Source organism: Sinocyclocheilus grahami, unplaced genomic scaffold, assembly GCF_001515645.1.
Source record: "Sinocyclocheilus grahami isolate Dianchi unplaced genomic scaffold, SAMN03320097.WGS_v1.1 scaffold902.1, whole genome shotgun sequence".
Lineage (NCBI taxonomy): Eukaryota > Metazoa > Chordata > Actinopteri > Cypriniformes > Cyprinidae > Sinocyclocheilus > Sinocyclocheilus grahami.
In genome coordinates, this window is record NW_015506081.1 from 196300 (window position 1) to 253437 (window position 57138).

At 34.9% G+C, this 57138-nt stretch overlaps 1 protein-coding gene and 1 pseudogene across 1 annotated transcript; both read right to left on the bottom strand.

Annotated features, from left to right (window-relative positions):
- Positions 1–10353: 10353 nt before the first annotated feature.
- Positions 10354–44168, bottom strand: LOC107564030 (cytochrome P450 1B1-like; annotated as a pseudogene).
- Positions 44169–45299: 1131 nt separating this feature from the next.
- On the bottom strand, positions 45300–47030 carry LOC107564027 (cytochrome P450 1B1-like). The gene has a single exon (XM_016249020.1). It carries the CDS (start codon positions 46799–46801, stop codon positions 45641–45643), a length of 1161 nt encoding a protein of 386 aa, XP_016104506.1. The 5' UTR covers positions 46802–47030; the 3' UTR covers positions 45300–45640.
- Between the last annotated feature and the right edge of the window lie 10108 nt (positions 47031–57138).

Here is a 57138-nt window from a genome sequence, read left to right on the forward strand (position 1 = left end):
AAAAAAAAATATATATATATATATATATATGTATAATTTTATTTTTATATTTCATATTTCATATTTTTTATTTCACATGGGGTTTCTCAAATAATGTAAGGTCATAAAAATGTCTAAATTATTTTCATCTGTAACAGATCATTATGAGAATATTATGGCAATGTTTAAGACTCTTTTGTCAAAAAACACTGAGTTACAGACACAGAAACAAAATAAAAAAACATTTATTGTGCTAATAATTTCAGGCAAAAAAAATGGGAAAGGTTTAGTTACTTATAAATAAACAAAAATGCCTTTATATGTTTAAATCTTTGTGATCGGGGATTCAAAATGTTTCTCCATTCGGTCGCATTTGATCTGTTTTGTTTTGATGTTCTCTTGATTTGGTGGTGATGTGGTCGCTGTCGCTGCTGTTTTGAGTTTCTTGCAATCTCGTAATGATCCTAATTAAGCGTCTGACACTCATTTATCACTCTGAGCACTCGTGTTGACAGATATGAGTCCTGTGAAGAGGAGAGATGTTCTCGCCTTATCTGCGGTCATCCTTCTTGAGTGTGTGCTTATCTGGCCGTGTGATGCCTGCGAGACGCAGAACAAATGTTCATTTCATCACATTCACCTCCATGTGTTTGTGTGCTGCTGTTTCAGATAGGGTTTCTGGTAAAAGTTGTGGTTTAGTTACAGATCAGGGTTTTAGTCCATGTCTGTTAGATTAGAGGTGTTGTTGTTGTTAGCTTGGCAACTAACTGAAATAAGTTTAATTTTAAGTGCTACTTAATTACTAAAACTGAAATAAAAATAAAGGCTAAATACATTTTTTATTTTGTTTTTAAATTACAAGTATGTATTGTTAACTAAAACTATTACAAATCATTTCCATTAACTCAAATAAAGATGAAAAAATTAAATATTACATGAAAACCTTAAAAAACAATAAGTTTAATTTTAAGTGCTACTTAATTACTAAAACTGAAATAAAAATAAAGGCTAAATACATTTTTTATTTTGTTTTTAAATTACAAGTATGTATTGTTAACTAAAACTATTACAAATCATTTCCATTAACTCAAATAAAGATGAAAAAATTAAATATTACATGAAAACCTTAAAAAACAATAAGTTTAATTTTAAGTGCTACTTAATTACTAAAACTGAAATAAAAATAAATTAAGGCTAAATACAAATAATAATAATAAAAATTACAAGTATGTATTGTTACCTACAATTATTAAAAATAATTTCCATGAACTCTAATAAAGATGAAAAAAATGAAATATTATATGAAAACCTTAAAAAACACACATTTGAAATGAAATAAGTTTAATTTTAAGTACTACAGTTACTGAAGCTGAAATAAAAATTGATTGTGGCTAAATAGAAATTAAAAAAAGAAAAATTACAAGTAAAAATAATTTTAGTTAACTGAAATAAAATAAAACATAAATTTTACATGAAAACAAAAAATTTGAAATGTTGCCTTTGCAACTAACTGAAATAAGTTTAATTTTAAGTACTAACATTTCTAAAACTAAAAGTGAAATAAAAATAAGGCTAAATAGAAATTAAAAGAACAAAAACTAATAAAAATGACAAGTAGATATTAACTAAAACTATTAAAAGTCATTGTCATTATCTGAAAGCTGAAATAAAATATAAAACTTAGATATTAGAAAAAAAGGTAAACAAAAATTAGAAATGCTGCTTTGGCAATGAACTAAAATTACTAAAACTGAAATAAAAATCAATTAGGGCTAAATAGAAATATTTAAAAAGTAACATACATAATGTTAACTAAAACTGTCATTAACGTATTAATTTTTTTATTAACTGAAATAAAGCGGAAATAAAATGGAAATGTTAAATGAAAATGAGAAATGTTGCTTTGGCAACTAAATGAAATAAAATAAAGTCTACAGTTATTAAAACTAAAACTGAACAAAAATAAATAAATCGAAAAAATAATATTTAAAAAATGACAAAAAAGTGAGAAAACAAAATTACTTTTTAAATAACATATTAAAATTAATAATAATATCTAAAACTCAATTTAATGAACAAATTATTAATTTAATATAAAAGCTATTTTATTTTAATAAAATAAAAAGTTTAATTTAATTAAAACAAATCAACAGTCATTCAACAGGACAACAATATAAAAGTACCATACAAAAGTAAACAATAATTTCCTATAAAATTAAAGATTGAAATAGATTAATATTACTAAGATTTATTTATTTATTACTATGACTTACATGCATCAAAATACTATAGAGTTTGATTGGATGCATTACTTTATGTCTATTATTATTACCGTCAGAACTCCACGTGACTATGTGGGGATGTACACTACTGTTCAGAAGTTGATCAAAATTACTGTAAAAACAGTCAAATATTATTTTGATTTAAAATCACTGTTTTCTGTGTGAATATCTGTTAAACTGTAATTTATTTCTGTGATGTGCAGCTGTATTTTCAGCATCATTACTCCAGTCTTCAGTGTCACATGATCTTCAGAAATCAGTATAATATGCTGATCTGCTGCTCCAGAAACATTTCTGATTATTATCAATGTTGAAAACAGTTGTGCTGCACAATATTTTTGTGGAAAATGTGATGCATTTGATCTTTTAGGATTCACAGATGAATAGACAGTTCAAAAGAACAGCATTTATTTGAAGCTTACATCTTTGGTAACATTGTAAATATCTTTGTCACTCTGGAGCAGTGATGGACAGTGTGTTCAGATCCGTGACCCGACACACTTCCACCGGACAACTGGGTCACTGCTTCTCCTTCAGGCTCGGGGTCCAGCAGAGAGCTCTGGAAAGTTTGTATGTGTAAAGTGATGCCGCTTTTGTTTAGTTTATTGAAGATGCAGCAGTTGTTTATTTACTTAATTGAGCTTGCGTGATATTTGCTGGTTAGGTGGGAGATGGAGCCTGAGCTCATGGAGCTGGAATGATAATCACGGCCCTCCTTCCGGAATGCTGTGCTTCCCCTCGCTCGCTCTCTCTCTCTCTGACTCTCTATGAGTCTCTCTCTCTCTCTTTCTCTCTTAGTCTCTCTGAGTGTCTCTCTCTCTCTCTTAGTCTCTCTGAGTCTCTCTTTCTCTCGCTGTGGTTGATGCGAGACCCCAGTCATCTCTTCCAGATGCTTCTAACCCTGCTGAATCACTTTCTCTGCTTGTCTTGGTTTTGCAGACACGCACTCGCTTAATCTCTTGCCTTAAATCCTTCACAGCCATTAAACCTGATTCTCTTCACTCGTTATATGACATCATTCAGCTAGCTTATATATATATATATATAAATAAGTGAATAGTTTTATATTATTTGAGAAACTGCATGTAAAATAAAAGCTATGAAACATTAAATATAAAAATGTAAATATGAAATTATATATATATATTTAATTTTACTTTATATTTTTATTGTTATTTAACAAGATAATACTTAATGGTACAGAGTTAAAAATTACAGATGGTCTCAAAAATTATAATAATATTGTAACCGGGCGAACGTGACGTGAGACGTGCGGATCCATATGCAAGGTTTTATTTCCAAGACGTGGTCATATAACAGGCATGGGTCAAACAATGGCAAACAGGTACAACACAGGCAATACAAAGAGTAATCCTAGGACAAGTGTGGGTCTTCGAACAGAATCCAGAGGGCTTGACAAAAGGGGTAATCCGTAATACACAGACAAAGATCTTCACACAGGAAAACAGGCAAGGCAAGACTAGACTAAACTATGAACTATGAACTAGATCGGGAACTGGCTCCGTAAAGTAGCTACTGCTAGAAGAGTGATAAATGCTAAACAATACTCAGCCTTGAATGGTGGTGTGAGACTGATTTATATAGTGTGTGTTATTAGTAGCTTTCAGGCTAGCGTGTGATTGGTTACAGCTGTGTGCAATCAGTGCAATGGATGATGGGAAATGTAGTCCAGGGTATAGTGTAACAGGCTGTGTAGTGTGAGAGTCCATGTAGTGAGCGGGCGGCCTCTGGTGGTGAATGAACGGAAGTTCATACAATGGATTCGTGACAAATATATGAAATATAATGTGATGTGATATATACACGTGACTATGTGGGGATGTACACTACTGTTCAGAAGTTGATCAAAATTACTGTAAAAACAGTCAAATATTATTTTGATTTAAAATCACTGTTTTCTGTGTGAATATCTGTTAAACTGTAATGTATTGATGTGATGCGCAGCTGTATTTTCAGCATCATTCCTCCAGTCTTCAGTGTCACACGATCTTCAGAAATCAGTATAATATGCTGATCTGCTGCTCCAGAAACATTTCTGATTATTATCAATGTTGAAAACAGTTGTGCTGCACAATATTTTTGTGGAAAATGTGATGCATTTTATCTTTTAGGATTCACAGATGAATAGACAGTTCAAAAGAACAGCATTTATTTGAAGCTTACATCTTTGGTAACATTGTAAATATCTTTGTCACTCTGGAGCAGTGATGGACAGTGTGTTCAGATCCGTGACCCGACACACTTCCGCCGGACAACTGGGTCACTGCTTCTCCTTCAGGCTCGGGGTCCAGCAAGAAACTGCATGTAAAATAAAAGCTATGAAACATTAAATATAAAAATGTAAATATGAAATTATATATATATATTTAATTTTACTTTATATTTTTATTGTTATTTAACAAGATAATACTTAATGGTACAGAGTTAAAAATTACAGATGGTCTCAAAAATTATAATAATATTGTAACCGGGCGAACGTGACGTGAGACGTGCGGATCCATATGCAAGGTTTTATTTCCAAGACGTGGTCATATAACAGGCATGGGTCAAACAATGGCAAACAGGTACAACACAGGCAATACAAAGAGTAATCCTAGGACAAGTGTGGGTCTTCGAACAGAATCCAGAGGGCTTGACAAAAGGGGTAATCCGTAATACACAGACAAAGATCTTCACACAGGAAAACAGGCAAGGCAAGACTAGACTAAACTATGAACTATGAACTAGATCGGGAACTGGCTCCGTAAAGTAGCTACTGCTAGAAGAGTGATAAATGCTAAACAATACTCAGCCTTGAATGGTGGTGTGAGACTGATTTATATAGTGTGTGTTATTAGTAGCTTTCAGGCTAGCGTGTGATTGGTTACAGCTGTGTGCAATCAGTGCAATGGATGATGGGAAATGTAGTCCAGGGTATAGTGTAACAGGCTGTGTAGTGTGAGAGTCCATGTAGTGAGCGGGCGGCCTCTGGTGGTGAATGAACGGAAGTTCATACAATGGATTCGTGACAAATATATGAAATATAATGTGATGTGATATATACAGTATAATAACCTATTATCCACACCCTATATTCAAGTGGAAGGAAATAATAATAAAAATAATAATATAAACATTGGCTGACCGACCTTCCAGTGTGTTGATTAATGCTCTTGAATTGCTGTGAAGTCATTCCAGTTTCGTTGAGCGCATTAAAGTTGATTATCGTTTGTTTCTGAACTAGAAATGAAAGCTGTTACGTTCTCAGGTTTAGGAGTTTGTGGTGCTGCATTAGATTTGCAGACTAAACGCTGAGTCTCAGCACTGAAACAGATTCCTGAGATGTTTGTGAGTGTGATCTAATGCTGAAGAAAGGCTGAATCAGACAGCAGTGACCCAAAACACAAAGCAGTGACTCAAACTGAACAAACTCCACATTCTAGAAGATCTGAGTCAGATTTCTGATCCAAACCAGGCCAAATACACACAGCGTTTCCTAGTCCTGCCTCTGATGGGGTTTTACACCAGTCACATTGATACTGATGGTTTTTTGTTCCAGATTTTCTGACTGTATTAGTGTGCCTCAGGGTTTCTTAAAAAGTATTAATGCAAATTAAGGAGCAGCAGGTCTTAAATTCATAAACTCATTGCATTAAATGTTGCATGAAATAATATCTTTCCAATATAGATATCTGAAGGTCCTTAAATCAAGATACATTTAATTGAGATGCAAACTTTGTCCAGTAAAAGCAGTTTTTTGAAGACGAAGTCTCATGAAATGATTTGAGCTATTACTGCATTCACTTTAGACTGTAAAGATTTGAAGGTCAAAATTCAACATTTTATGTTGCATTGAGATTTTTACTTGGAGCAATTATAGTGCAAATCTTAAAAGACGTTTAGTTCACGTAATTTAATTTGAGCTAAATCAAATTTTTCAATGCAGCATGAAATTTTCAACATAACATTTTTAATTTTGACCTTCAGAATCTCTTACATTGTACTATATATCTACAATACAGTAAAAAAAAAAAAATCTAATTTGGCAATTTCTGTCAGTCTGTTTTTATATAAGATATGTAACAGAATTCCATCAATCAATGCAATCTTCCTCTTACAGTTTCTGCAGGTCATAAAAAGTCATATTTTCCCAAAATAAGGCCTTAAATCAGAGCAGAAACTCATTGCATTAAATGTTGCATGCATTGCTAAAAATTTCTAAAAATTTATATCTTTCTCAGTATTTTAGTTTTGTATTCTAATATAACTGTCTAACTATCTTTCCTTCAGATGCAAGCTGAAGACGTGAGGTCTTGTTCTCCGAGAAATAGAACAAAATTAAGAGTTTTTGCTTAAAACAAGAACAAATGTCTGTCAATGGGATATTAAAACTCAAATTAAACCAATTTTTCTGAACCCACTGGCAGATATCTGCTCTTTTTTTTAACCACAAACCATAAACTTCTCATAAAACAAGACCTGTTTTCTGTCATTTTGCTTCTCAAGTTGATTTAAGAAACTTTAGACATCTGCACTGGAAAACCAGGCAAACATACAGAAGAGGAGCATTGCTTTTTTCCAGTGTGATCATTATACAGTAAAATATTTCTGTATATTTTTTTGGAATATGAATTTAAAAGTAATTGAGATCTGTTGGAAGTTATATTTTAAATTTTTGGTAATGCAACTCATTTGCATTTAGAGAACATTTTGATGTAATGCATTTAATTTATTCCTAAGCTTGTCTTTAGTTGCTCTTAAAAAGCTTTAAATGCGCCTTCATCTCACCTGCATTGACCCGGGTGATTGTAACACTCGCTGTTGTTAGTGACTCAGCTCTGTTGGTGTGTTTGTCAGAGTTGTCTGCGCAGTGAGCGAGACTACGAGAGCGTGGTGCTGATGAGACTCAGACAGGCTGAAGAGAGGAAGAGGATGATGGAGGAGATGAAGAGGGAGGAGGAGACGGTGTGACTCGCACAAACTCACTGTGCTTTCTGCATTTTACCTTTGATTTTACATGAATAAAGCATTTTTGCCATCAATTTTGCTGAATATTTTACAGTGCTTTTCTGGCAGGAGCAGCAAGTGCAGTTAAATGGCTTTCTGTGTTGAAACGACTTGAAGCTCTACTAAAGGCAATAGTGTCATTATTCTGTTAAAAGGAAGGATTTACACTGTTTTTAGTGTTTAATGCTCCCATTTAAATAAAGACTCTAGATTGAGTCGGTGTAGAATGACACTGGTTGGACAAACACGATTATTTTTATGATTTGTGAAATATTTTGCATTTAAAGTGTGATTGTTCTGTGCTTCTTTAAAATAAATATACTTTTTTGTCTGTTGCAATGACTTGCAGAGATTTTTACTGACATGAGACTCAAATCTCACTGTAATGATTCTGATTCATGTCTGAGATCTCGATCTGACGTCATGAACATGACACCTCATTTACATTAATCAAAAAAGGATTTATGAAATAATCATCAATGGAAGCCTATGGAAGCATGGAATAAAAAAATTTATGTAATTGCAACTTTTTTCTCAAAATCTATATCTAAAAATTCGGACTTTTTTTTCTCTTGCAATTCTGACTTTTTTCTTTCTGCTATGGAATAAAAATAAAAATGTAATTGTGACTTTTTTTAAATTTAGAATTTTTTTTTAGCCACAGAATAAAACATTTTTTAAAAAGGTAATTTTGACTTTTTATCTCACAATACTGACTTTTTTATTCCAGTTTTGAGTTTATATCTCATAACTTTATTTATAGCAATCTTTATTCTGAAAAAAAGTGAGAATTATGAGATAAAAAGATGAAATTGCATTTTTATTATTTAATTTATTTTTTATATTCTGTGGCAGAAACAACAAAATATTGTTGTCATAATGTGGGAAACATACACAATGTGCTTTTTATTTTTATTTTTATTTTTTTCCCCAGCACTTTCTTGATTATGATTTTTGAGATTTAATTTTCAACCATTATATTTTTTGGTTTCAAAGAGCATTTTATAAATACATTAGTTTATACACGTGACAATGTACTTCTGTTTACTTTCGATTTCTTGGCATCATCAGCCAATCCTGTGGCTCCAGAGTCATTAGTCACATGACATTTAAGGCTCAGCTGATTGGCTCAGAGTTTTCAGTGATGGCAGCAGGTAGGTTGAGATGAATGTGAATGCTAGCAGATTAGAACTCCAGGTAATGTAGACATCCATTGTGATGACCCAAAATGAAATGTATGTTAAAAAGAAACCGTTCCGTCTTCATCCGGTGTCACCCCACGACAGCCATCTGACCCGCCACCGGGGGAAAATAGGAAAATGCCATCGAAACATAACTTTACTTTTAATTTCGATTTTTGTTTTAATATTTTTTTGTTTTAATTTTTGCATTCAAATGTTTAGAATATAAGTGAATTTTAATGTGATACAGAGTTCTGGCATGAAACTCTAGATCACATGGCACAGCTGATTGGTTCTCTCCTGTCTCGGTAGCCAATGAGCTCGCTGCCCAACATTCAAATATATGACTAGTGCGTGCCGTACAAGTTGCAGCTTGCTTCAGAAACCCTCCACCTTCCCCAGCTCCACCTGTATAGATCTGCTACAAGGTGATTCATGTATACTATAAGGGGGTTATTTCATATGTGTTATATGTGCAGCAGCAGTGTTTCTTACATGCTCACAGCAGCATGTTGTGGATGTATTGGCAGTAGCAAGTCTCGGTACTTGCTCTGCCGCAGCAGCAGCGTAGCAGATCTATTCCGTCAAGACCAAATACATTAACATTGTCACGTACATTACCATGCAAATCCCTCCAAGAGTTGTCATGACAGAAATATATTTAATGCATAATTTACTCAAATCGAGATAGATTTTTGGCACTTCGTAGCAGGGTTATTATATTTAACTAACACTAAAATTAAAACCATTAAACATTCTTGTTACTAAAAAAAATAATAACATTAACTGAAATAAAATAAAATATAAAAAACTTTTTTATTGCAGTTATTTGCCAAGGCAACATTTCTCATTTTAATTTAGGTTAACTTGATGTACTAAAATAATTAAAACTAAAACTGAAATAAAAATGAATAAAGAATATAAAACAACAACAAAACAATAAAAACACAACAAAGTTACTATAACTTAAACTCAAATTAAAACAGAAAAAAATGTATATAATATAGTAGCAGGGGTGTTGTATTTAACAAAAACTAAAATTAAAACCATAAAAAAAATACAAATAAAAAACGTTAACTGAAATAAAATTAAAAATATATAACTTTTTATTTCAGCTATTTTATTTTCAGCATTTCAACATTTATTTTTTTTTGTTTATCTTGATGTACTAAAATAACTCAAACTAAAATAAAAGAAAAAAAATCTATATAGACACATAAAAAAAAAACGAATTCAAAATATTAAAAACTATAACAGTATCTCAATGATACTAAAATAACAATAAATGCTCAGATTAGATTTAAATGTTTTTCAACTTCGAATCACAAACATGCAGCACTTTTAAACCCTTTAGAACAGATCATACTTTATTTTTAATTACAGCTTCTCACGCAAGTATAAAGAAACAATATTAACATGTCAAGATTCAAAACAGACAAAATATATGCTTACATACACTGCAAATAAAATCAATTTGAGCTAAAACTAAAATTTGAAGCTAAAACTGATATTTTATTGCAAAGATAAAGTCGGGAGAGATATGGAGAGATGCTATAGATGCAACATTGTACCTTTTGCACAAAGCAGAATAACAATGTTCTCAAAAGCAACTCAATCAAATCACAAAACGTACTTTCCTTATCTATTAATCTAAAAATAAACTAAATCCAGAAATCATGAATCAGAGAAAGCACATTGATGATGAGACAGATGTCTATAATTTCATCTCACATGTCACTTCATTGCTTTTATAAAAGTTTCCACTACTGCTGAAATCAGAAGGCTCTCTCCCTCTCACCTCGTTTACTATGTTTACCTGAAATACGAGAGACACAGAGTCACAGCATGTCACTCGTCTCTTTATGGAGACGACTCCCGGCCTGCTGACCACTCTGAACCCCATCTTATCCAGTGAGTCTAAGACGAGTCTTGGCGGTTCGTTCACATGATACTCGGAGCTGTGAGACACAAGAACGTCACAAATGGTTTAGTTAAAGATGAGCTATCTGAGCTATAGACTATAATGTTTACACTAGAGCTCTGCGCAAATGTTCTAACTCGCTCATCCGAAATCGCATACTTCACTACTATATAGTACACTGTAAAAAATGATTGTGATTTTAACAGTAAAAATGCTACAGTAAAAACCTGTTAATTGTTTAACAGTAACTTTCCATACTATATACGGTTAATAACTGTAATTACATTTAATGTCATTTTACTGTCTAAAAATAAACTAAATCCAGAAATCATGAATCAGAGAAAGCACATTGATGATGAGACAGATGTCTATAATTTCATCTCACATGTCACTTCATTGCTTTTATAAAAGTTTCCACTACTGCTGAAATCAGAAGGCTCTCTCCCTCTCACCTCGTTTACTATGTTTACCTGAAATACGAGAGACACACGACTGACCACTCTGAACAGCATTTTATCCAGTTTGTCTAAGACGAGTCTCGGCGGTTCGTTCACATGATACTCGGAGCTGTGAGACACAAGAACGTCACAAATGGTTTAGTTAAAGATGAGCTATCTGAGCTATAGGCTATAATGTTTACACTAGATCTCTGCGCAAATGTTCTAACTCGCTCATCCGAAATCGCATACTTCACTACTATATAGTACACTGTAAAAAATGATTGTGATTTTAACAGTAAAAATGCTACAGTAAAAACCTGTTAATTGTTTAACAGTAACTTTCCATACTATATACGGTTAATAACTGTAATTACATTTAATGTCATTTTACTGCATCCAAACTGTGAAAAAAGCTTCTTTTGTGAAGTATTTTATAAACCGTATTTGAACATATTTTTCAAGATTATTTTGCAGATTATGTTAAATTATGCATTTCGAATAGTTCTTCTGTCATTAAAACCAAAACTTGTTATTTTGCAGCTTTTATTATTTTGATATCGGCAATAAAGCTGATGCATATATATATACAACTTAAAATATTTATTCCTATTTTGTGAAAAACTGTGTGTGATGGGTTGTTTTTATTGATATTTTTTAACTCAGCATCATCAAATTAGGTAATATTAGGCAAATCAGCAGAACGAGAAGCTTAACTTAACTTATTTGTCTGAGAAATAACTACAACATATCAGGTTACCAAACACTTACAAGTTGTTTCCAAGCATGGTTGTTTTCCGGTCTCCTAGATAGTTCATAATGGATGGATCTGAATATTCATCACTGACCATTGTGGGCCCCGTCTCCTGAAAACAAATACGGTTTGCCCACATAATGTGGTTTTGTCTTCATTTTTGTCTTGTTTGGCCAACATTAGAACTATTGTTTTATCACTGCAAATGTCTTTTGTCAAGCGTTTTTCTTGTAAAATGTGTAAGTTTGAGGCAATAAAGCTGATGCATATATATACAATTTAAAATATTTATACCTATTTTGTGAAAAACTGTGTGTGATGGGTTGTTTTTATTGATATTTTTGAACTCAGCATCATCAAATTAGGTAATATTAGGCAAATCAGCAGAACGAGAAGCTTAACTTAACTTATTTGTCTGAGAAATAACTACAACACATCAGGTTACCAAACACTTACAAGTTGTTTCCAAGCATGGTTGTTTTCCGAGCTCCGAGATAGTTCATAATGGATGGATCTGAATATTCATCACTGACCATTGTGGGCCCCGTCTCCTGAAAACAAATACGGTTTGCCCACATAATGTGGTTTTGTCTTCATTTTTGTCTTGTTTGGCCAACACTAGAACTATTGTTTTATCACTGCAAATGTCTTTTGTCAAGCGTTTTTCTTGTAAAATGTGTAAGTTTGAGATAATATGTAATTATCATAATATATGAGATAATGTGTTTCTTCATGGGAATACCAATGGATGCTCTGCAGTGAATGGGTGCCGTCAGAATGAGAGTCCAAACAGCTGATAAAAACATCACAATAATCCACAGCACTCCAGTCCATCAGTGAACATCTGGAGAAGACAAAAACTGAAACACATCCAGCATTAAGACGTTTTTAACTCAAATATGAGTCCATAATCCATAATAACTCTTCCTCCAGTGAAAAAGTGCATCTGCTGTTGTCTCTCGCATCAAAATCCAGCCACACATGTGTTTAGAGCTGTTTAAACGCTGCTTGATCTGTGCAGATTTCTCTCCTGATTCAGACACGTTTTCACTGGAGGAAGCGTTATGGATTATGGACTCATATTTTGGTTAAAAACATGGAATAATCATAGTAATTATGAAACAAACTTAATCAGCTTGAGTCACTTATCTGATTTATTTTTTACAATTATTTCTTTATTAATTTTAATAATATGCATAGGAGAAAGGAGTCAGATACAATTAGTAACAAAAGTCAGGTAATAATAATAAAATAATAGGAGCAGCAGTGTTTAGATATAAGAAACTGATGGAAAAAAATAATGAATGTAAATATAGATAAATAAATTAAAAATAAACAATAACATTAATGTCCAGCTGTAGTTAAGAATATGGTCATACATTTTGTGAAGTATATCTAAGGTGGCCAAAAGAAGGTCAGAGGTCTATAAGAAGCATCCAGGATTATGGACTCATATTTTGGTTAAAAACATGGAATAATCATAGTAATTATGAAACAAACTTAATCAGCTTGAGTCACTTATCTGATTTCTTTTTTACAATTATTTCTTTATTAATTTTAATAATATGCATAGGAGAAAGGAGTCAGATACAATTAGTAACAAAAGTCAGGTAATAATAATAAAATAATTGGAGCAGCACTGTTTAGATATAATAAACTGATGGAAAAAAATAATGAATGTAAATATAGATAAATAAATTAAAAATAAACAATAACATTAATGTCCAGCTGTAGTTAAGAATATGGTCATACATTTTGTGAAGTATATCTAAGGTGGCCAAAAGAAGGTCAGAGGTCTATAAGAAGCATCCATATTCATCGCAAAACATCCCTCTTGTTTCTTAAGTTGTAAGTGTACTGTTCTAATCGTAATGTTTCATTCAAAAGTTGTTTAAATGTTGGAGGCCTTGGCTGATTCCAGTTGAGACTCACAATTTGGAGTTTACATCTTTCAATTATGACTTTTTTTCTGTGAATTTTAGTTTATTTCATGCAATTCTGACTTTTTTCTTGTAATTCTGAGTTTATTTCTCGCAATTCTGAATTTTTGCTATGAATTCTGAGTTTATATTTGCAATTCTTACTTTTTTCTCTGAATTTTATTTCATTTCTCAAAATTCAGACTTCTTTCTTGTAATTCTGAGTTTATATCTCACATTTCTGACTTTTTTCTTGTAAATCTGTTTATTTCTCACAATTCTGAATTTTTCTTGTAATTGCAACTTTTTATCTCACAATTTGAACTTCTCTGAATTCTGAGTTTACATCACACAATTCTGACTTTTTCCCTTGTAGTTCTGTTTATTTCTCGCAATTCTGACTTTTTCTTGTAATTTTGAGTTTATTTCTCACAATTCAGATTTTTTTCTCTGAATTCTGAGTTTATTTCTCACATTTCTGACTTTTTTCTTGTAATTCTGAGTTTAGTGCTCACAATTCTGACTTTTTTCTTGTAATTCTGAGTGTATTTCTCGCAATTGTGACTTTTTTCTATAAATTCTGAGTTTATTTCTTTCAATTCTGATTTTTTTCTTGTAATTTTGAGTTTATTTCTCGCAATTTTGACTTATTTTTGAATTCTGAGTTTATATCTCACAATTCTAACTTTTTTTCTCAAAATTGTAAGAAAAAAGTCGCAATTACCTTTTTAAAAAAAATTGGGTGTGTCCTGTGGGGGCGTGGCCTCTTGGTAATGAGGGAACCAATCACTGAGCCTCATTGATCAATTACAGAGACGTTCTCATTATTATTCTCAATGACTGGCAGCTGCATCAGTGTGAAGAGCTTTAAAAACACACATGGAGGGCTTGCGGTGTGGAAATGCTGCTTGAACGCTGGTGGATTGAGTAGCTGGCGCTTCACCACTGCATTTCCCTCATCTTTTATTTTGCATTGCATGTCTTTATTTTTCCTTCCTGTTTGTTTCTTTTTTTTTGCTTGGTTCTTTATAAACATCAGTTTTGTTCTACATGTGTACAAAATAGAAACAGTGTAATAAGTCCAGCATATAAAAGTCAAATTCAAGCTTCAAGCGCAGGAAACACAATGCTTGAAAAGCAAAACTGTATATTTATCTACACAAGTTTTATTTTCTTCTAAGCAAAGAAAACGGGAAAACACAGAGTGCGTGCTTGAGAGTCCAAAACACTTTTTCTGTTACTGCTGTCAAGTCAAAACATGTTCCTGGAGTTCCCAGTTATAAAACACACACACTCTTAACAATGTCTTATGAGACTCATTTTTGCTCTTTTGAAAAGTTTTTGCAGGGTAATTGCTTTCATGGTAACTGTTTAATTCAATGTTCTCGCAGTTTCTTTGGATTTATTTGTGAAATTTACTAGCAGTTTCTGAGTGAAATGATGCAGAATATATTCAGATAACTGAACGTTTTTGCTTCAGTGTGTTTTATCAGAGCAGATCTGTAAATCATGAACAAAACATCACTATTCTTTTTTTAAATTTTGGTTAAAGCAAGGAGGACTATAGAACAAAACATCACTTTGGTTTGTTTTTAGTTGCTTTGCTGTGTATTTTATTGCAATTAATGCTCCACAGTCTGTTTGCTGTGAGACTGAAGCAGCAGAACGTGTCGAATCTCATGCATCTGAAACCGTGGCCAATGCCGTGACAACTTCATTACTTTTATATGTTCCTCAAGAGAGAACAAAGATAGAGCTGCGACTCGATGCCAAATAACACGTCAGACAGGACATGTGTATTATAAAACGTCTCAAAAGTGCAGATATGTGCGCTGTATCACGCATGTCATGAAAATATGGTTATAGAAAACACGCTGCTGGTCTGTATTACCCAAGGTTTCATTCTGTTTGGAGAAGAAATCAGCTTTTTTTGCTTAAAAAAATTATTGTTTCTGAACATTTTATATGACGACTCCTGCTGGGAATCTTGGGGGGCCAATTATAGAACGCCATTTTCAACTAAAAACAGAACTCTTTTTATCCGTTTTGGAAATTCATGTACACCACAACAGTGTTTTTGGGGGCTTGAAAATGCTAACTTTTGAAAATGGGATTCAGAATTATACAGTTATCGTCTTCATGTAAACTATTTAAAAAATGCAAATTTGTGAGAATGGTGACGTCACATGCATGTGCATTAATTGTAAAGTCTATAGGCATGCAAGTTGTTACAAAGTGACGTCGCCGACTACTGGCCTGGCATACAGCGTTTTTAGTCATTTTTCACGGATCCATGTGAACATTTTCAAAAATGCAAAGGAAAAAGTAGTACATCGTTGTCGTGTAAACGTACCATACAAACCTGCAGAGTGTTTGCGTTTATGAACCTTTAATGTCTTCAAAGGATCATTTACAGAAATTAGGAAAGAAACAGACACACAACAGACAGGTTGACTTGATTTGGCAGTTTAATAGTTAAACAGTTTCTGTAGGACAGTAAACAGACAGAACACATAATTTTTAACACAATATTGATGATCCTGGTTGACTGTCGTCTCTCTGAAGAGCCACTGCTGTGGACATTTACATGCAGCAGATGCTTTTATCTTTTATCTAATGTGATTTATGAATGATGCACATCACTAGCAATTAATCATACAAAAGCAGCGTTCTCACAAAACCCCAAAACTGAACTTAATTTAGTCATACACAAGCTAAAAGCAAAGTAAAAATGCAGAACTATCGAGCATGCTTAAAATAAATAAAAATAAGTGTTTATTTATATGTATAGTAGATGTCACTTATGGTTGTGGTTTAGTGTAGCGCTCATGTGTCTTCAGCAGTTTTTAGGGGTGTGAATCTTGAATCGATTCAATTTACAATATATACAGTTTTCGATTCAATTGAGGAACAATTTTTGGAATTTCAGAATGGTTCAATTCCATTTTAATTATTCGATTCAGCTTTTTTTATGCATTCATAGGATTATGTAAATAAGTTGTGTCGAGCTATTCATTAGTCTGTTTGATGAGAAAAATATGAAATTGATCAAATGGGTTATTAATCCGTACAACTGCAGCAGTGGAGGACTATTATTCTGCTGCGTGATACTGCAGAAGAACTGATGACGGCACGGTTTGATCTTCGGCTGACCAATCAGCAGAAAGGGGCGTTTAATTCCCGCCCACATGTAGAAATCGAATATTCAAGCTGTTAATTTTTCCACCCATGAATGAAAAACGAAAATTTAAGCTGAATTCTCGTTTTTTTTGGGGGGGGGGGAAACTATAAAATGGAGCAGTTTTCTAATTTTTCTACTTTCAATATTAAATAAAAAAACGAATGATCGAATGATACACTGATTTAAATGGCTCTCCTAATGTGTTTCCTAGGTCAGAAAAAGAAAACTTCAAACTACTTAAGATTACACACCAAGCCACTGAAAAAAAGAACCAAATTTCACTTAGAAATTTCTAGTAAATTTGACATAATTAAAAATAAATGTCAAGTAACGCAAATTAAACTCGAAATTTTGAAGCAGAAAAACTTCAATCTGGCTTCAGAAGTGGACATTTGACCGATACTGCCTTGCTTTCAGTTGTTGAAGCCCTAAGACTGGCAAGAGCGGCTTCAAAATCTTCTATACTTATTTTGCTTGATCTGTCTGCTGTTTTTGATATGGTGAACCAGCAGATTCTCCTGTCAACCCTATTGGAAAATGGCATCTCAGGAACCCCACGCCAGTGGTTTGAGTCTATTTTAATTCTACTTTATCTATATTTATCATTTTTCTTTTTTTTTTTATAAAAAAACAACAACAAACACTAGCTTTCTATTTTTTTCTATTCTATCTACTTGTTTTTCTTTGTGTGTGTGTGTGTGTGTGTGTGTATAATAAATAAATATATATACACACACACCTTGCTACGCGTACTGCGTTAGGTTAACCGAGACTTGTCATTTGCACTTATATATATTGTTGCTCTTTTGTTAGTTTTGTCTGCTTTTATTGTCCTCATTTGTAAGTTGCTTTGGATAAAAGCATCTGCTAAATGAATAAATAAAAAAATAAATAAAGAAAAGCAAAAAAAACAAACTTAAAAAACCAAAACAAAAAACAAATTCAGCTTTATCCAAGAAAAAGCAATGACAGTAAAATAGTAATAGTGGTGAGGTTTTCATGCATTTTCATGTTTTATTTCAGTTGTAGTGCCACACAATGAGTTTACCAATGGTTTGTGTGTTCTTGACTCTATACTATAGTTTCTATAGTCTCCAATAATTCGCTCATATAACAAATGTAATGTTTATTCATTTTAAAACATTGAATCATACTTTACCAAATCACGATTCATTCATTTTTTATTTTTTTTAGCATTTTAAATCAATTCTTGACCGAATCGCCAAACCATAACTAACAATTTTTTTTATTTGAATTGAACTTGATACCAAACAATATGAATGAAAATAATGCATTTTTATATAGTTAGTATTATGGTAGTGAGTTTGCACAATTTTCTTTGTAAAATTAAAAATCGTAAAATTTAAAAAGGATTTGCAGACATTATGGGAATATTACTTTTCAATGTTCTCAATGTTTTGAAACGATACGTTGTGGGAATATTGTACATTCTGAACGTTCAAAATGTTTTTTTAGTTGAGTGCACTTTGACATGGAGTATCTGTGAGATTATTTTCCCAGTAAAGATGTTTATATTTTTATATTTTAATCTGTCAAACATTTTCAGCCTAATATGATGAAATGCACTTAAAGTGGGTAATTCATCTTATTTTTAACAATCTTGTTCATGGACGAAACCGGAAGCATCCCCTCTGATCGCGGGTTCTAACGCGCGTGAAGTTATTGTGAGATAAAGCAGACAGATAAGATGTCGGAGGGTGATGTAACTGTACTACTGCTTTTGAGAAGAACCATATGTCTGCGAGGTCCTGTGAATTTCTTGCTCTCTCGTGCTCGTAAATCAAAAGCAGAGGAGGCCCGCGTGATGCAGATCTTTACAGGATTAGCGGGAGAGCAGATGTAGATCTGCTGATACAGGTCTCTTACTGAAGCAAGTGTTAAATGATGCTTGATGCCAAAGGCTTTATCAAATGTTGCTCACTTTACATGCTGTTTGGCACATGCAAACCCTGCTAGCGAAAGAACATAAGGGATGAAAACATTATTTGTGACTCTGGAGCACAAAAGCAGTCTTAAGTCGCTGGGCTATATTTGTCTGTCGTGAATACATCAAAACCTAATTTTTGATTAGTAATATGCATTGCTAAGAACTTCATTTGGACAACTTTAAAGATGATTTTGTAAAATTATTTTGTTTTTTTAATTTGCACCTTTAACCAGTGCTTTAGTCCAAAATATGTCCATCTGAATTGCATCTGTATTTGTATTGGAACTGAATATCTCCTGGAAGGTTCTTCTGTCCATCTCTGTTTCAGACCACACACAGCACCAAAAGATGCAGATTCACGGCTAATGTTTTGTCTGTTTGAGTCATTTGAGTCCCATTGGTCTCGTCTGAGAGCTCATATTTAGTCAACGTCAAAATGATTTGCGTAAATGTCAGTGCAAGTGTCCCGATGGAGTCTGAAACGCAATCTATGCAAAATGCATGAACAGAATCTGTTGAGCTGCACAAGCTCCATTTCATGTGTTGTGTTCTGAAATGTGTTGATGATGAAATACAAACGTTTCAATGCAGTCCCATGCAGTTCAATCTCATATTCATTTACATGTACATTGCATGCTTTCTGAACAAAATGTCAGCACATGCGCAGTGTTGAGTGTTCATGTTTCAGGAGATATTCATCTAACAGGGAATATTCTCAAAACAGAAGGTCCTCAAAAGTTACTCAGTCATTCACTGTTCTCTGGTCTTTAAGTTCTCAAAACCTTAGTGTAAAACATCTTGGAACATATTTTTATTAGCTGGGTACTGCAAGTATAATTGTCGTTGCTGCCTCTAACATATCTAAAAGGAAAGCTGACATATAGGTCAGAAGTTTCATAGCAAATATTTAGTAAATATTCAGTGACCAAACTGTGAGACATAAATGATGTGAGACGCTCGTAATACAGAACATACGTAAACATGCGCATCATGGCACTACACATGTGCGCAAGGTATTTTTGAAAACAGAAGGATTCAAGCGTTTACTTGCTTCGTTTTTTCCAATTGATTGGATTGTTTCAGATCGAGTGAGGTGTTTACATGAAGGCTTTTGGGCTGTTTTGTTTTGCAGAAGAAAATGGGCTGTTTTGTTTAAAAGCAGAGGCTCTGTTCTTTGTGTTGGCATATTGCATGTTCAGATATTCATACAACAACATTTTCTGGGGGCCATGAAAATTTTGTGAAAATGATAAAAAATGCTGGCGATGGCTGGCAACTTTTTAAAAAAGACGCTGGCAGGGAAAGAGTTAATAATGTTCTCAATGTTAGCACAAAAACACCGTTCATGGAATGTTTTTCACTGAAATGCTACTTGTTACAGAACGTTCAGAGAATGTTTGAAAGTAACACTTAAATTTTTTTAGATAGTCAAGCCCTGTTGTATATTACATACAAACTATTTGTATTAGTATGCGACTACTTTGAAATGGATAACGCTGTCTCTTTTGATAATTGTCTGGCCGCCCTGTTCAATGGTGTCAGTGCCGTCAAATCAGTGATATTACTGAACGTTTAACACACACTCATCCTCCACAGAGGAACTCTTGTCCACTTGAAGTTGCTCAATCGCGACTGTACTGTGTGTGTGTGTGTGTGTGTGTGTGTGTGTGTGTGTGTGTGTGTGTGTGTGTGTGTGTTTTGGAGAGAGATAGCGTGTGTGTGTGTTTTGGAGCAGCAGATCTCACAGGTGTCCGTACGAGGACGTAACTCGACTCTAGGCTGGGATTCGCTCTTTTCCCCTGATTGTATCAAAGTCTGTCCTGTGAGCTCATTATGCTGTGCTGAAGCACATGGGACGTCCCAGCGGCTGAAGCTTTGACCTTTGACCTGGGACTGTTTGATTTGGCACTGGTCTGTTGAGTGACGGCTTGGTTTTCAAACATTAGACATTCAAGAGAATAGAAAGGAAACACAATACTAGAATACTGGATACAGAATAAAAATGACGTTAATTTCAAATTTAATTCAATGTGTTACTTGCCATCTATTTGTAAATAATTGTGAAATTGAATAGCATTGAAAACTGTTTCTAAAACATTAATTTTTCAATGTAATATTTATAAAAAATTGCATGTGGAAAACATTATGAATAGTAGTACTTGAACTCACTCTATGATTTTGGCATCTGCTTATCATTTCAAACATAATTATTCTAGATATTTAACCAAGTTTCATACAAAATGTTCTAATGTTGAGTTGTCTGATCAAATAATTTTTTTTTTTTTAATAATGGTTCTTCATTTAAATAATTACTTTTACATCCATACATACATACACTACTTTTTAAAATTTGGGGTCAGTACAATTTTTAAAAGAGATTAATACTTTTATTCAGCAAAGAGGCATAAACTGACAGTAAAGATTACAAAAGATTTCTTGAACTTTCTATTCATCTGTGAATCCTGAAAAATAAAATGCATCACACTTTCCACAAAAATATTGTCCAGCAAAACTGTTTTCAACATTGATAATCAGAAATGTGAATTAAAATAATATTTAACTGTTTTTACTGTATTTTTGATCTAATAAATGCAGCCTCTGTGAGCAGAAGAGACTAGTTTTTAAAACTTTAAATCTTACCGACATCAAACTTTTGCACAGTCACTGCAAAAATACTACGTGTTCAGCTACAGTCTAGTTTTGTTGTGGTCCAGTGGGAAAACTGTCCTCAAAATTGGCTTGTTAGATGATTGTTGTTCTATTCACTTGAGTAAATAACCAGACAGGAACGCTTAACTCTTTACATGCTGACTTAAATACATCGTGAATGTACCCTAAACAGAGACACACTTCTTCAAAATGTGTAAATCAACTGATTTTCTAAAAGGACAAACTTGAAAATGTTTGTACATGAAAACCACATGATTGCATGTATAATGTGTGTCTGTAAAACATGCATGCAGTCGCTCACAGGTTTGTTCAAATCACTACTGATGCTTAACTTAATACAAAAATCTACCTGTTAGTTATTCTCAGTATACTTCAAACACTGCATGATATACATTCATGCATGCATATGCATCATACAACTCTATAAATCTCTAAATGCACAATATCTGCCTCTCTTCTGTCTTGGCTGTGAATTTCACAGTGTTTTTCACCCAAGACGACTATGTAATGCAAACTGTCCAGTAATCACTTTCTATGCTTGGCAGAGCAACAGTATGAAGATAATCTTACTAAGCTAGTTTGTATCTAATCTGTCTGCATGATAACACATCTGGTTTAACAGCACAGACATATGATAAACTCTACTGCACTCACAAGCAATTATTACATTTTTAACCACAATAATACAAAAATGCATATTAAGCATGTAAAATGGGACTGCATTAAAGGTAAAAGTCCTTCATGGCAGCACATGCAAAAAATAAGTAAAAACATTAAAGTATCTACAAAGCTGAAAAAACTACACTACACTATTTTTGTAGATGCATCATTTTGTACTATGCTTAAAATAGCTACATTTGGTTATGAGTAATTCATTATATGTGAGAATTTTTTTAAATAGGTGATTCCATAATTGTGGTGCCATTTAGGACTTTCACTTCTGGAAAATTAGACTTACATTTCTGCCAATTATCAACATTTTGATAATTATACTTCAAATACAATGTAAATATAAAAATATTATGCTTAAAATATATTCGGTATGTGCAATATCTGTCTAAAAATCACCTACATTACCTACGTCTTACACGGTTACATATCGAGAAAACATGCTTTTAGCCATTCAAAAGATATTTTTGCCCACATTGTTTTTGCCATAATTTTTATAACAAGTGTTTTTTTGTGGACTATCCCAGCTAACAGGCAGAATGTTCTGGCAAAGTTCTCTCAAAGTTATGAACAGATATTCTTACAGTAACATTATTAGAATGTTTGTTGAAAGTTATCTGTTCTTTAATAATGTTCTCGAAAACATTAATTTATACATGGCTCATGGAACTTTTTTTTATAAAATATTTTAGTTGGACATTCGTCCAAATGTTCAGTCTCATATTTTAAATGTTACTGTTTGTTTTGGAAGTAACGTTTCCATTTTTATTTTAGTATTTTCCTATATGTATCAAAATAAGTAAGTACATCTGTGACCCTGCAGCACAAAAGCAGTGTTAAGTCGCTGGGGGATATTTGTAGCAATAGCCAACAATACATTGTATGGGTCAAAATTATAGATTTTTCTTTTATGCCAAAAATCAGTTTGTATCTAATCTGTCTGCATGATAACACATCTGGTTTAACAGCACAGACATATGATAAACTCTACTGCACTCACAAGCAATTATTACATTTTTAACCACAATAATACAAAAATGCATATTAAGCATGTAAAATGGGACTGCATTAAAGGTAAAAGTCCTTCATGGCAGCACATGCAAAAAATAAGTAAAAACATTAAAGTATCTACAAAGCTGAAAAAACTACACTACACTATTTTTGTAGATGCATCATTTTGTACTATGCTTAAAATAGCTACATTTGGTTATGAGTAATTCATTATATGTGAGAATTTTTTTAAATAGGTGATTCCATAATTGTGGTGCCATTTAGGACTTTCACTTCTGGAAAATTAGACTTACATTTCTGCCAATTATCAACATTTTGATAATTATACTTCAAATACAATGTAAATATAAAAATATTATGCTTAAAATATATTCGGTATGTGCAATATCTGTCTAAAAATCACCTACATTACCTACGTCTTACACGGTTACATATCGAGAAAACATGCTTTTAGCCATTCAAAAGATATTTTTGCCCACATTGTTTTTGCCATAATTTTTATAACAAGTGTTTTTTTGTGGACTATCCCAGCTAACAGGCAGAATGTTCGGGCAAAGTTCTCTCAAAGTTATGAACAGATATTCTTACAGTAACATTATTAGAATGTTTGTTGAAAGTTATCTGTTCTTTAATAATGTTCTCGAAAACATTAATTTATACATGGCTCATAAAATATTTTAGTTGGACATTCGTCCAAATGTTCAGTCTCATATTTTAAATGTTACTGTTTGTTTTGGAAGTAACGTTTCCATTTTTATTTTAGTATTTTCCTATATGTATCAAAATAAGTAAGTACATATGTGTCCCTGCAGCACAAAAGCAGTGTTAAGTCGCTGGGGGATATTTGTAGCAATAGCCAACAATACATTGTATGGGTCAAAATTATAGATTTTTCTTTTATGCCAAAAATCATCAGGATATTAAGTAAAGATCATGTTCCATGAAGATATTTTTAAAATCTTCACCGTAAATATATTAGAAATTAAATTTGATTAGTAATATGCATTGCTAAGAACTTAATTTGAACAACTTTTAAAGGCGATTTTCTCAATATTTAGATTTTTTTTGCTTTCAGATGATGTATAAATCTCAATTTTAAAAAATTGAACCTTTATGACTGGTTTTGTGCTCCAGGGTCACATTTTTGTTAACTGCATTTAAGAACAAATTCACTCCAAACAAATGTGTTTAATTGAGCGGCTCTGTGATGTAGCTTGCACTCTGTCAGCCGTGTACGTTTCCCAGATAATGTGCACATTTTAATTTTGCTAAAAAAATAGCACTGCAGAGCATGCACCGCAACAAAACACAATGCAGCTCTTGCCAGTGTTCCCGGGAGCTTTCATGAGAGCGAGCAGACACTGTTTATTTGTACTGGCAGTATGAGCGCGCACTACCTTGGGGGTGGAGTACCTCCTCACCCCCCAGAAACCCATTTGGATGGAGACTTGATGGGGCCTTGACTGTTGGGGAGTCAGCCAGAGTGCAGGCATCTTTTAATGGTCTCACCGCAGAAGCACATTCCCAGCTCTGAGAATTGGAGCAGACACACCGGCTCCTGTCTTAGCAGCTTTCACTCTCGTTAGCCATCTCTGCCACCTGTCCTCATCACAACGAGCCTCGCAACCAAACCACAACTGAACATGTGATTTATACAAATCAACCCCTCATCATTTAGTGAATGACCTAATACTGGAGTTGATTGGTGACGTCAAAGTCCGAAAACTTCCAACAGATCTCCATTAATTCTTAAAAATACTGAAGTAACATTCACTGTATAATCATACTGCAAAAAAGTGATCTTCCTCAGTACATTTGTCTTGTTTTCCAGTGCAAATCTCTAATGATTCTTAAATCAAGATGCATTTATTTGAGAAGCAAAATGACAGAAAATAAGAAGTCTGGTTTTATGAAAAATTAGTTTGTGGTTAAAAAAAGAACAAATATTTGCCAGTGGGTTCAGAACTTAATTCAAAGGGAAAACAAGTTTTAATATCCCACTGGCAGATATTTGTTCTTTTTTTAAGCATAAACTCATGTAATTTTGTTCCATTTTGCATCTCAAGTAAATCTATCTTGATGTTTAGAGGATGTTTAGATATTTATATTGGAAAACAAAAAAACACAACAAAAATGCTGAGTTTTTGTGCAGTGCTTGCAACATTTAGTGCCACGACTTTATGAATGTAAGACTTTCGGCTCCGATTTAAGACCTTAATTTGTAAAAATGTGACTTTAAAACCTTCAGAAACCCTGCAAGAGGAAAGTTACATTGTTTTATAGTTCTGTTGCATATTAACATGTCTTAAATAGAATTAGACTGAAAAAAAACTCCCAAATTCAACTTTTTAATTTTATTGTAGAAATGCAGTACACCGTAAAAGATTTCAAAATGTTATGTTGAAATTTTTTGTGCTGCATTACAAAAAATTATTTGGCTCAGTTAAACTTTGAACTGAAAATAATAAATAAATAAACAGTGAACTCACTGTTTTAGTTACCAATTGAAAATTTTTAATGCAACATAAAATGTTGAGTTTTGTCCTCCAAAATGTTTACAGCGTATAGAACTATAAAATGAATGCAGTAATAGCTCAAATCATTTCATGAGATTTTGGTCTGCAAATCTGAGCACAATTTGAGACTTTGAGACCTTTACTGAAACTCTAGAAGAGACATGTGAGATTTACTTTATTTCCTCGGGAGAATTCTCTTATAAGCAGGAGAATTGAGACTAGAAGTCTCCATTTGGAGACTAAAAATGAATGCAAACATTAATAGCATCATGTAATGAAATCTATGACTTTTGCAGACTTTGTTATTTAGGCAAATGTGAGCACAATTTGAGACTTTTCTGAGATTGACTTTTTCCCGTCACGAGAATCATCTAAGAAGCATGAGAATTAAATCTCAGCTGAGATCGTAAAGATCTCATTTGTACCTTCTTTCCTCTGGGGTGTCAGTGTCTTTGTGTGTGAGGGCTAATAATTCACAGCTCTGCATCAGAACTGAAAGCTCACAAATCCTTCTCAAACAATCTGCTCTTCTGGCAGGTAGCAGATCTGAGTTTCTGCCAGATATCACCTTTCCCTAAACTGGCAGGCTCTTCAAGTGAAATATCGCTCTCCGTTTCTAAAAGCTAAACATTCGCTTTACGCCAGTCGTCTGTTAGAGTCATGATGGTAGCTTTGCAATTAACTTCACATCACATTCCAAAACGAGTAGGTTAATCTGTTTGGGCTTCATCTGAACTTTCTCAGGCCACATGAGGAACATTTGAAACGGTTCGACAGCTTCTAAATATATTCAGCATTATCTGCCTATATGATGAAACCTACACTGTAAAAAAAATTGTGATTTTAACAGTAAAAGACCTGTAAAAATGCTACAGTAAAAACTTGTTAACAGTAAGTTTCCATACTATATTCGGTGAATAAATGCAATTACATTTAATGTAATTTTACAGTAAAATACTGTTAAAAATAGTTTTTTTTGGAAGTGAAAAAGAAAGTCATTGTATAATTTACAGTGTTCCCAGAATTCCCTGCATGACGCTTCATATTTGATGCTTTTTTGTTGAAATAACATGTTTGTTTTTTTTCTTATCAGTTGTGTACATTAGGGTTTAGTCTTACATCTAATGTTGCTAAATTAATGTTTATTGCATTATTTCAGTATCGTGTGTCACCATGATGGGGTTTAGTGTTTGTGTGAATGACACTGTGTGCACCTTCTATATATAAGTATTGTCCTCCTCAGCTCGTAGAAAAGCTGTTTGTGATGAGCTTTGGTTCATCGTGTGACTTTCTCATCACCACCAGTTTTTGGTGGTTATCAGTGCATTACAATAGTTCAAAACAGATATTAGTACTTCAATATGTTGGTTTATTAACATTACATCAGTTAATGAAATACGATATTTTATTGTGAATTTAAGTTAAGTCTGTAAAACCTAAAATGTTGCTACCATATTTTTTCACGGTGAAGTTCTGGCAACCACAGCTGCCGGTATTTTACCGTAAATGTCACCAATTTTTTTTTTACAGTGTACGACAAGCAAGTTTACGTCAACAGAATACTAAATCAAATCAAACAATGTAAGAAAGCCGTGATTGCATGACATTTCGAATGTCAGAGACAAGATGGAAACAAAGGGGTAACACTTTATTTCGATAGTCCACTTTAGACATTCTATTAACAGTAAGTAACTTTGCATGTCAACTAACAGTAGAGTATTAGTAGACTGTCTGCTTAATATCTTCTAACACTTTTTTTGTTTTGCCCTAACATTTACATATATAACTAATGTTTTTCATATTATATATTTATATAAAAACATTAGTGAAAAAAGTGCTTTTGTTGACCTTACTTGTCCAAATGTTGTTGCAACTTTCCAAATTGAAAAACTATGTTGTGCAATATTGTGGGAATTATTATAGGCTATAAAAACATTTCTTGCAACAATCTACTAACTTCATTTTCACCCAAAATAAAATATTTGACGTCTATTTTTAATATTCTAAGAACATTAAAATGTCCAGTTTTTTGTTATGTTCTTTAAAGGTTACAAAAATGTGTCTTAGAACGTACAAATAACATCATGAGGATGTTCCGAGTTTGTTGATCTCAGAACGTTCATCAAATATTAATAAAGAACATTGCATAAACATTACGATGTTTTTCCCTAACATTTACATATATAACTAATGTTTTTCATATTATATATTTATATAAAAACATTAGTGAAAAAAGTGCTTTTGTTGACCTTACTTGTCCAAATGTTGTCGCAACTTTCCAAATTGAAAAACTATGTTGTGCAATATTGTGGGAATTATTATTTAAAAAAAAAAACAAAGATAATTTATTCACATTTTACTGGTTTAATGACTGTTGTCACTCTTAGTTAGCTCTCATATGGTTCCGAATTCATATTTTTATGGAATTAGCAGGTGTTGATCATCACTGATGTGCATCTCATTGGATTTAATATATTTCAGGAAAACCGTTTACATCAAGCTTTACGAGTCAAATAATGCCTGTATTATGTAGTGGGCTTTAGAAAGCAAACATACAGGTGGAGGATTATGGATGATTGCTTTGCTAAATGCTAAAAAAAGGCTGCATGTTACTTATCAGATGAACAAAAGTATTTCAGATGTCAGAATGCACAATTTGAATCAGAGAGAATTAGCTGAGGTATATATAATTGGTTTCCTCGGTTTTTAAAGTTAGGTCAACAGTGCAGTTTTTAATAGACCTTAGTCAGGTTAGATGCAATGTTGAAGGAATTTAACACAAATGAAAATGAGGCTGTGAGGGATAGACTTACAGTCTTTACAATCGCATCCACTGAAGGTCCTAGATCATAATTTCTGCCAACTTTCAAAACTGTTTTTATGGAGTCTTTGTCTACTAAAGTTTTTTGTTCCCCTGGAAAGATGTTCAAAAGTTGTTAAACAACAGCTCTGTACTTCAGTCCCTCACAGCCTCGTTTCTTTCCAGTCAAAAATTAAATATGGCGGAATTCTGACAACCCAGGTCGATAACAAGTTTACGTTATAAAAGCATTGTCGGAACATTGTCTTGAAATATTTCTAAAACGTTAAAATGCCTAGTTTATCTTGATGTGATTATAACATTATTTAAAGGTTACAAATATGTTTCTCACAACATTTCTACTGACTTTAATTTTCTCCCAAAATATAACATTATTTGATCATTTATATTCATATGAACAGTTTTATTGTCATGATTAGAACGTTATTTAAAGGTTACAAAAAACGTTTCAAGTATGAGGACATGGTGAGAATGTTGATCTCAGAATGCTTTCTCTCAACGTTAGGAGAACGTATCTCAAATGTTAGTTATAAAGTTACAAGAACGTTCCACAGACATTACTTTAAGAATGTTTTGTCCTAACATTTATATAACTTTTAAACATTCCCTGTTAGCTAAGGGCTATAACAAATTTAGGTTATAAAAACGTTGTGGGAACAAATGTTTCTAAAATGCTGAAATGTCCAGTTTTCTTGTGGTGATTAGAACGTTATTTAAAAGTTACAAAAACTTTTATTAAAAATTCTACTAACTTTATTTTCACCCAAAATATAGCATTATTTGAACATTTATTTTTAATATTCTAAGAACGTTAAAATGTCTAGTTTTCTTGTCACGATTATAATGTTATTTAAAGATTACAGAAACGTCTTTTAGAACGTTCATCAAGCACAAATATCACGAGGACGTTCCGAGAATGTTGATCTCAGAATGTTTTCTCTCAATGTTATGAGAACGTACATCAACAATTAGTTATAAAGTTTCAAGAACGTTCCAAAACATTACTTTAAGAACATTTTGTTCCATATTAGCTGGGTATATATTACACACAATCGGTGTGAAATGAAGTATCTGAACACATTTACGCACATGTGCAATTAAAAGTTGCAAACAATAATTTTCCCATGTTTTAAAGTACATTTGTGTTATTTTAACGATGAAGCTTTGCCTGTCCATGTGCAGTCTAAATGAACAGAACTGGATGAAACGGTTTCAGATTTTAAGGATGATAATTTTCAATGCCGGTCGGTGTGGGATGGGTTTAGGAACCGCTAGCAAAGGCCTGTAATGTTTTCAGGCTGTGTAAACCATGTCTCCAGAACATTGTGTTTGTTAGGTCATTCCATTAAGCACCCTTCATCCTCGCGCTGTTATTCTTTACTATCCCCTCCTCCGTTTGGGATCTACGGATCTTCTGCAACCTTTCACAAATTTCCTGGGCCTCTTTGTAACAGGTCGAGTCCTGCCACTGCACGTGTCACAAGAGACACGATGAGGGCTGTTTATTAAAATTGCACGCTTGGTCCAATTTATGCATGTTGTTTTTCAAATAAACTGTTTAATTGTTAAACAAATAGCCTCATTATGCCTCTTCATTTAGTCTCACCAAGTGTCACATTCAATTAATACTCTGCCTTAAATAATGCTTGAACAAGGTGGTCGCTCTTATGATGTCAGAAAGATTAAAGCATGACTGCTTTCAGTGCATACTTAATAATATAGTCAAATATTACAATTGGTAAGATGCAAACTTACCGAATTGATGAATGTCCAAACTATATGTAAGGTGTCAATTTAACACACACACATATAGCCACAATGAAAGTGTCCAAACTGCATGTTGAATCTGAATTAAATATAAACTGTAAAAAAATATTTTTTTTGAAGATGTAAATAAAACGGATTATGCGAGTCAATTATGAAAGTTGTTTCTAGACCAAAGTTTTCAACTTTACCAAACTTTAATATATTAAAAGATTCACTCAATTTACCTAATAACGGTGTTTGAAATGTACATCTAATTTTATGTTCAAATAATAAATATGTTGAAATAATGTAAACAGCATGTCATTGGCGCAGTCTTATCCCAAGAGTCTAAGTTTTCACCTCAAAAAAAACTAAAATGTATTATACAAATCTAAATGTCTTATGGTTCACAACCCCATTAACAAAGACATTTTTAATATCCAACTTAAAATAAATTCACTATATCCGACATTAATTTAAAAACTACTATCCAACAATGACATAAAGATCATTTAACCTTGAAAACGTTCAGATGGGGGAAAAAATCTCACAAATGTTGATGTTCAGAAAAACCCAAATGAATGCATAACCATTTAATAAATGTGTTGAGGTGACATATATTTAAGAATTAAATATGGGATATTTTACCTCATGTTACTCTATGCAACTTGGCGTGATTTATCGCCTAAATCCTATGTAAACACACGTGTCAAACGCCACTCTATGGACCTTTTTCACATTTTGTTTATTTCATTTATTTGTACAGGGACAATGCACAACAACCGTGTTGTGCCAGAGTTAGCTATAAAGCTAATTTGTATCTGCAGTCCCTGGTCAGGATGTTGTTAAAAAATATTAAAAATGAAAAGTCTCAAACAATACAATACATACAATATCACATCATACTACATTAAATTAGAAAGCCAAGTCAATGATCACCTATTTGATTTTCCTTAAGCCATACTTTAAGCGTAGTTTTAAAAATACTAAATGTTGTACACTCTCTAATATAAACCGGTATTAAATTCCATCTTTCTGCTGCTCTAACTGAAAAAGCTGATTTTCTTAAATTGTTGAACAGTCACCTCTAACTGATGACCTAGTCTGCCTGATTTTGTCCTTACAGAAAGCCACACATTGTTTAAGAGGTGGTGGTGCAAGATCATGAAATAGTTTGTACATCAAACACACATCAGCAAATAATAAAAAATTGTCAAACGTCAATAATTTATCATTTTTTATAATATTGCAGTGATGATAACTCCTTGGCTTTTTAGCTAAGATTTTCACAGCTTGTTTATAAATAGTATATAATGGTTTTAACGTAGTTATACTTGTATGAGACCAACTTGTAGCACAGTAAGATAAATGAGGGAGGATCATTGTATGCATAAAGAGTTTAGCAGCAGCCACAGGTAATTGGTGCCTAATATTCCTGAAGATCATCAAGCTTGCGCTAGTACTTTTAGAGATGTTTTTTAAAATTTAAGTTAGAATCCATAATCATACCCAAATATTTAAAATGCTCAACAATATGTATTACCTCTCCTTTAACTAAAATATCTGGACCATGCTCATCAACTTTCTTGATCGAAAAACAAAAACATTCCCACAGTTTTACTCACATTAAGAGTAAGGCAAGAATGACACTCAAATAGCAAATGAAAAACTCCATGATGATGTTTTCATGACTTTCAAAAAAATAAAAATAGAGAAAGACTGATAACGGCAGTCAGAGAGAACGATGTCAAATTTACCGTCACTCCCATAGACGCTGTATTAGAAACACCCTTGCATTAGCATTAACTTGTTTTTGTAATTTGATGCAAAGGTAATATAATACAAAGTATAGTGTTATAAATGTATATACATTAAAACAAAACAAAAAAAAATATATATATATCCCACAATCCTACTCGCGAGGGTGTCTCGCTCCCACAGAGAGTGAACTGGAAAATCCCGTGCATCTCCACGCCAGTGAACACATACAAAGATACAAACCGATTAAACACAGATGTTCACGGTTATCGTTTCTCACCCGTGACCCCTGTGGCTCAGTGTGTCGTTATGTAACGTTAAATTATTCATGAGATGAACGTGACAAGCAGATGAAGTCACTGCAGGAACAGACGTCAATGGTGACCAGTAAGCGATAAGAGTTTGAAAAGCTAGTGAGTTATGAAAAGCCCTCTGAAACATTAATACACTAAGTCAAAATATTAGATTCAATATAATGATTTAAAAAAGATCTTTCAATGGCGAACGTGAAAATCCTGGAAGGTAAACGGTCACTGATGACTGTATTTGGACTGTTTCCCAAACTGATGAGAAGCTAATATTTAAGTCATGAAAATTTAAAATGGCAGTAAACACTTTTAAAATAAAAATAACCCCAAAAAAAAGTATTTTATTTGTTTTCCTGCAAGTCATGTGACCATTAATCAACATCAGAGAACCATGAACATGCATACGTTTTGTTAAACTTAAGAAATATTTTAAAGAAATACTAAATTAAAGAAAATATTTAAGAGGGGTTCAGCTTAAAAAACTTGTTTTTTAACCTCATCTTTAGAGCTTTAGTTCTATCCATGCAATTATTATAAATTACAAAAATAATTTTTTTTTAAACAAATGAATAAACAAACAAAATTTACTTTTCTTATTTTGGTCACTTTATTTTAAGGTCCAATTCTCGCTATTAACAAACCATTAACTATGACGTTTGCCTCAGTAAACTCCTAAATTTCTGCTTATTTATAGTTAGTATTGTTTTTTAACCTCATCTTTAGAGCTTTAGTTCTATCCATGCAATTATTATAAATTACAAAAATAATTTTTTTTAAACAAATGAATAAACAAACTAAATTTACTTTTCTTATTTTGGTCACTTTATTTTAAGGTCCAATTCTCGCTATTAACAAACCATTAACTATGACGTTTGCCTCAGTAAACTCCTAAATTTCTGCTTATTTATAGTTAGTAAGGTACTGTAGAATATGGTCATGCAGAATAAGTGCTAATAAACAGCCAATATGTTAAGACTATGCATTATAATAAGCAACTAGTTAATAGTGAGAATTGGTCCTATACTAAAGTGTTACCTTTTGTTCTTGTGAATAAAACGTTTGTAATGGAGAACAAACGAAGCTATTCATGCAATTATTTACAAGAAATCAAATTATGTTGGCATCTGCCAAGTGATTTTTTTTAATGCAGAGTACACCGTTACAACCAGGACAAGCATAAACAGTTCTGTTAAATCACTTAATTCCTACTTTAATTTAGTTAATACTAGGTGACCAGCCGACACAATCAAGGTTGAAAATCACATTTGTATTCTTGTTTTGTTGTTGATGAATTAAAGATGAAAATGTGAATAAGTGGTCCTACTTCCATCAATGTACCTCCACCAAAATCTTTTATATTTAGTTTTTAGATGACATATAGTCTATAGCAATTTTTAAAATGATATTACTGAACATGACGTCTGCTCACAAATCATGATGCTGATACTCAACAGAGTAGGGCATTGAATGATGAACTGAACAATGTTCTCCGCCGGCTCCATACTAGCCAGCTCCGTCCCTCACAAGGCCCCGTCAAATGATGTGTGTGGTCTTCATGTTTGCCAGATCAACAGAAATGCCACATCAAAAGCAGCTTAAGTTCTTATTTTGAAGATAGAGGCAAATTTTCAAAGATGCTATAAAGACAAAGGGGTCATGGAAAAGAAAAGAAGCCATAATTGCTAGCATAAAAGAGGCCCAAAAAAAAGATAAATCGCAGTGAATGTGGCATTTATGATGGTAAGAAAGCGTTGTCAGAATTTGCTTGGAAAAAGCATGTCTGAAGACTACAAGCGTTGCTCATGTGCAACATCATCTTTTCTTTTAATTTAAGAGTCATTTGCAGGGTTGCACGAAATCTGCACCTGCACAGAAATGCCCATTATTAAGCAAATCATAAACCTTTGCGTGTTTAATAAATACTTTGGCTGATTTTGATGCAGATGCACAAAATGAAGAATATTTCCAGATTTGTTCTGGGCTGAAATTAATTCGTGGTACTGAACACACCCATCATAACTGTAATAAAATACATTCTCGTTTTTATTTTACGAGGTGGGATTGATTGTTGGACATTGATGTCAGTCCTGAGACAATTCCCGTGATTTCCCATTTCCATGTTTCCTACTCCCAGCCACATTTTCTTGTACTTTATTGGTGTGTTTTCTTGTTTGTCACTTGCTGATGTAATACTGTGGAGAGAAATGTTTTTATGTTCCATGTGAATCGAGCTATCATCTGCCTATTATCCAGATGAGCTTAACCACAATTCCAGGAACAGCCCGAGTCTGAGGAACATCCCTGTGCTTGGAGAGTTGTGTTGTTGTTTACTGTGAGCGTGTGTGTGTGTGTTTCTCATGAATGGAAAGCTTTGAATTGCTGTGGTAATGGAATCCCATTGCCTGGTTATTCCAGTTACTGTGAGTAGCGTGTGAGTTTGAGCAAAGTTGGCTACAACAAATTTTGTCTCACTTTCTCATCCACAGTGGTTCTTGACTGCTTTTGCTTTAGGGCCCAGATTTTACAGTACACTGGACAGCATTTATTTTTTGCACAAAAATAATGTCTTTAAAATCAAACGTTGAAGTTTATTAATATTGCCGAAACTGCACTGGCCCAGAAGTATGCAAAATTATTAGTCTAACATGTTTGGTTTTTATATGTCTCTGAGAGTTTCATGCTTTTGGCCATCATTTTTGCAACCTTTTTAGTGACTTTTCCCCCCCTCAAAACAACACCTTGTGACTTTTTGGACCGTTGTCTTTAAACTTGTGTAAATGGCTATTTTGTCGAATGCCGTTGCAGTTAGAAATCAGGATTTAAGCTTAGAAGTGACTCCTGTTTAACATGACCATGTTTCAGTCACTATTTCATACTTGTCTGACAACAAAAACAGAAAAATATATAAATGAAAATGATTTCTTGGGAATCTGGGTGTGTTAAAATACAGTTTGTGAGCTCTGAGAATAGGAGAGAAACAAACCGATATAAATGGCCGACAGCAGACAAAATGCAAATATGATGGTCAGGATGTCATGAATATGCTAATTAGGGCATGATGCCATCTAGAAACATTTGACTTTTCGAACAGGCTTTAGCTACTTTCCATTGAGAGTATTTGGCAAAAGCACTCAACACAAACCCAATATATTTGATGTTTTTGATGAGGTCAAATCACATGTTTATCCAAGCTAACGGAGAACGTTCTCACAATTTGCACTAATGTTTTTTAAAAGTTATGTAAATGTTAGGATAAAACATTCTGAAAGTAATTTATTAAATTTAACTATTTATAGTTGATATACGCTCTCATAATGTTGAGAGAAATGTTTTTAGAGCAACATTCTCAAAATGTCCTTATGATGTCTTATGATACTTCATGAAAACGTTCTTGTAACCTTTAAATGTTATAATCATGACAAGAACTGGACATTTTAATGTTAGAATTTAAAAAAGAAATGTTAAAATAATGCTTTATTTTGGGTGAAAAAGAAAGTAGAACGTTGTGAGAAATGTTTTTGTAACCTTTAAAGAATGTTATAATCACTACAAGGAAACGCCTCAGGTTACTTATGTAGTAAGACACTGCGTCCTCTAGGGGTCGCTATGGGGAACACCTTCAGTGTGACCGGTGTCTGAAGCATATATCTAAAAACTACAATAACATTGGCTGGCGACAGCCTATGACGTCACTACCGGTGCGACTATAGTATAAATAGGCGCCGGGAGAACACGTCATCCGCTTCTTCGTCCAAAGCATGGCAGGAAACCTAGAGGACGCAGTGTCTCGTTCCCTACTCAGGGAACCATGGTTACATAAGTAACCTGAGACGTTCCCTCTCAAGGGAACATCGAACTGTGTCCTCTAGGAGTCGCTATGGGGAACGGTATACCCACGCCACCATGTTGAGGGGAGTGCATGCTAGAAAACCACGGCGAGCACTAAGTACCAACTCTACCATAGCCATGGGAGTTGCCCCTGGGACATTAGATGGCTGTCAGTGATATTATTAATGGATTTTTCTTTTTCAAGCCGGAGTGCAGTATAATGTGGTTATCTGAGAAGGACATGATATAAACCATCTTTCCAATAACTGCAGACAGATCCACACTATACATTTCCTATATAAACAAAAGGAAATTACTGATAGGGAGAAATTTCCCGTTAGGTCCTTTCCATGTTCTCACCGCAGGAGCTAAACACGCTCCGCCCAACCGCTAGATTACCTCAGAAATCAAGCGTGAATGAAAACTGCTGCCGCGAATGCATCGTTATTCCTGCGAGAGGCGAACGCACTCATGCAAATGCTATCTACAAACTCGGGTAAATTGTGAAATACTCACATCCTTGTGAGACAAGCGTGTTCAATTCATGCTTATCCCTCACAAGAAATAAGCAATGAATGCAGAGCGCATCTAACTCCCTTGAGAGCTGAATGCACTTGCTCTTCATCACACACACACACACACAGCACTCAAGCCGTGTGAAACTGCAGGTATCGGAGCAAAGCCTCTGGCGAGAAACATGCACTCCTAGTCGGGTTTAGCTTAACGCTAACATAAACAAACGGTCAGTAAAGACGAAGAAGCGGATGACGTGTTCTCCCGGCACCTATTTATACTATAGTCGCACCGGTAGTGAGGTCATAGGCTGTCGCCGGCCAATGTTATTGTAGTTTTTAGATATATGCTTCAGACACCGGTCACACTGAAGGTGTTCCCCATAGCGACCCCTAGAGGACGCAGTTCGAAGTTCCCTTGAGAGGGAACTGGACATTTCAACGTTTTAGAAACATTTTAAGACAATTTTCCAACAACGTTTTTATAACTAAATTTGTTACCTGGGATGTTGGCATTGGTCTAATGTTGTTGTAGTTTTTAGATATATGCTTCAGACACCGGTCACACTGAAGGTGTTCCCCATAGCGACCCCTAGAGGACGCAGTTCGAAGTTCCCTTGAGAGGGAACTGGACATTTCAACGTTTTAGAAACATTTTAAGACAATTTTCCAACAACGTTTTTATAACTAAATTTGTTACCTGGGATGTTGGCATTGGTCTAATTTTACAGTCCGATTAAACAAATTTGCGGCAAAATACTATGGTTTGATTGGACACATGAACTTTGACATCCACAACAAAAATAATGAATATATCACGTAAACCCATCACATTTGCATTTAATGATTTCCTGCTGTCCAGATCTGCCTTTTTTGGGTCTTGAACCACCAGATCGTTTCTGGGGATGCATAAAAGTAGCTACATAATAATTGTGTTGGTTTAGGCTCAGCTAAACTAAATCTAAACTAACCCACTAATTGAGTAGTTGGTTGATGCACAATCTTCTTGAGCCATTCATATGTGTTTGTATTTGCAGAAATGGCTTTGCTGTAGACGTCAATCAAACGTGTTTGGCATCTCTGACAGATCAGACTGGTTTGCTTGTAAAATTGATGAGAAACAAACAAGCATTATTGAAGCAATGTGCAGTTGATTTGTTTGTAGTCTTGGGAATTTCACTGTGAAGCTCTTGGAAGACCTTAGATTGTTATTGGTCTACAGTCTCTAACATAAACCCTCTTTGCTCGAGGGTCTACAGGTAAAAGATGCGTGTGAACAGACACTTTTCATGCCTGTATGTATGTTTGTGCATTTATGAGCTTCTGCTCTTTGATGTCAAGGAAAAACCTTTAAACTACAATCTAGCACACATTTAGATTAGAGACTCTCTTTTTCCATTGCCATCAACTGGATTTAGATTTTTGGGCAGGCTTTATTGGTGCCCCATTAAATTATCTCAAACTGATTAACAAGTTAATAGATAACTAATTAAAAAAGTTGATAGACTGTGCAATATTTCCCTGAATAGATCTTGAATAGATCCAGATCACATCACTATTAGTACTAGTGTTGATTACCTTAAAAAGCACCAGTGTAATGTTCACACATTTTCCAGAAGTCACCCATGTCTTACACCATCTCTGCTCTGGTTTAAATCAGTTTTAATGTGTGTAAGAGTGTGTATTTTGGCTTTCTAAATCAGGGAAAACTCTCAAATGTAGATGCTTCCCAGAAAGCTGGTTTATCTGCCTCCTTTTAGCTGCAAAATAATTGTATAGTATAAGCTGTCGGGCTCATTGGCTTCAGTCTTCCCATAGGAATTGCCTCATCATCTGTAAGCGGATGAGTGATTTAGGGAAACACGGATGTGTGATAATTCTCCGAACAGAAGTGTTGAGTCACTACGGTTTGGCACCGCGTTCCTGCTGTTTTTGGCAAGCGTTTGCGTGATTGGCATTGCTTCACGTTACCAAAAAAAGCTTTTCCAAGCTTGTCATATGCTGCCTTAAAATTGTCTTAGGATGTTCCAACTCACAAGCTGAGAAATTTTAATTAAAATTAGATGTTTATGAGATTTTGGTCAGAATATATTAATGTGGTGGAACATTTCATGTTTGTAGTATAATAAAATAATGACCTTTGAACATGATGTGGTTTCTTATTGTTTGCTTTAAGTCCCTTGTTGAGGAAAAACACAAAGGTTTGCAAAAGTGACGCTTTGACCAAAAGTTGAAAGAATTTTCCATTGACAATTGAGAATTTCAGAGAATTTTTGGAAACTCAATTCACTGTATTCCCAATTGATATCAAACTGACTCGACACCGTTCACACCATAAGAACGTATTTTAGACATTTTCTTTTTCTTGAGCTTTTTTCTAGTGTATCGATTAAGCATTATAAGGTTTGAAACAGTCAGTATACAGTCTATTTTGAGCTTTAATAATGATGCTCGACTCTGCAAGTGCAAGAAATAATGCATGTATACTTTAAATTTCACATGCAGTAGTTATTATAATAATCTGAATATGATAAGATTATATAAATCTGTGTTGTTGCAGGGTCTCATTAGTTCAGATGTCCATTTGCAGAGCGTGTAGGCATGCAAACACCAGATGAGAAGGGAGGATGCGTTCTTTGATCAATGTTTTCTTTTTTTTTTTTAAAGTGTAGGCTACTTCTTTCCAAAACAACATAATTGTTAGCTTCATATCATCTGCTGCGTGTTTGCATAAAGTGAATCTCATGAAACTTGTCAAATGTGTCCATCTCATATTTCACCTCAAAACCTTTAGTAGTATTTGTTGTACTGGTTTAAAAAATAAAAAATAAACTGTAATGCAATGCCTTTTTCTGTATTGCAGAATAAACAATCACCACTGAGAATGAGAAATGCAAGCTGTCCGGTTGTATCTATGAATGAAAAACAATTTTTCCCATTATTTTGAGTTGAAATATGACCCGTATGTGTTTCCATAAGAGTCACTCATCTGTGTGTGAGGTCAAAACAGAGGTGAAAACATCTGATGGTACAATCTGTGTTTTTTTAAAGCCGAACCCTCAGCAATTCTAGAGGCCAACGATAGGGGTATCTTGGAGAACGACCGTTTTTCAGTGGGGAGATTTATCAAAAAGATATGTCTCGTTAGTGTGCTTTGCGTGTGTGGTTCGCAGTAAATCAGGGGCATGTACTGTGGCTACCCTGCAAGGCCCATAACACCCTGAAAGCAGTGTGTGTCTGCTATGAATTAACCAGTCTAAATGTAAGACTCCTCTGAGACTCCCTCCGCTGCTCCGCCGCGCATGTGGGCCGCAAAGCAGCTTTGCACATTTTATGTGTGCGTGAAAAGGTGCTATTTGGACACCACCACCTCTGCTACGGAAAAGTAAATTAGTAAATACATTTAGACCTGTAATTTACATGACCAACAAGCAGTGTTTTATTAATAATTATGTGTGTTTGTACAGCAAACCAGCAGATGTGGCAAGCAAAGCCTGGCTGTTTTGGAACTTAGTGAGCATGAATATAAATATTTAATTTAATGGAATACATAAGTCAACAATGCATTTTATTTACATCTATAAAAACAGTTTTAAGTCACATTTATGAATATTTTTTAAACATCTTTTTTTTTTTTTTTTTTAATTACAGGCTTATGAAAACAAACAGTGGTTTTTTGGCATTGAATCAATATTAAACTTGACATTTCTTTTTTTCTTTTTATTTTGGCTTTCTAAATCAGGGAAAACTCTCAAATGTAGATGCTTCCCAGAAAGCTGGTTTATCTGCCTCCTTTTAGCTGCAAAATAATTGTATAGTATAAGCTGTCGGGCTCATTGGCTTCAGTCTTCCCATAGGAATTGCCTCATCATCTGTAAGCGGATGAGTGATTTAGGGAAACACGGATGTGTGATAATTCTCCGAACAGAAGTGTTGAGTCACTACGGTTTGGCACCGCGTTCCTGCTGTTTTTGGCAAGCGTTTGCGTGATTGGCATTGCTTCACGTTACCAAAAAAAGCTTTTCCAAGCTTGTCATATGCTGCCTTAAAATTGTCTTAGGATGTTCCAACTCACAAGCTGAGAAATTTTAATTAAAATTAGATGTTTATGAGATTTTGGTCAGAATATATTAATGTGGTGGAACATTTCATGTTTGTAGTATAATAAAATAATGACCTTTGAACATGATGTGGTTTCTTATTGTTTGCTTTAAGTCCCTTGTTGAGGAAAAACACAAAGGTTTGCAAAAGTGACGCTTTGACCAAAAGTTGAAAGAATTTTCCATTGACAATTGAGAATTTCAGAGAATTTTTGGAAACTCAATTCACTGTATTCCCAATTGATATCAAACTGACTCGACACCGTTCACACCATAAGAACGTATTTTAGACATTTTCTTTTTCTTGAGCTTTTTTCTAGTGTATCGATTAAGCATTATAAGGTTTGAAACAGTCAGTATACAGTCTATTTTGAGCTTTAATAATGATGCTCGACTCTGCAAGTGCAAGAAATAATGCATGTATACTTTAAATTTCACATGCAGTAGTTATTATAATAATCTGAATATGATAAGATTATATAAATCTGTGTTGTTGCAGGGTCTCATTAGTTCAGATGTCCATTTGCAGAGCGTGTAGGCATGCAAACACCAGATGAGAAGGGAGGATGCGTTCTTTGATCAATGTTTTCTTTTTTTTTTTTAAAGTGTAGGCTACTTCTTTCCAAAACAACATAATTGTTAGCTTCATATCATCTGCTGCGTGTTTGCATAAAGTGAATCTCATGAAACTTGTCAAATGTGTCCATCTCATATTTCACCTCAAAACCTTTAGTAGTATTTGTTGTACTGGTTTAAAAAATAAAAAATAAACTGTAATGCAATGCCTTTTTCTGTATTGCAGAATAAACAATCACCACTGAGAATGAGAAATGCAAGCTGTCCGGTTGTATCTATGAATGAAAAACAATTTTTCCCATTATTTTGAGTTGAAATATGACCCGTATGTGTTTCCATAAGAGTCACTCATCTGTGTGTGAGGTCAAAACAGAGGTGAAAACATCTGATGGTACAATCTGTGTTTTTTTAAAGCCGAACCCTCAGCAATTCTAGAGGCCAACGATAGGGGTATCTTGGAGAACGACCGTTTTTCAGTGGGGAGATTTATCAAAAAGATATGTCTCGTTAGTGTGCTTTGCGTGTGTGGTTCGCAGTAAATCAGGGGCATGTACTGTGGCTACCCTGCAAGGCCCATAACACCCTGAAAGCAGTGTGTGTCTGCTATGAATTAACCAGTCTAAATGTAAGACTCCTCTGAGACTCCCTCCGCTGCTCCGCCGCGCATGTGGGCCGCAAAGCAGCTTTGCACATTTTATGTGTGCGTGAAAAGGTGCTATTTGGACACCACCACCTCTGCTACGGAAAAGTAAATTAGTAAATACATTTAGACCTGTAATTTACATGACCAACAAGCAGTGTTTTATTAATAATTATGTGTGTTTGTACAGCAAACCAGCAGATGTGGCAAGCAAAGCCTGGCTGTTTTGGAACTTAGTGAGCATGAATATAAATATTTAATTTAATGGAATACATAAGTCAACAATGCATTTTATTTACATCTATAAAAACAGTTTTAAGTCACATTTATGAATATTTTTTAAACATCTTTTTTTTTTTTTTTTTTAATTACAGGCTTATGAAAACAAACAGTGGTTTTTTGGCATTGAATCAATATTAAACTTGACATTTCTTTTGCTTTTCTTTTGTATATTTATTAAAAGCAATATATTTTAAATGGCTCTTTTAATGACCAGAAATTTATTTATATATATATGGGGATTTTTTTGCAGCTAGAAAAATACTTCAATATATTTTAGAAACTGTGTTTTTAAAAGTGTCACACAGTAACATAAATTTGAGCACACATTTCATTACTAACATTGTTTTAAAGTACTATAAAACCCTGCTGACAGCATTTCTTTCCCTTTTGGCTCTTTTCCTTTGGTTACTTTTGCTTTTAACATTAATACTTCTATATAGTGAACTATATTTATAATCTGAAGTCCAGTATTGCTAAATATGAAGTACACACCTGATTTTGCATAGTGTAATTTTATCAGAGACAGTGGGTTTGAAAGCACACACTAATTTATGCTTCATTAACACACACTAAATACACTTCCTCTGGGATTGGCAGAGATTTTATAATCAAATGGCTTCAGTGTTAACCCATAAGAGCAGTTTAAACTCAAGTCGAAAACTGGGTCATTCTCGAAAGTTAGTTGGTAGATCAAAATGGCAGTGATCAGGAAAACTTCCACTTTTGCAATCTGATCGCCAATGCATCGTCTCTTCCCGATAGAGAAGATCATCACGCTGTTGGTCAGGTCTTTATCCAGAGCTCCGTTCTCGTCCAGGAATCTCGACGGGTTGAAGATGTGAGGATCCTGCCACTTTTGAGGGTCGTTGTTGATGGACCATTGGTTGATGAACACCACTGTGTCTTTGGGGATGTGGAGACATTCGATGGTGACGTCTGAGGTGGTGGAGTGCGGTATGGTGACGGGGACGAAGCTGGTGTAGCGCATGGTTTCATAGATGAAGGCTTCCAGGTAGGCCAGGTGCTCTTGTCTTCTATTGATGGGAGTCTGTCACGACCTACTCCTTTATCAATCTGCTCTTGGAGTTTGGTTTGGATTGATGGGTACTTGACCAGTAGAAGAAGCATCCAGTGCAAGGCAGTGGAGATGGTATCCAGACCTGCTCCAATGACTTCAGAAACCGTACCTTCAGTATGAGCCTCGGTTAAGCCTGTCTCCGTGTCTGCATGATCTATCACACCAATAAAGGCATCACTCATGTCTCTTGTGACCTCAGGGTCGTAGCTTTGCCTGTGCTCCACCACTTTACCTTTGACAAACGTGAAGAAGTCCTTGTTAAGGTCTTTGAAGTTCTGAAAAACGCTCCTCACAGGATTAGGAAAATATTGCAACCAAGGCATGATGTCCACCAAACTTCCAGCTCCTACCGTTTCGCCAAACTTATCCACTCTTCTCAAGAGAGTCCTGAACTCTAGATCATCATGTCCGTAGCATTTCCCAAAACAAAGAGCGCAGATGATATTAGCAGCCGCAACTGAGTTCATGAGATGGATTGAAGTATTGGTTGTTTGAACTCAATCTCAGAAACGCTTCAATCAGTTCCTCGGCTTCAGCTGCGATGTGCTTCTCAAAGGACTTTTTCGTTTGGCTGTTTGCAGAAGAGAATGCACGAATGGTGGACTGGGCGATCCTCCGGTGCATCTCCCATTGCTTGCTGTAGTTGGTGAACGTCATGCTCGTCCCACCAGAAACCGACTGGAAGGACACAAAGTTCGGTCTGCCAGCAAACTCGGTGCCGTGTCGAAGCGTACGGACGATTCTCCATTGAGAACCACTATGTCACTGCTGCCCAGTCTAATTTGGTACACATTTCCGGTACCTCTTTGCCAACTTGGAGAAGGTGATGTGGGGCATTTGGCCGAGCTGCATGGCATTACCCACAAGCGGCCAAGCGAAGGGCCCTGGAAGCCTCTTTTTGAGAGTGAGGTTCCTGACCCAGAAACAAGCCTCCAGACAGCAGAGGAAGATGAAAGATGCAACGAGGGCTGGCTGGATTTGTCCGCTTCATTCCTTAAGGATGCTACTACCATTAATGCCGAACTCTGTGTCTGAAAGCGCCATGATATTCTGAAGCTCTGAAGGTTTGTTTTTGCATAAATTGCGACTGTATTAGTAACTCCCCATCTTGAATGGTGAGTAAAGGAAGAATTTGATAGCTCTGTTGTTTTCTGCCCTCTTCGCTCTCCACCCATCACGGCCGCAGTGTAGACGCCTGGACACACATTGGGCTCCCAACACGTTCTTGAGCCATCTACATATGCATAATGCTTCAGACAACTACATATCAGTATGCATTAGATAGCAAAATACCAAAGCAAGTGTCATTTATTTTAAAGAATTTAGAACATTTTTGCAGTACATTTTAAAAATGTAAATGTGAAATTTGAACTTATAATAGATGCAGTTGTTGAACTTGAAGACAGTCAGCATTGTGTTTGTATGTTGTTAGTGGATCTTAGTTGTTTCTCTGCACCTGTGGTTCCAGGACACCTGTGTGAACTTGAGGAGAACTGACTTCATACATCCACTAAAAATCACCAAAATACCAGCATATTTAAACACACTGAGACTTCAAACGTGATGAAGAAAAGTGAGCATTAGTGAGAAGATCCTGCAGCATTTGAGACATGCAGAGATGCTTGCTTTGATGTGTTATCTAATATGTTCACATACTGTTTTATTGACTTTTTGGAGGTACTCTATTTGTGTGTATGGACACATGACAGTAAGAAAATAACAGTGATTATGCTAAATGGACGTGCGCCTTCGTTTAATGATGGTTTTGTTTTCTATATATATTTTTAAGAGATCATTTGTTTTATTTGTCTTGCCGTAAAGTGCTGAATTGTCTGAAAGCCATAAAACTTGAAATGCTGTCATTTTATTTTTTACAGAATACATTGCCTAACATTATATGAGCTCTGTAGGTCTGCTCTAATTGGTGGGATTTCATTTTGTTTGGAATCCACAATGTGATGCCAACTGAATGCTAGTGAAATCAAGTCACTTGAGGAATTCAGTCTGTAAACTTGTGAAAGTTTTGAAGGTTTTTTTTAATGCTTCAGACAAAGAACAGATACAAACAATGGAGTTAAATATGTACCATGACTGTGTATTTATCATGAGCTGTAGTTAGAATAATGACTGTTATATAAATTTAATAAGATAATTTGACTTGAAAGATGTGGCTTTACAGAAATATATCAGAAACTGAATGCAAACCGAAATATTGGCCATAAAACTAACAATAAGGATATATAGAGACCATATGCATAAGTAAAGACAGATGCAGACCATTCAGATAATAAAACGGTCATTTAAATGCCTGGCTTGGATTGATGTGTGATTGTATGCATGTAATTTCTTATAAAATGTGAATCGTGTTAAGAAAGAGAGTGAGTGCATCTGTAAAACAGCACTTTATTTAGTCCACTTGTAGCTTATTTTCCAATAGTAAAAACAAAACATTTAAAATAATACCTGAATATCAAAAGAAAAAAAAACTGAGCTTGCAAAACATTCAGTGTAAACATTTACCATAATATATGCAATATGATATAGGAGTACATCTTGAGATAGTAGCTCTGATTTATTCTGCTAGTCTTATACATTATTTTGAGGATTTGTGCATGTGATGAACCTTCAAAATGACATAATGAAGAAGCAGAAAGTTCATCCAGCCTGAGGCTTAAGACTTCCATTGAATGAGCTGTTGACACCGTGTCTTGTCCTGCACCGATTAAATCAGTGACCGTAGACTCAACAAAGTCTTTAGTCAGCATGCTCTCTTTCCCATGCTCAATTACACCAATGATTGCATCGCTCATGTCACGGGTGACTTCAGGGTCGTACGTGTCTCTATGCTGCACCACTTTGTCCTTCACATAAGCGAAGAACTCCTCATTAATGAGCTTGAAGTTTTGATAAACGCTTCGGACCGGATTCGGAAACGACTGCAGCCAAGGCATGACGTCCACCAGGCTTCCAGCACCAACTGTTTCGCCAAACTTATCCACTCTTCTCAGGAGGGTCCTGAACTCGGGATCGTCGTGGCCATAGCGTTTCCCAAAGCAAAGCGCGCAGATGACATTGGCGGCGGCGACGGTGAAATCGTGCGAAGGATTGAAGTGTCGTCCGTCGGTGCTGAGCCTTAGAAACTTCTGGACCAGATCCATGGCTTCGCCTACAACGTGCTGTTCGAATGTCTTTTTGGTTTGAGTGTTTGCCAACGAGAATGCTCTCAGAGTCGACTGAGCTACTTTCCGGTGTGCCTTCCACTGTTTGCTGTAACTGCTGAACACCATGCTCCGACCGCCGGAGATCATCTGAAAAGACAGAAAGTTTGGCCTCCCGGCAAATTCGGTGCTGTGTTCAATGAGCGCCTTGCGTATGGCTGCAACTCCGTTCAGAACCACAATGTCGCTTCGCCCGAGTCTGATCTGGTAGACGTTTCCGTACTTCTTTGCCAGCTTGGAGAAGGTGATGTGTGGCATTTGTCCCAGCTGCATGGCGTTGCCCACCAAGGGCCAGGCGAACGGGCCTGGAAGCCTTTTCTTGAACGTGAGATTTCTGACCCAAAGACAGGCCTCAAGGAAGAAGAGGATGATGAAGGATGCTATCAAAGCCAGCTGAACCTGGCCGCTCCATTCCTTCATGATGCTGCTGCTCTCAAACTCAGCTTCAGTCAGAGCCATTCTTCTGATGCACTTTTATTCTTGTGATGAGATTCTGTTTTCTGCTCAAATAATGTTCATGTTCAATGCTATATAGAGAGAAATAAAAGCATCCGTTTAAAAGAATAATCTAATCTGTTCCTCCGTTCTGCATACAAAAATCTATATAAACTCTCTCTCGGTTGCCAGTTCAGTCTGTTTTAATTAATCTGCATGCATTGAGTTTTCTACCCTCTCTAATTTGTCCAGATTAATCTGACAGGGTTTTCTGAGCTGCTTGGATGGATCCATGTCTTTTATATATGTTTGCAGCACAAGGGGCCGGACCCGATGATAGTCTCACTCCTCCCATTGTGGAAGCCGCAGAGACTCCGTTAGAAGATCTGAACGACTGGCTGCAGCCGAACACGGAGATCCAAGGGCGCAACCGGTTCTGTTCACCGGGAAACAACGGGACCTGCGGTGAAAATAGTGCGTAAATCATCTGCTTCGTTTACACGCGCTCTGTGCAGAGTGTTTATGATCATCACTGCGGAGATGCAGATAACAGTGCAAAACTCTTGCGGTTTGTGCCAATCATCATAACTCGGATAGAGTGATGCATTAATCGTTTTATGTTGCTGCAGTTGAACTCTTTATTTGCATCTCTTTATTTGACGCGCAAGTATTTCTAGTCGTTTGCGCACTCCTGTAATCGTTATTTCTGCTCTGGTTTGCACAGGATTACGAAAATGTTATTTTAAGATTGATGCAATCATCGACGGCATCCCAGACTTTTGTCTTGGGGAATGTTTCGTAATAAAAAAACGCTCTGTTTTGCACACCCACTTTACATAAACCCTAAAAATGGAAAAGCATGCATGCATGGAGTTATGCAACACGACTAGACATTAAAAATCCACGTTATCCCTGTAGTGTGTGTGTCGCTTTGTGTATTTAGCCCCGTTGTACAAACGATATAATTTATAATATGAATTATGACTATGAATTTCAGTATGGAATAGCATCATATGTCATAATAAACATGATAATTACTTATGCATATTGTAAAAATGATTGCACATCACAAGGTGAAAGTTTTCATAATACATAATTTAATATCCTTGCAGCATAAGTAATTGTCAATACAAATTTGATCTCAAAGTACAAACAGTTGATTTTTAGTACAAATGTCAACATTTTACAACAGAGGGAAGCAATAAAGTTTGTAAATGATCTTTAAGAGCATAATTTGATGTTGTGTTCACATGTCGATGGTGCATCATGTTCTGGGGTCTCTGATCTCATCGAAAAGCATGCCAGGGTCTCTCTTGGCTATTTTCCTTTCACAATTTCAGGATAAATTTTCACATGTGTTTTTGGGTATGCAGTCGTTGAGAAATTGCTAAATTGCAAGCATGCCTTCATTACGTGCACTAAAGCAGATCCTCTCAGAAAATGCCAATACAGACACTTTATTCTGTAAGAAAGCACATCAAATTAAATATCATGAGAGGGTAATTTGTCTTTAAAGGTTTCATGATGTAAGTGCATATGAAGAAGCTGAAGGACTTTATTTTGATGCATGTGTATGTGCATTTGCTTTCATTTTTCCTTTGCTGTGTGTTCCCTTTGTACAGACTCTACGTTTATATCAAATCAATGTTAATTGGAATTTGCATATGTGTTTTTCATAAGTGCTGTGAAATATCAAGAGCCATATTAAGCTATAGAACTGAATGTTCTTGATGCAAAATGTTTCTCTTCTGAGCGCCTGGCAGGATATAAATGTTCCTTGTTTCCTCACCAGAAGGAGTTTATTTTTGCAGGGATCTAATGACTCTAATTGCAGCGCTGCAACATTTCTAGAGTCAGAGAAGACAGTAGCATTGATTTCTTGCTGATAGTACACTTTCCTGGATGCAAACCACCACTAAAATCAGATGTGCCTGTGAGAACAGAGGAAGGAGAAGCTGCCAAATTCAATCAGTTCCAATCCGCTTGGATTTTAAGGAGCCCACTGTTTTCGCTCCCTAGGAGAGAATAAACATCTTCACAGAAACAAGATTCGATTTCATTGTGCACTGTCTAGGGAACACTAGAGACGAGGAACTAGTGAGCATTAAACTGTCTATGAACTCAGTTAATGATCTGTGTGTGTAAGCAGTACAAATAATAAAATAAAGTGGTTACATTTTAATTGAAGCCTTTGTGTTTAATGCATTACAAAATATTTTAATGCATTAATTATGCCTTAAAATGCACTTTATAATGCATTATGATCTCATGAATAACAAGGAATCTGAATATATTGTAATGCATTTTAACTTTGGTTATATGAAAATATATAACCCATTACAATGCACATTATGAATACCTTTATAATGCATTATGAGGCTTCACATTACCAATTGCCTTCTTAAATCTAAAAAAATATGAAAATTATTCTCATCAAATTTACAAATAACATTTTAATGCATGGTTCTTAAAAGCTCAACATTTTGATTGACTGTAATATTTGCAACGTAAACCACGGCAACAAAAGCTTTTAGATTTTAATTTAATGCAACATAATCCTTTATAGAATACTATAAAAATATAATGGATTGTAACTATAATGTGATATTAGTGTGATATTAGATACAATTCAGTGTTTAAGAAGTGTATATATATATATATATATATATATATATATATATATATATATATATATATAATAAAAAAAATTTTTTTATATCATTATCTTCTTAAATGTACACTATGACAATTTTCTCAAAGCTTACAAATAAAATTTGAATGCATGGTTTTTTAAAGCTCAACATTTTGATTGACTAATATTTGCAACATAAAACACCGCAACAAAAGCTTTTATATTTTAATTTAGTGTAACTTAATCCTTTATATCATATTATCAAAAATCATGGATTGATGTAGCACATTTTCTAATAATATGGTGATATTCGTTAATATTGTTATCTTAAACCACAGCGACAAAAGCTTTTAAGTCGTTTTTTGATTGTACCATAATCCATTATTATAACATCAAAAATCATAGATGCATGCAACAAATGTTATTTCAATGACTCAGACATCGATTTGGGTTGCAGACCCAGATTTCCTGTGTTACTATCAGAGCTCAGCACTGCCAAAATCCCATCATGTCTTTCCGTACGGGAGAATCCTCTGGAATCCCGTGATTCACACATGGTCTCACATCAGCGTCCGCACTAATCAGAGCCAGCTTTGTGGTGTGTGTGTGTGTGTGTTGCGTGAGGCTGTCGTGTTTGCCTGCCATTATTCTCTTTAACCTGGCTGTGAAAGGCTGGCCGTGACCCCGGAGGGTCGGGAAGGTTGAGGACTTGGCAGCCGCCAGCGTGTGGCTGCAGGTCTCACGGCGGATGAGCCGATCCCGGTCTGGAGCTAATCACTGTTTACTAGAATCATTTCCACTTTTCAGTGAGCTACTGTCACGCATGGCCCTGGGAGGGAGGAGGAGGGAAGCCAGGGGTCTGACGGGCCGTTTAGGAGCCGGTGGGATTCATGGAAAAAGGACGAGCTGAAACTAACCGTAGGAATGCGAATTCAGATTAGACAGCAGCGGTGATCCAGAAACCCGAATGACCGACTGACACTCAGAGAGAGGAAATGAACACGCTCTCTCTCGCTGCAGGACACCAGTGAATGCTTTATGACTCACCAGTGCCATCTTGACCATGTTAGAGCTCGATGGAGTCTATTAACGGCGGTGACGTGATGCTGATTCACTTGAGCTCAGCTTTTTTTTTTTCACAAGACAATTTGAATTATTTAAACTGTTATTTTCACTTTTTTTGTGAATGTGAAACCAGTGTTTTGGGTGGTTGCCAGGGTGTTGCTATGCAGTCGCTAAGGTGTTCTGAGTGGATTTTAGCTTGTTGATATGGGGTTGCTAGGGAGTTACTGCAGTAGTTTGTTGCCAGGGCATTGCTATGCAGTTGCTAGGGAGTTACTACAGTAGGTCATTGCCAGAGTGATGCTATGAAGTTGCTAGGGAATTACTACATTTGAATGTTGCCAGGGTGTTGTTATGGAGTTGCTAAGGTGTTCTGAGTGGTTTTAAACATGTTGCTAGGGATTTACTACAGTAGGTTGTTGGTAGGGGTTTGCCATGCAGTTTCTAGAGCAGTTTGTTGCCAGGACGCTGATAAGAAGTTGCTAGGGAGTTACTACAGTAGGTTGTTGCCAGGGTGTTGCTAGGGATTTACTAGAGCAGTTTGTTGCCAGGGCACTGATAAGAAGTTGCTAGGGAGTTACTGCAGCAGGTTGTTGCCAGGGTGTTGCTATGAAGTTGTTAGGGAGTAACTACATCAGGTTGTTGCCAGGGCACTGATATGCAGTTGCTAGGGAGTTACTGCAGCAGGTTGTTGCCAGGGTGTTGCTATGAAGTTGTTAGGGAGTAACTACATCAGGTTGTTGCCAGGGCACTGATATGCAGTTGCTAGGGAGTTACTACAGTAGCTCATTGCCAAGGCGTTACTATGCAGTTTCTAAGATTTTCTGAGTTGTTTTTTAGCATGTTGCTTTGAGGTTGCTAAGGAGTTACAACAGTAAGTCATTGTTAAGGAAATCTGGATGGTTGCTAGGCAACTACAGTACTTCTCTGTTTTGCGCATCACCGTTAAGGTGATGAATGTCTGCTCCATTTGTTTGATTGTTTAAAATAAAACTGAGGAATCATAGTGTGGAGATTATAAAGGCATAGATTTTTGTATATTTGTAAATTTTGTTTAAGCATGCCACTAGGGGAAGTGAGTTTATTCACTCTTAATATGCATAAAATGCAGAAATCTGTTGTTGTGCACTGTGTGAGTTATATTTTTATGATGTGCATGAACATTTTGTTTTTATTAAATAAATCACATCACAAACATATCCATGATTCCCAAACACAGTCTGTCTTTAACTGAATCCAGTGAGGTTATTGAATTATTGCGGTCCGTTCTAAAACGAGAGAGAGTCGCCTGAGGTGCACAGACGTCTCACAGCGGGATGCTTGTGCTTTCGCCAGGTACATTAAACCACAAATCTCCTCTTACTCTGACCCCTGCTCGACTTTGGGTCCAAGATCCCATCGGCCAATCAGAAGTGAGCACCGTGCGTTTCCTCCAATCAGAACTGATTGTTTCAGCATTAGTGATCTGATGTGGCCTCACATTTAAGAGAGATCAGTTTCTATAATTTGATATGTCAATGATGAGCGCTCGAGAACAATTCCCGTCTGTTAATAACGTGACTTGGCAGATGAGCGGTGATGGAAACTGTAGAGCTGAGTTATCAAACACAGCAGAACGGTGATGTGAAGTAACAGATGTTTTCATGCTTCATCGTGATCATATTTATGATTAATTTAGCAGATGCTTTCATATCAACTTAAATTTATCGCATTTACTTTAAACTGATTAAAGCATTGATTAAGTATAGCGTGACGTGTCCAGCTCATACTTTACCTTGCAACCAAAAGAAATGAAATATTATTATATTTTGCATAAAGGAAATTAAGGCTATTTTATGCCCCCCTTTTTTTGCAGTTTGACATTTTCATGACAATTAAGAATCTACACATTGCGTTTTCGACATTCATTATTTTCATTACGTTTTATTATATTATTTAAAAATAAAATTATTAAATTATCATACATTTGATTAAACATTTAGCCAATTCTCTGAAATATTTGCCTTGCACATTCTTTCCTTTTTTTGTCTTTGCATAAAGAGCAGCTTGTTCTTCAGCTGAAGTTTTAAGCCATGTTTTTATTTTTAAGTTGGTACGGCCTGTTTTTCTCTAAGGCCAAATTATTTGCCGAATTTCTGTTCATCTTCTGCATCTATATTTCCACATCAGGAGTATATAGTGCATTTAATGTGCATTTTGTTTTATTTTTAGCACATTATTAAATGTATCACTATGTAGAGTGATAATGGCCTTCATGCTCTCCTCAACTCCTCTCCTACAGGTGTGTTCTGATGTCTTCTGCAGAGGTTTCTTGCGTGCGAGGATGAGTTTGCGTGCCACATTGGCCTCGCGTGCGCAGATCCCGGTCACCGGCCCCGACCTCCCCTGGGAGGAGGAGGAGGAGATTAAAATGAGACGAGGGAAGGAAAAAAAATACGGCGAGAAATGGCTTCCAGATGACCCCGATTTGAGTTGGTTAGCTCATTTGTAGCTGGCAGACGGACTTTGACAGGAACAATTACAGCAGCCTGAAACTCCACACATCTCCAGGTTAATGAAGTATTATTCACTCATACATCTTCACTTTTCACAACTTAGAATTAATAACTTTCGCACTATAAATACACTTTATTCTGATCTACATTGTGGGCTTAAGTAATACAACTTTTTAAGGTGTTTAAATGAATTGATGTAATGGTTTTACACTTCAAAAACAATCTTTGAAATTCAAAATAGACTTTTATTATTTTTACAACTTTATTATAAAAATAAGTTGCCATGAAGTTGCTCTTCACATTGTTTAATTGTTTGGATAATTAGTTATTTAGTTCAATTCTTTCTGTTTTCCGTTTAATTTCCCATGCTGCAAAAATATATTTTCAAAATATAGCAAAAAATATATTTACTACTTACATAAATATATTTTCTACCAATATATTTTTGACCATTTTTTTTGTATAGTTTTGAAAAAAAGATAAGTATATATTTTTAAAAGGCATTTAAAAATTACGTTTGACTTACATATATTTTCAGTCCAAGAAAATACTTTCACATTTTACATTTTAAGAAAAATTTTATTTGTTGTGTATAACGCATGTGAACCTATGACACATTTGAAAAATTGTATTTAAAATAAATAAATAACTAAATAATCATTGATGAATCATTATAAATCTAGTCATGGTCACGATGGGTTTGATTAGTTAGTACGGCTAGTTAGTTAGATTCTGTAACCGCACCATTATGCTGCCAAAAAGCATCTTTCACAAACAGCCATGTATTCTGATTAAATAATTATTTGCATGCAACACAAATAAAAATAATTAGATGCTTTTCCTGTGATTATTTACTTCATCTATTTTTTCTTTTTGATTATTTATTACAGATTTTTTTTTTGCTTGTTGCTCCAATTTCATTTCCCATGCTGCAAAAATATATTTTCAAAATATAGCAAAAAAAAGGGCCAAAAAATATATTTACTACTTACATAAATATATTTTCTACCAATATATTTTTGACCATTTTTTTGTATAGTTTTGAAAAAAAGATAAGTATATATTTTTAAAAGGCATTTAAAAATTAAGTTTGACTTACATATATTTTCAGTCCAAGAAAATACTTTCACATTTTACATTTTAAGAAAAATTTTATTTGTTGTGTATAACGCATGTGAACCTATGACACATTTGAAAAATTGTATTTAAAATAAATAAATAACTAAATAATCATTGATGAATCATTATAAATCTAGTCATGGTCACGATGGGTTTGATTAGTTAGTACGGCTAGTTAGTTAGATTCTGTAACCGCACCATTATGCTGCCAAAAAGCATCTTTCACAAACAGCCATGTATTCTGATTAAATAATTATTTGCATGCAACACAAATAAAAATAATTAGATGCTTTTCCTGTGATTATTTACTTCATCTATTTTTTCTTTTTGATTATTTATTACAGATTTTTTTTTTGCTTGTTGCTCCAATTTCACTTTGCATGTAGTGGCTTTTTTGTGCTTTTCTGTCTGCTTATTTGGTATGTGCATGTCTACAGAAAAACCCAAGATGGATAAATCTCATGCAAACATGTTTTTTCTCGCTTTATTTGCAGTTTGTGCATGTAGTCGGCAGGGACTGACATGTGTCGCAGCTGGGACAGCAAATGCGGGTGGTCTTTGCGGCAGTGTAATCGTTTTTGTCTTTAATGCCGAATATCACGCTGACAAACCACAGTCATTTACATGCAACCGTGTAAATGGAAAAGTGCAATTAGAGAGTCGAAACCTGCTCCAAAAGCGGCCCATTTCATATCACAGTATGCTTTGGGAAGTCTTTCCTCAAGGGATCATGGGAAGAGATCTGATCTCTGTTCTCACTTTATTCTGGAATGAAAGTGTGCGGTAAGCGGCTGCTTAAGCCCAGTGGATTCTCAGCAGCACGTTTCGCCTGTTCTGAATCTTGTTTAAAGGCTATAAATCTGGTGCTTATGTGCGACACGAGTGTCACGATGTAGTGGGACAGTAACCGCTCATAAGGACGCTTGTTATCAATAACACATTTTTTCAGCTCAGCATTGCAGATTCTCTGAAGGGAAAATCATACAGTAGAAAGCAATAAAGCAAGGACTTTCTACCCAAAACAGAAGCAAATTTAACGTTTCAGCACTTTATAAGTCAAGACACCACAGGTGTATATAGAGTTAAAATTTAACAAATACAATCCTTACCCAGTTGATGAATCACAGTACATTAAGACAATTGGTTTGTATTAGAAGTTTATGCAAGCGATGCATTACTTTGCATACATTTCCAGAATAATTGGATGAAGCCAAGTTTAAGATTCTTGTTTGATTTTTGTTGAGAGTTCACGGTTTTTCCAGAGCGGATTATGGATTTCTTTTTTCATCACGCCATAAATCAGAAAATACTGTCAACGGACAGAAAACAAAAACATTTTCACCACATGTTAAGGAATAAAATGTTCTATAAATCATTGTGAATGATATATAAACAAACCCCCCAGTAAAAACCTTCAGAATACAGATAGGAATAAAACTGTAAAATATGGTGTATGTAAGTGCTGCTGAAGTGGAGAAAAAACGTTTTAAAATATATATATTATAATAGAAATCTACAGACGCAAATAGATAACGTTCAATAAAATAAACACTTAAAAGTATATTTTGGGTGTTGTATTTCCACTAGCCTAGAACAACATGTTAGGAAAAGCCAAATAGCCCAAAACTTCAAAAAAGGACCAGTGCATGAAGAAACAAATCAGAAAATACTGTCAACGGACAGAAAACAAAAACATTTTCACCACATGTTAAGGAATAAAATGTTCTATAAATCATTGTGAATGATATATAAACAAACCCCTCAGTAAAAACCTTCAGAATACAGATAGGAATAAAACTGTAAAATATGGTGTATGTAAGTGCTGCTGAAGTGGAGAAAAAACGTTTTAAAATATATATATTATAATAGAAATCTACAGACGCAAATAGATAACATTCAATAAAATAAACACTTAAAAGTATATTTTGGGTGTTGTATTTCCACTAGCCTAGAACAACATGTTAGGAAAAGCCAAATAGCCCAAAACTTCAAAAAAGGACCAGTGCATGAAGAAACAATGGTTTTGCCTGTAGTGTCTCACCTTAAAATTACAATTTATTAAAGAGACACAATGGAAAATATTCGCTGAGAAACTTTCAGTGAAAATGTTCCCGGAGAAACTTTATGTTTTGGTGCATGTAAGTGATGCTGAAGTGGAGATAAAAATGATTTAAATATACAGTATATATATATATATATATATATATATATATATACTGTATATATTATAATTGAAATCTACGGACACAAATAGAAGTGCATTAGATTTTTTTTCTCTAGTCCAAAAGAACATATGAAAAGCCAAATAGCCCAACATTTGCTAAACAGTGCATGAAGAAAAAAATAAATAATGATTTTGATTTTAAAATGGTAGTTAAATAAAGGGGTCATATGATGTTGCTAAAATGAACATTATTTTGTGTATTTGGTGTAATGAAATGTGTTTTTGTGGTTTAAGGTTAAAAAAACACATTATTTTCCACATACTGTACATTATTGTTTCTCCTCTATGCCCCGCCTTTCTGAAACGTGTCGATTTTTACAAAGCTCATCGCTCTGAAAAGCGAGGTGTGCTGTGATTGGCCAGCTATCCAGTGCGTTGTGATTGGCCGAATACCTCAAGCGTGTGACGGAAATGTTATGCCCCTCACCATACTGTGATGATGCCCTGTCCGGCCGGAGCGACGAGACAAAACCATTAAAACTCATTTTAAACGAGGCATTCGTTGCATCCAGTGGAGACATACTGTAATTACGGATTATAATGACTTATGCTGTCTTTTTACGCGTTGTGTTGCATCGCGCCACGTAAACACAAAACCATGTCTGGATTTGTGATCGGAGAAATGACAAACAACAAGCGCTACTCTACAGGGAGGGCTAGAGTGAGCAGAGGCGGTGGGCTTGAGAACGGCGTGGCTGGCGGATTCGACGAAGGAGGTTTGCGGCAACCACATGTGACGACCCCGGGCTGGGCTCCGCTTCGTCCACGGTGAAAGCCGATCCGGTGATCCACAGCGCAAAGTTGATGTATTTCCTCAGCGACCAGCACG

Bases quoted from the DNA above. Each gene is read 5' to 3' on its own strand.
- LOC107564027 (XM_016249020.1), bottom strand. From the start codon at position 46,801: ATGGCTCTGACTGAAGCTGAGTTTGAGAGCAGCAGCATCATGAAGGAA.